The 72,089-nt window shown below is 42.1% G+C and overlaps 3 protein-coding genes across 3 annotated transcripts in view; all 3 read right to left on the reverse strand.

Moving 5' to 3' along the window:
- Nucleotides 1-2,438: 2,438 nt before the first annotated feature.
- Nucleotides 2,439-20,559, reverse strand: ism2b (isthmin 2b). The gene is made up of 6 exons (XM_084083112.1): nt 19,814-20,559; nt 12,024-12,269; nt 9,039-9,324; nt 6,384-6,521; nt 6,026-6,091; nt 2,439-5,387 (listed from the first exon to the last, which is right to left on the reverse strand). The coding sequence occupies exons 1-6, from the start codon at nt 19,928-19,930 to the stop codon at nt 4,870-4,872; spliced, it is 1,371 nt and encodes a 456-aa protein (XP_083939238.1). The 5' UTR covers nt 19,931-20,559; the 3' UTR covers nt 2,439-4,869.
- A 1,629-nt stretch (nt 20,560-22,188) lies between these two features.
- sptlc2b (serine palmitoyltransferase, long chain base subunit 2b) lies at nt 22,189-54,047 on the reverse strand. Its single transcript, XM_084083111.1, has 12 exons — nt 53,782-54,047; nt 47,468-47,662; nt 46,521-46,675; nt 43,603-43,751; nt 40,955-41,079; nt 38,122-38,215; nt 37,274-37,379; nt 36,167-36,386; nt 33,186-33,312; nt 27,654-27,789; nt 27,044-27,173; nt 22,189-25,390 (listed from the first exon to the last, which is right to left on the reverse strand). Exons 1-12 carry the CDS (start codon nt 53,938-53,940, stop codon nt 25,274-25,276), a joined length of 1,713 nt encoding a protein of 570 aa, XP_083939237.1. The 5' UTR covers nt 53,941-54,047; the 3' UTR covers nt 22,189-25,273.
- Nucleotides 54,048-65,078: 11,031 nt separating this feature from the next.
- Nucleotides 65,079-72,089, reverse strand: part of snw1 (SNW domain containing 1) — a 13,176-nt gene continuing 6,165 nt past the window's right edge. Inside the window, exons 8-14 of the mRNA XM_084082403.1 lie at nt 72,075-72,089; nt 71,627-71,743; nt 70,934-71,075; nt 69,913-70,018; nt 69,096-69,213; nt 68,539-68,702; nt 65,079-66,011 (exon numbers count right to left, since the gene is read on the reverse strand). The exon at nt 72,075-72,089 is cut by the window's right edge and continues 51 nt beyond it. Coding sequence (XP_083938529.1) covers nt 65,819-66,011; nt 68,539-68,702; nt 69,096-69,213; nt 69,913-70,018; nt 70,934-71,075; nt 71,627-71,743; nt 72,075-72,089 — 855 coding nt within the window. The 3' untranslated portion in view covers nt 65,079-65,818. The remainder of the gene's footprint in view (nt 66,012-68,538; nt 68,703-69,095; nt 69,214-69,912; nt 70,019-70,933; nt 71,076-71,626; nt 71,744-72,074) is intronic.

Below are 72,089 nucleotides of genomic sequence, written 5' to 3' on the forward strand. Positions count from 1 at the left end.
CTCTCCTGTTTCCCACCCTCCCCTCTCACTCACTCTCCCCTCTCTCTTTTCTGTCCACACATCTGCGGTTATTTATCTGTTATGCTGCAGCGGCAATGTGGTCAACATGTGTCTGGCTGCCTTCCACGAAGCACTCATCTGTAGTCCACTTCTGAATCGCTACAGAACTACAGTAGACGCGCTGAATGCCTTATCGTTTTGGTCCTGCACATGGATGCGTATACATGTTCGTTAAACGGATGTTTCTAGCATTCTGCTCAGCTTTAATTATGCATGCTCAAGCGATGAGTCAACTCTGTCCCACCTGTGTCCCAATTCTTTCCTAATCGGAAATGTATAGGTCTGGGTTTTTTTCCCTTTCTCTCTATGGGGCCATTGAGAGCAGTACGCAAAGGATGGGCGTCATGACCTACAGGAATTAGAGTATTTAAGAGGGGTATTTGGATTACCTAAGCCTGTGGATTTGCATTACCCTGACCCTTGAACCTTTAATCTTGATGTTATTTAATCCTCTTGAAAGAGTATACCCTCAGACATTGCTGTGATTATATGTGCAGAACAGCCTAGAAAACCAGACCAGCCAGAGACAGACAACAACGCGGATGGTGGATGTGAACTAGAATCACTGGGGACATACAGGGCCTGGCTGCCAGTCTTCACACCTAAGGTCTTGCAATATGGACCACTTAGAGTTGATTAGAAAATACTCTGGTTCTGTTTGGTATCATGCTTTACGGGGTGCAGCTTCACTCAGTCAGTTGGAATCTGAATACAAAGAGATTCCGAGCCAGCTCTGTATCTTCAGATGTTTTTGCTTGTTTTTTTCACCTGGGGCCGAGATGAGTAATCTCGCTGTGGGATCTATGCTCATCAAAGTTGTGTCGGTCATGTAACTCACCAGGAGTTGGCCCGGGACTCAGTTCTTTGAGCGATGACACATGGTTTGAGAAAAGCTGGCCTAGTCTCCTGACATGTCTGATAGATATGGTTAATGGTGCTTTTGAACAGCAGACATGGACCCAATATGATGTTATGCCAAGAGCACTCCATCAGTAACGCAGAACGAATGATGGAAGCAAGTGCTTGATGCTGTTGATTCATTGGGTGGTTCAATAATACCATAACAATATAGCATATTGTACATAGTTCATCCATGCACTGTCATAACAAATGTACCATGACACTTAATCGATTACTGTCTTTATAAAGTCTTTTGAAGGCTGAAAAGTCATGCAGATAAAAAAAAGGAAAAAATAAAATAAAGACATCAATAGGGATTAAAAAGCATTGACAGTGTTTTTATATGTGATTCATTATTAAGCAACTTATCACAAAGTTACAGTACAAAGCCAGTTATGCCCTGTAGAATTCACGGTGCAGTCATAACTGCATGTAATAAAGCCTTTCGTTGTACAACAGTGTCGCTTGCCGATGGCGATAATCTGTCATTTTTGGGGGCGAAGAAGTATAAATTATGTTTGATACAGGAAAGAGTTTTTGATGGTTTTACATTCTTAGTTGAATGTGAAATAACCCCTTGTCCTCTGCCATGCGCTCATGCATGTAGATTCAGACCTTACTGAGGGCGGGGTCCTGGAGGTAATGTACATCCTGATCTGTGCACAGATACTAAGGTTCTCTAAGGTCGTAAGAGCACCTGCTGATGTGTGGATTGTTATGGTTATGGTATCATGAGAGACAAAACAAAGACATCCGAAGTCAGTCAGTCGAGCTCGCCCGTGGGGTGGACATGATGTATGACATGAATAAGACAGTATAAGTCACAAATAATGACACCGTAAAAATTAGCAAGGCAATGAATGCAAAGTCTTTATATATTTCTTCATCATAATTGCAACATCATATTCACAGAGCACTGAAATACAATGTAAGAGTGAAATACAGACACTTGATTTTGCTGTTTTGATGTAATGTGAGGCCAGCGGTTTCCCTTTTGTGGTCGAGCGCCCGCATTTCTCAGTCCGAGTAGTGCACCATGTTGAGTAGAGTCATTTCAAAGCTTCAGCGAACTTTAAAAAATAAACAAAGAACTGACAAATAAATACTGTACAAGACCATATATGTAATACTAGGTTCAGAAATCACAAAAAAAGAACATGCTTTTTGTAACAGAACACTTGATAATACGCACTTGAACAATGCAGCATTTCTGACAAGTTATCTTGTCCCTTCGCGATGACACTATCATCAACAAATGGCAAACATGAGTACATATTCATATGTGTCTTCTGATATATGTGCATGCACATATATCAGAAGACATATATATACACACACATACATATATATGGTATATATACACAATATATATATATATATATATATATATATATATATATATATAGTGTATATATATACACACACGCATACTGTATATACTGTATATATACATACAGTATACTGTATACATACACACCTTATATACCTTAAATAAAGTGCCTTCTTTTAAGATTGGTGATTTCATAATGTATTATAAGTGCGTGTTTGCATACATACATCCCAAAATAGAAATTCCTGAAAGAGGTTTGGAGTAAAAAACAACAAACAAACAAACAACAAACAGCAAAAACAACATCCATTGATTACACAGTAGAATCTGGAGTGTTAATTTATCTCTGAAAGTGCAAAAATGTACCCATTTCAGAGCTAAATTAATACTTTGTGGAACAGACAGAGCAGGCTCATCCTGAAGTAGCATAGTATTCTCAGATGGCTGCCATTGAATGTAAGCCAATGTCTGGAATGAACCTTGTTTCATGTAGGGACAGCGCGTGAGACCTGCAGAGAATGTTTCAGTAATACTGCATGCAAACTGGAACCTTACTGAAATGATTCCTTTGCGATGGGGTATTCTATTAGTCTCATAATGCGTTATAGCAGTGCTCTCCTCCATGTCAATGTAATTAACCTCTTAAGCTTGATATACTTCGGCGTATGACAATAGCAAAAATAGCTGATCTACAACGCATGGCGCCATGATGTGTTGTGAGCATATTAGATCTACAATTTTTGCTATTTTGCAAAATAAAATAAAGAAATTGGAAATTTTCGCCTATGATCCCAAAATAGTACATTCAACATCAGCCATTTTTTTGAACACCACCTATAGCAATAATTTCCAAATCTGGGACACAGGGACCTCTAGTCCTGCTGGTTTTCCATCTTACCATGTTGCATTCACCTAGTATCCCAGGGCTAAATAGTCCCTAATTAGGCAGCTATAATGACAAGCACACCGGTGAATGCAAACTTCCTGGTAGGTTAAGTAAGAATCAGCTCTACTAAAGGTCCCTGGGACCAGGAGGATTATGAACTTCTGAATTAAATGACCATTCAAGAACGTTAATCTGAATTGGAATGGTCAATTCTATCCATTCCAGTTCCATGCATATGCGCATATATACTTCAAGCTCACAGTCTCGACAGCAGTGACTCCTTTTCTCTTAACCAAACACAACACGGCTATAATAACATGTATCAAGAGTTGAGTTGCTTGTCAAAACCGCACAAACGCATTATTTCATTAATTCAGTGACTGCTGTATGGTGTTCATTGTTCATCTCAATCTGCATTACACGTTCCATGCCCTTCTGTCACTACCCAAATACACACACACACTTAGTACAAGGGTCCAATATGGCACACCCCTGTCGGAGGTAAGTGGACAGATCTTTATCATGGTCAGTCAGTCCCCCTGAGAACATTGTGGAGAAACATCCATGAAACACAATAATGCTCAGTGTAGAGCCATTTTGTCCTATAATTTTACACTGCAGATACTAAGTAGGCCAGATGGACTCAGGTACCAATAATCTGATTTATATCTCTTGGCAGTACAGAAATCTGATAGTAGTCTCATGCTTAATTTATACGCACTCATACAACAATGTCAATTGCTGACAAAAACAGATCTTCAAGCTAACACGGTTTTGCATCTCGACACATTGTTAGCTTAAAGATCCTTCCACTAATTATATCACCCTTTTAACATGACCCAAAGGAGTCCCCATACTGTACATTAACTGAAATACATATTAATGTGTCTGCATGCGAGACCAAATGGGAAATTTAGAGTTTGTTTCTTTTTTTCTCCTTTAAACACAGTCAAATCCAGAGTGTTCATTTAACTCAGTGTAAAATGGACAGGGTCCATTTTTACAATCTCAGAGATAAACTAACACTGTATTTTACTGTGGTCCAGGTATCCTCCCTATAAAATGTAGGCGTGTATTTTCAAAGCACCACCCTTAGTATCTTTCAAACCTGAAGTATCTTCATTTATTATTAGCAGCATAGTTAAGAATCTTAATTAGTTGGACTCTGCCCATTCTTTCTTATCTCTATCAGCATAACTAGCCACTTAATCATGTGTTTCCTAATCTGTATGGAGGCAGGATCAAGATATTTACCACATGTTTCTATTATTAACCCACTAAAGCTCCAGATCACCAATGACAAAGCCAGCAGGTAGACATCACGTGTACACACACACATGCGAGTGTACCGAATAAAAAAAAAGACAAGAGACAGCTTTATGTCATGCTGGATGTGTAACAGCTTGGAAAGCATTGGGAGAATACTGCATTTGTTTCCATTCATGTAATTCAGTTCAGTTAAGTCTGATGCCAGGATGCTGTGCCAAATCCTAACTTGAGACAACCATACAACTCCTCCATGACCTCTGACTCAGAGGCTCCGAGACATCAACATGCTGTCCATGACCGATGCAAGATTTAGACATAATACCACGTTTCTTTTTCTTTCCTGAAGGTATAGGCACTACCTTCTCAAGTTAGGATTGGGCCGCTGTCTCTCTAGGTTGAAGTGGTAGTTTTGGCTGCGGATCCCTCAGTACTCCCTGGCCTCTTCCAGCTCGTTCATGAACACGTCTTCGTGGGGGTTCTCCGGGCACCTCAGCCCGTTGTTGGGCGGCCTCACCGCGTGGAAGCGGCTCCAGTCCCCCTTGCACAGGATCCAGGGAAGCACGTCCACTTTGAAGTGCAGCTCGGGCGAGAACTCGGTGCTGATGAGGTTGGGCGTGCCCGCGCCCTTCCCCCGCGTGATCAGCCTCCCGCGGTCGTCGTAGCAGCAGTGCTGCGCCGCCAGCGTGGACGAGTCGCTGGAGAGCGCCGACCTTAGGCAGCTGCGAGCCGACGGCTTGTAGATGTCCAGTCGCTCCTTGGGGCCGCTGTCGTCGCGCCAGCGAAATGGCCGGTCGCGGGTCTCGTCGAGAAGACTGACCACGGTGTAGGCCGCCTCAGGGGGGTAGGAGCAGGGACAGCCGGGGAGCTCAGACACGACCTGGTGGAGGTACCTCTGGAGGAAGTCGCTCTTACAGTTCAGCCATTTCTCACAGCTGTCCACATCTGGAGGGGTAGCATGTCAGACAAGTGGTGTTAGAGGTGTCTGTCATGCTAGAAAATTCTAATTTCCTCTTGGGATAATAAGTCTAGAGTCCTGTGCGTATAGTGGCATCATAGAGACATGTGCTAGCAATCAAGTTAGCTCAGAAGTAGCTTAAGAAATACAGGTATGTTGGTATTTCTAGCACTGGAATAAGTTTAACCTGCCTTTAACTCGTATATGTATAAGAGTATTATACATAGAATAATTCTACTCTTATATTACTATCCTATAAATGTAAGGAATCTCTGTCTGTCTGAACACATCTTTCTCCTAATTGGGTTATAGGGCCACTTTGGATATAATTTCCATAACACTCCAACGCGATTGACATGAGCAATGTTCGAATGAACGTTGTGTTATTAGCATAAATAGCAAAAAAACAACATAAACATGAACTTCTCATGGTTGTGGGCAGCAACGATTCGACGGCGGGTTGTCACACACCACATCACACGACAACAGGATGAAATGAGCAGCACTCCTCTCCAAAAGTTAAACTATGCATACCGAGCTCATAGTCATAACCCAAACGTCTGCATATTGTTTGGGTGCACACATCTCCGGGTAAGGACTAGTAAGGTATTCACTTTCAACTGACCTGTGCCAAATGGTTCTGTGCCGTTCTCCCTCTCGAAGGGGGAAGGTTCCACCACAGTGTTGCCATCTACAAAGAAGAGACCCATATTTAACACACATGGCACAAACAGGCACATGCCTACTCTTTTTTCTCTGTATGAGTAGCATTTATGAAGATGGCTGTAGAGCAAAAGTCAATGAAGATCTACCTAAGAGATCTATGGACGTGCAGGTATGGAAATCTATGGACCTGCAGGTATGGAGATCTATGGACCTGCAGGTATGGAGATCTATGAACCTATGGAGAATTATGGTCCTATCTCCATAGTACATCTATGGAGCCAGGCCAGAGTCCAGGCAAAGTGTGAATGGTATCTCACCTGGACAAGGTTCCAGGTCACATTTGGAGGCCTCTGTCAGAGTGCAGGAGTAGCCACAGGACTTTGTCCTTTTCCTCTCACCGTGTCCACAGGTGACCGAGCAGGGGGACCAGGTGGTCCACTCATCTGCCTCCTTATCTGTGGGAGAAGAGGCAGTTAATGAGGACGGCTAGCTGTACTGCAGCGTCCTGACAGCTATCAGGTTAGTGCAGTGTCCGTCCATATAACGGTAACATCCCTGGTTTGACCCCCGCTTAGACACACACACATAAAGCATCAGCACCCCTCACTTGTCTACCATCACTTTACAGTAATAATAAAAACAATAATAAATAAAGCAGAAATAGCCCCAAAAATAGTCTAGGATAGAAAAAGGTAGGTGCACGATGTCATGTTTTGCGGTCATGTGGGCAACATTTGACTTGTTCACCACATACTTTTAACGAGCTATTAAGGAAAAGGAAAAAAACAGCCTCAAAGGGCCGGTTGAGATGTGTGTGTGTGTGTGTGTGTGTGTGTGTGTGTGTGTGTGTGTGTGTGTGTGTGTGTGTGTGTGTGCGTGCGTGCGTGCGTGCGTGCGTGCGTGCGTGCGTGCGTGCGTGCGTGCGTGCGTGCGTGCGTGCGTGCATGCGTGCACGTGTATACATGTGTGCGTGTGAAAAGGAAATCAAGGAAAAAAACTCTCTGCTGAAGGATTATTTGCAGACACCGGTAGTGGGTTTGAGCATATAGTATATTCTCGAACCTCTCTAATCCAGAATAAGCATTCATTTCTAGTACTCTCTCATAACCTTTCCCATGCAAAGCCATAGTGTTTTGAAGCAAGATTTAGTCAAATTAGAGAGAGAGAGAGAGAGAGAGAGGGGGGGGAAGGGAGAGAGAGAGAGAGACTGTACGGGGGTGAGTTGAACCGCCCACGCCACCACGTTTCCTCATGGTGTTAATGATACTGAAAACAAGTTGTTCTCGATTAAAGGCGAGGTGGGTGCAGAAATACCAGCTTGGGAGTAGCGAGGGCTCATTTCGCCTATGTGGGCGCTGCCAGCTCGCCATTCGACCACACGGGAACAGCGTCCCAGGAGAGACGTAATTACAGGAAAGGCCCATGCAGGCATCGTTGATTTATGCTCACCGAATCTTTAGATCTGACCACTTAACAGGCATTGTTGCCCTTTTGCCGGCTAGTCCACAAATGCACTTTATTTACAGTCAAGGTTTCTGTGAGTCTGTTCTGGTAGTTCACATGGATTTAGGAAAGCCTGAACTACAGTATCAGGGTTTTCCCAGAGTTGCGTGCTATAGTCCAATATGCAAAAGGGGATCAACTAATCAATGGACAGGCTAAATGTGTGTAATTTACAGGTGATTCATTCACTAAAAAAACAGCCTCTTTGATGAACACTCCTCTGAAAGACTACAGCTTCTCCATAAGTTTTGAGCCCTGACCAGCCCAACGCCCAGACCCCCCTCTCTCTCTCCCTCGCTCTCTGTGAATGTCCTCAAAGTGTTCGAAAAGATGTTGAAATAATCACAAAAAAGGGTTAACCCAATTACCTCAGTCTTCATCTATCCTCTCTTTCCCCTCTTTTTCTATTTTCTTTCTCTTTCGCTGTCTCACTGCCACCCAATAAGGTCCATTCATTCACTTGCCATACAGCCCCCAGAGGAAATCAGAAGAGAAACATAAATAAATAAATGGTATAAAGCCATAAATGTTATGCCGGGCCCTGGCTCAAAAGGCAGAGCCGCCGAGGGCAGCGAGGGCCGTCGGGGTCTGGGTTTGGGGGGGGGGGGGGGGGGGGGGTGCGGTGGCGGGGCGCGGGTGTTGGGCTGGGGGGGTTGCCTGGGATAGATAAAAGGCCAGCCGAATGAGCCCTGTCATTCTATGTTCCCAATCTGCCCTCTAATTGTCCACAAGCAGTGGGCTGTTTTGTCCCAGAGAACAGTGCCGGCCTCTCGCTGCCATTAGCGAGCGCAACGGGCCCATCTTCAAAAGGCAGGCCTCCGCGACCACTGTCTACTTCAAAGTGCCTGAAGCCCACAATGCACTGACGGTCGAGTGCTCGCGTTGCCCCTCTGGCCTGGCATCGGCAGGCTCACTCAGGACAGCCCCTATGCTACCAAGCCACTCTGTTGTTCTCTGTCTGTCTGTCTGTCTGTATGTCTGTCTGTCTGTCTGTATGTATGTCTCTCTCTCTCTCTCTCTCTCTCTCTCTCTCTCTCTCTTACCCTCAAACATTCCTGTCCCTTCCATCGTATACAATTCATCAATGACCCAACTGCATACCGAAATTTTCCGTTGACCTTCTTTCTGTACCATGATCAATAGGAAACATTTGATTATTCTGAAAGTGGTCAGATGCAGTCAATTAGCTGTATTATGTCAGACCAGACCTGAGTAAGCTAAATCTACCAAATTGAAAAGTACAATTGAACAGAGCCCGACCGATATATCGGTTTGGCCGATATATTGGCAATTGTTTTTTTTACGAAATACTTCAGAAATTATGCAGCTGATGTCTCCCAATTTGACGACTTTCAACCTGGCTGCCCTATTTTGGGCATAAGCAAAATCTTCAAAGGTTTTCCAAAATGCTCTAAAAGTAAAAAAAAAAAAATCTACAAGCTAACAGCACATCGCTTGGCAGAGCATACCATAATAACTCTGCACCGGGTCCCAGCCCTCGTTCCAGTGACTGTCCCAGTCTCCTCCCACACCGCTGGGGAGTGGCTCCTCACTGCCATAGTCCAGAGAGTAATCTTCCTCCTCCTCCTCCTCTCCACCTTCCTCCCCCCAGAATATGGGCCAGAAGAGCTTCTTCCCTGCCGGCCAATCCACCGTGGCGGAAGGGGATGAGGGAGAGGAGGGTAGCCACTCTTTTTCCTTGGCCAGATCCATCTCTACCTCCATCTGTGGGTTGTCCACCACCTCAATGGTTACCTGTGTAGGGAGAGGGGAATCCCACTGAATGAATGTGAACTGTGCCCTGGCATCAGCAGATACTGTATTCTGTATCTACACACAACTCATAAATGATAGTGTTTTTTATCATGTACGTCAGCCCAGGGCCGGCTCTAGGCTGATCAGCACTCTAGGCGAGATTAATCCGATGCGAAATTTGTTTTTTTTTGGGCGGATTATGATACGTTTTTGGCTACTTTATTTCGGTTTTAGGGTTAGGGTTATGTTAGGGTTATGTGAAGATTTTACCGATTATTATTATTTTTTGACTTTTTTTGCCTTCTCTCCAAACTGCCGCTCTAGGCGGCCGCCTAGGTCGCCTCTATGGACGCGCCGGCCCTGCGTCAGCCTTTATTTGACCTGTTTGAGGAGTGATAGAAATTCTGAGAGGAGTGATAAGCTTGTGCTAATAGGGCTTGCAAAGTTTGCTTGGGTGGGGGTGTGATTTGGGGGGCGTGGCCAAGATTCTCCGTGTTGGTTGGGTCACAACGTGTCTACCGACCCATCCAACAGGGTACACTACTATAGCTAGTACACACAGCGGTACGTCCAAAGAATTACATCAACAATGTTAAAAGCCAACTGTAAAAACAAACTTTTCAAATGTATGAAATGTATAATCATTTGAAAATAGCAGATCTACAAGCTCACAATGCTTGTAGATCGGCTATTTTCAAATGGCCGAAATGTATGGGCTGAAGTGGTTACTGTATGTTTTGAAATAATAATCAAAGTAACCACTGTAAGTCAACGTCACATGAAGTTGTCTTTTATTTGAAAACAGGTACATTTACAGGTTACAAAAAGGTGTATAAAAAAGGAAGTTCATCAGACTCAAAGAGGAGTGAAAATGGTCTCTGCCCATCCGTATTCTAATGTGATCATTAACAGGTGATTTTAGGCAACTGGTGACCGGAGCCATCATCATCAGGATTCGGTTATATTTGCATGAAATATATATTGAATGAAAGCACTGCATAATGAAATGTCGATTCACATTGGCTTGTGAATCGACTATGTTAGCCTAAGATATTTGGTGTAGAGGGAAAAAACTCAGGGATTCCAGTCAAGAAGTATATAGGGTTTTAAGTGTTTAAGCCATGAAAGTACAGGCATCTGCTTCATGTTCTATTCATACTGTTCCGTAATAAATGAAAAGGTTACAATAACGTTGGTTTATTTTATTTTTTTGCATAAATAAGGCTATGGTTATGTTATATAAATTATCACCCAGCATTCGTCATTGACCTCGCACCAGCGACGTGCACAGATAGACTCTAGGTGGCGCTAGAGCTAGAGCGCCTGCCCTTTGCCCTCTGGACCAGAAGTGCCCTTTTGGGGCACTTCTGGTCTTGAGCACTTGCCCCTCAAAATGTCTGTGTACGCCACTGCCTCGCACTCACATCCAATCTTTGGATGTGCCTGCTCTCAGTTGGATACGTTCTTGGTTTACCTGGGTGATAATCTGTATCTATATGATAATTTATATGTCTGAAATGCATGAGCAAAGAATTCCAAGCTCATTTCAAATCAACCGTCTTATCAGAATGTTGGGCTGCGAATTGAAGCCTTGTTGAAGCTAACCAAACAGGACATGAGCAATAAGCAATCAGACAATCAAAATGATGCCTGTTCCTTTGCCTTATGCATCTCCCCTGAGAGAACATGAGAATTTGTTCTGCTCTCGTTAGCTCAGTATGACTCAAGTTAGATGCTACAGGCGAGGCAAGGGGCCCTGCTTTAATTGATGTGAAGACCAGGCAGTGAGAAGGCAAGAGAGGGAACTTCCTGCCTGCATAATACTGGATTACGGATTAAGTACTGCTATCTGTGGTCTCAAAGAGGTCTATTTGGTGCACATGTTGCAGAAGAATCAGCCAGATTGGGACGGCCGAGCAACGGGGCAGCTGTACAGCCATAGGATGTAGACATAGCCATTATTATGTCCACTTAACCACATCCTGACTGCAGTGACCAGAAAGCGGAGGAAGAATAGCTACCCTGTTATAAGTTAAACAGAAAGACGTTTGGGAGAGGTTTATATGACAATTTAGAAGAAAGGAATGAGATTTTATTGAGTCCAAGCCCCTTTCCGTTATTATGCTGTAATTATGGCAAATAAAGACAACACACAACAGGGTCTGTTGTTGCCTCTAGTCCACGCCCATATAAAGATCTGACCTATAAATTGGTGTGTCTTATTATATGGGAAAAGTGAGCCGTCACAGCCAGTAAGTGAAAACACTGGGTCAGTCAGTCCTTCTTAGTCCTCCTGAATCCCATTCTGTCCCTTTACAAGCTGAGACCTCTCCATGCGACCCATCTTATCCACTTAAACCCCATATGGGTGACTGGAGTCCCTCAGGGCTCTATACTAGTATATTTTCTGTTTTCTGTAATAGTGGAGAAATCTTTCGCTGAAAATAGCCGATCGACGCAGCGTGTACTGTGTTCTAATACTGTGCACTATTTATGCACTATTTACAACTTCACCAAAATGTGAATGCTTATGTTTTGTTCCATATGCTATGAAATGAAAAGTCATTGTGTGGTCTAAATTAACCGCACAGATTAAGAAGATAATCTGTAGAATAATCGACAAATTGATGTTCCTACACTTTGTGACACACCATGCATAAAATACAACAATATATGACTCTCCAACTCATCCCACTGACCTGTATGTTGGGGTTCTGTGAGCCCATGTCAGCGTTGGCCAGGTCTGGGAAGTTCTTCAGGTCCAGGATAAAAGGCTTGGTCTCCTCTTCTGGTTCTGGCTGAGGAAGGACCCCCACAGAGTGATGCTGAGAGTGGGGCCACCTCCTCTGGTGGTGGTCCGGCAGCAGGCTCTGGACCTGGTTCTGCTCTTCCAGAGCCTCTGGATCGTACTGGACCCCGCTGCTCTGAGGTGGCTGGCCATCGGCCTGATTGAAAAAGGGAATCAAAAAACAATAAGAAGATACATTTTCAGGCAGATTTTCCTTTTTTTCGTTATTTTTTAATTAATGCTGCGTGCATTTTAAACACAACAGTAATGATAAATTAACATCTGGAACACAAAACCACACAATAAAAAAAAACTCTTTGTATTCCAACTAGTTTGGAGAAAAAAAGAAAAAACACCTTATTTATAATTGGTATAATGGCCCTTGATGGACACCTCGAGAACACTGTTAAGTTCTATTTATATTTATTATTTTTCCAGGAAGCACCCCCTGAAAATATTGACCGTCAGCATTCTAAAAAGCCACTGAAGCAACTAACCAAGCGACCAACCAGGCCCTGCATTCTGGTTTTCATTTTTTTTCCCACATTGGCTATGGCATCCCAGCCCTGGACAAAGAGGGTCCTGTGCCAGAAAGAATCTCTTTTAGCTTTAATGAGAGGGCCTGGGAGGCGTGGGACCCCTGGGCCGGCCTGGGTGAGTCTCAATCTGCTGTGTCGCCACTACAATCATGACCACTGCTCAGTTTACACCTCCACGGCTCTCTTTCAGGTCCTCAGAAGGAAGTCCCTTCCTTCTGGTCTGGTCCTGGACCAGCGGAAAGTGCAGTTAACCAAATTAATGAGAGACGTTACTGAGATAAATGGGGATATCAATGGTAACAGGGAGGCTAAGGTCAAACACACTATATAATGTACATAGTATACTATTATCTGGAAAATATGGGCCCCCAGGGGCATGACCTGCCAATGAATCAGAAGATTACCCTAAGCCTAAAGGCTTATTTATACTTTGTTGTACAATATTTATTTTCAACTGAAGAAAGTGCCTCAGTTGAAAATATGTCATTTTCGTTGAGTGGCACCTGTTGAATTGGTCATGTGACAGAATATAAAATAAGCCAAACCCCCATTCTACAACCCTTAATAAGCTCTTGAATGTCATTCACCGGGTACTCTACTGTATCCTTAATATAACCAAACTGCCCGAACTTGATGAAACATGGACCTCTGGGGGTAAAGCTGTGCCAGTTTGATGTATCCTTAGCACACAGGTTCTCAATGTCGGGTCTGGGGACCACCAAGGGTCCAAATCGACTCTTACGGGTCTGTAACTTGTAACGCCAGTGTTAAATATTTTACAAAGTAGATTGAGGTCCCAGAGATTAAAAAAAAAAAAAAATTAAATGGGGGTCCATGGCCTAATGCTTAATAACTTTGGGGTCCTTGAAATCAAAAAGGTTGAGGAACACTGGCTTAGCATAAAACAGTGGAGATTGGAGGGGGCAAGAGACAAAATGTATGAGAAGCTGTAGATGGAGCCCCTTAGAACAGGACGTACTTTTCACTGGCTGACAGCAACTTTCCCATAAAAAAGTCATTCAGCTGGTCAACTCCAGCCATGTGAAAACGTAGTGGCTATTTACAGGACCGGCCTGTCAAACATAATGAGATGGAGGAGGAGTTGAAGACAAGGCAGCCCCCTCCACAGGAATCTGCAATTTGGCGATAACATTTTTTACTATTTAATCTACTGTCACTAGCAAATATTCTAACCACATAAGCCCTGGTGTCCCTATTTTGGGCACATCATTCTAAGTGAAAGTTTTACAAATCTTTCTACAGTTCAGCTACTGTATTTTCAACTGACCTAATTATAAAATAGGGAGTAAGTGGGTTAAGGATTGCAAGTTTGACCTATCACCAAGTTTTGGCATTCACAGAACTTAAATAGACAGGGGACTAACAAGACACGGGTGAACTCAAAGACAATCAACACAGGGATTGGCTGGGAGACTAACAGGACACAGGTGGAGAACATAACTAACCAAAGGGAGGTGAGACAAGACAGGTAGCAACAACTAGACAGGAGACAGGAACACTAGGAACATAACTACACAATAAAGGTACAAGGAGAACCAAGGCAAAAGGCAACAGTTACAACAATGCAAGATAAATACAGAATATAATGAACAACGGCCTAAACAGCCTTTAAGAGTCCAACACCATATAAGGGCATTCAAGGTCCAAATAATAAAGTCACCGTCCACGACCCGAGGAGCGGACCGTGACGCACTGTAAATTGCCTTTCCTATATTACTACTAAAATAGGAAAGGCTCTGGTACAGACTTGATCATATCAATATCAGCATCAGTTACACCTCTTCCATGTGCCCTAGCTGTTGCTGAAAGTATTGGAACCAGCAATCAAGGTGGCTGGGGTACCTTGATCTTTGGAGTAAGTAGCCTTAGGAACCAACGGTTCCATAGCCATGTGACTCATAGGGCATGAGCCTATCTCTTGTTTCTGTAGCGTGAGGTGGCTTGATGTACAAGTACTCCCCCTGGACATGACGCTAGTATGTCTCAGGGACTTACTCCCAGTCTAACACTTGATGCTGAGTGCCAAGCAGGGTGGCATTGGGTACCATTTTTATAGTCTTTGGTATGACCCGGCTGGGGGATTGAACACAGACATCCCACTCTAACCACACTAGGCCACTGTGTATACTTGCGCAAAGTGTTTGGGAATGCATGTGTCATCACCTCAGTTCTGACCAGCAGTGATGACCCCCCCCCCCCGCCCCCCACACACACAGTTTAACAATTTATTTATGTCCACACACAGGGAAAGCATACAGGGACACAAACATTTTAGTTGCAGTAAAGGTTACATTCACAAACTCATGGATATGTCCTCATGATACAACACGCATGTCACTCAGCACTCCAAGTAGTGGCGGCTCCGCCACACATGGATCACCAGAGGAAACAAACTGCTTAGTCTTGCACTGCTGCTTGGTGTTAAAGCGCCCTCTGTAGTTGTTCTCAAGGTCCACCCGTTGCTATTCCGACAGCGGACGGACATACCGCTGGAAGGCCGCCGGGTCTATTGCCTCTCTTCCCGGTAGCTGTTCACGGGAAGGAGGGGCCGTCAGGTAGCGCCGGCTGTTGGTAGAGTCCACCGGTGAGAAGTGCCTTGTATGCAAGCTACATAGTCCACAGAAATTGCAAATGCATCCACTGCACCTACTACATTGACGATGGTAGTTACAACGGGGAAGTTTAACGTCATGCCCAGGACACACTACAATATGGACCCATCATTACAGACACACAGACACAGATACGAGTACAACTCACACCGGAGTCATGAGGGGAGGCCAAATACTTTCACACCCTCCTCATCTTGTCCTGTTACACATCTGGATCCTGTATATCACTCTCCTCCTCCTTTCTTCCTCTCCCTCGTTCCCTCCATATCCTCCTCCTCACAGCAGAGCAGAGGGGCTTCCCCGGATCAAAGGCCCGCTGGGCTGATGGCATGTGGTGGGTCTTTAAACTGACTGTATGGATGCAGTGGGGGACTTGAGGCCTGGCCTGGAAAACTGACCTTGTGATTTCACACAAACAAACCCACTGCCACCCAACCCAAAGTGCAAAACATAGCCTTGTATCTTCCTATGCAATGTTTGTGTATGCTTATGCTTGCTCTATGCTTGTATACGTGTGTGTGTGTGTGTGTGTGTGTGTGTGTGTGTGTGTGTGTGTGTGTGTGTGTGTGTGTGTGTGTGTGTGTGTGTGTGTGTGTGTGTGTGTGTGTGTGTGTGTGTGTGTGTGCGCGCGCGTGTGCGTGGGGGGCGGGGGTCATTTCATGGAGCCCCAAAATGACTTCCTGGAGCCATGGAGACAAAATTCAAATGATTCTCTATAGGGACCCTGATAAATTTGGGTAAATGTTTTGGTTGAAATTAAATCATTTAAATATTATTGCAATATTGGAATATATTGCTTGAATAGTCACTCATATATTTAATATATATATCATTATCATATCTAAGTGGGGCTGTTGTAGCACCACCATGAGGAGATTTGAAAAAGGTTCTTCCTTGAATCCTTGGCTTAGTGGGAATGTGGGTGCAAAGTTTCCCAGCAATCGGGAATTCATGATGTATGCCATTTTGTGCAAAACGGCCACCCCCACAAACTTTGGAAGCCAATCATAGCCAATCCGAATGGAATATGAGAACTGTGACAGATAGGTCTTGATCACATGACTACAGAGATAATGTATACCGATTTGCGTGAGGTTTGGACAAAATCAGTAGTCAGCTGTACAAAAAATGCGTTTCGCAAAGGGAAAAAAAGGGTGGAGATTCTTCCTTGAAGTACTGGAAGAGTGCGTGCAAAGTTCCTGCAGATCGCTCCAGCGGTGCTTGTAGCATGTCATGCAAAACGTGCCCCTCCAGCAAACCTTTACAACCAATCGATCGGAATAGAATCCGAAGAATCTGACATATACGTCCTGACCACATGACTACAGAGATAATGTGTACCAATTTGGTTTGGGCAAAATCGGTAGGAGTAGTAGCAAAAACTGTGTTTTGCAAAGGAAATGCAACATGGCGGAAAACTTGTCCGGGGGAAATGGGCGTGGCTTATTTGGGGCGTTCCGGAATGATCCATGAAATCCAAGGGAAAAAGAATGTTGATTGTATGACCTAAGGTTCAAGAGTTGAAAAATCCAGACAGATCCATCTTGATCACATGACTATAGAGATAATGTGTAGGCCTACCGGTTTGCCTGATGTTTGGAAAAAATCTGTTGAGAGTAATATAAAAAAAAAAAAAAAAGTAATATAAAAATTGCCTCCTGTTGGCGCTATAACAGGCCGATGTGAGAGATTTGGGGCAGAGGTTTTTATTTGGCCTCCAAGGAGTATGCGTGCAGTTTCATGCCAATCGGTCCAACGGTACCGGAGATTAGCTGCTGACAGATGGACGGATGGACACACACACACACACACGCACACGCGCACGCGCACACGCACACACACGCACACACACGCACACACACACACACACACACACACACACACACACACACACACTGACAGACAGGGTCGAAAACATAGTCTCGGCCACGCCTTCGGCCTGGCGTTGACAATAATAATAAAAATCCAAACGTATCATATAGCTCATTTTCTAAACACTCAAGGATAAGGAAACAAAAACTTGAATAACTACTACTTGCACTCCTCATTTGGCTGGCGACCCCCCTGCAAACCTCTCAGGGACCACATTTTGAGAACCACTAGTATAGCCTAGGATCCATTTGGTGCTGCTGCAGTCGCCGCTTACGATGACACACATTCGGGACAGGCGGGAGAGGAGGTCGAGGCACAGGAGTGGGGGTGGGTGGGTGGGTGGTGGAGGTGGGGGTGATGGTGGGAGTAGGGGTGCATGGTGTGGATGGGGGGGGGGCAGCCGCTGGGAAGGCGCGGCGGTGTGGCAGGCCTGATTTATGTGACCACGGATATCAAAGGCCTCTGCACTTGGCCGTTTCCAAACCATTACAGAAGAACAATAAACTATGGGCCCCCTTTGATCGCCGCTTTTGGAAATTGGGGGAAAAAAGGAAAAACAAATGCCTGCGCTCGGTGGAATTGGGGTGATGGGTGTTGGGGGGGGGGGGGGCTGGGATATTGACAGAGGAAACAGGTTTCAATATTTGGGGACGAAAAAAAGGCACGCTCACACTTGGACACAAAACTCCTCCTCCACTCCAAGACACGAGAGTAAAAAAACTGAAAACAGGAAATTCCACATTAACACAGAATAGGGCCAACGTAAACAATCAGAAGGATGACCCTTGACCCCCTTGCTCTCCCGGCTCCAGTGTGAGAGATGCCTTGGGTTCGCCTTACCATGGTTACATAAGTCTCTCGTTACTGCGCACCACTTTTGCTGTACCGTCCTGCATCCGCCATCCTCTCCTCTCCCCCATCTCTCCTCTATTTATCCATCCATTCATCCATCCACCCCTTTTGAACAGTCATCCGCAGGGTCACAGGCAAAAGGTGCAGTCATCAGTGACAACCTTTTAGCAGTGCATGTTATTTCTCACCCTCCATATTCTTCTCTCCCTCTCCCCTATCTGATTCGATTCCTCTCCTCCTCCTTATTATCTATCTGTCTCATTCTAGCTCTCCATCTCCTCTTTGACATCTAACATCAATCAGACATTACATCTATACATCAATCAGACATGACATCTATACATCAATCAGACAGGCGCTAGGATAAAGAGAGAGACCCAATTGCAAACAGGAGGCCACACAGGAGAGAAGAGGGAAAAAAAGGTTCAAAGGCAGAACTCTCAGACCCAACGAGCACGTATATGAGGCCACGCGCTCAACACGCACGCACGCAGCCACGCACGCACGCATGCACGCACAGCGTGTCATGCTGTGTGTCTCTCTCTCTCACTCACTCACACACACACACACACACACACACACACACACACACACACACACACACACACACACACAATGTGGCACATTCATAACATTTGCTGACCTAAAATGTTGCAAAGCACACACACGCACGCACGCACGCACGCACGCACGCACGCACACACACACACACACACACACACACACACACACACACACACACACACACACACACACACACACACACACACACACACACAGACTTGAATATCCATATATGTCCATGCGTAATGCAAACTACAGTATTTGGATTTATTATTTGCAACTCAATGACCAGGGCTGTCAAACCCTCTTCAATACCTTACTATACATGGAGAGGACGAGAACATAATGCTGTATACCTGCTGTTCATTTTGAGGTCAATATTTGTATTGCCTATAGCGACTATGAAACTATGAACTTTATGTAACTTACACTATGTAGTTCAATGCTGATTCTATGGTGTAAAAACAACAACGGCTGTTATAAAGAAAAGGGGGACAGGAATGCATGCAAGCATATTCATAGATACTGGGGAAATGATTATAACCTGTGGTTGAAAACATGATTGGTCAATGAATGGGAATCATAAAACACTTAGCCTGTCATTCAATTGACTAAGTAAAAGTATCAATACTGCAATGTAGAAATACTCTGTTACAAGTAAAAGTCCAGAATTCAAAATGTACTTGAATAAAAGTACTGGTATCCAAATGTGCTTAAAGTACCAAAAGTAGGAAGTACTCATTATGCAGAATTTCCCATTACACAAGTTTTCTAAATGTATCCAAATCTTTTGAAAATAGCAGATCTACATGCTCACAACATGATCCGCAATTTTCAAATAGCCGAAATATTTATAGAGCTTAAGTGGTTAGTGTATGGTAATACAAATCTAAATCTAAAAAGTCACTAGTAACTAGTAAGTTTTCAAACAATTATAGTGGAGTAAAAGTATAATAGTTGCCTCTGAAATGTAGTGGAGTAGCCTAGAAGTATAAAGTACTGAAACTTATTAATTCTTCAGTACAGTAAAGAAATACCTAAAAATTGTACTTAAGTACAGTACTTGAGTAAATGTACTTACACCACTGATATTGTATCGGGTGCAGGTGTAATCATCACAGATCATCACAGTCATTGTAAGGGACTTGTTCCTCATCATCAACGCAGAGGAGCTTTCTCTGCACGCATCCATGATACACATCATATACATTATATAATAATCCATTAGGAAAACAACTTACCTCTGAAGACACGCCATTACGGAGCTTATGGCCAACAGTGTTGTGTCTGGTGGGAAATCCCGTCACAAAACTAACTACAAGTATCAGCCAGAACACCAGCAGCATCTGAAATCGCATCTTCTCCAACTGACAGAAACAAACATCCAACAACAACAAAAAAAAGATTCCTTTCAGGAGGATTCGGTAAATGCTACGATCTGCGCCTCCAACGAGCCTTTTCCTCCCGTTTAACTATTTTGATTTACAATAATCGAAATTCTCCATCGATTCTTTCATCGATCTGTCTTTGGACGTTTGTCTGATCGGGACAAGAGAGAGAAGTTAACAGAGTTGTCAGCGTTGTCGAAGTGTCTCGCTGTGTGAAAGCTGCGCTCCAGTCTAGTGTCCAGCCGTTACCCTGTCTGTCCGTATGGAGGGTCGATCGGGTCAAGATGCCCCATAAAGGCAGGCTGCAAACGGCTTTAAGTAGCAGCAAAAATACCCAAATAATACCCACGCAAAGATATGATCCCCGTCCGTCCGCACCGGCGATCACTTTATTCAACTACTTAAACCAACAAAAAAAAAAGAAGTGAGTGGATCGTTTCTCGTCGTGGGTGGGTGGGTTTTTTCCAATGCTCTGACATCTGGAGCGAATAGTATGCCGTGCGTTTTTTATCTCTGACGCTCATGTAATCCATTAGTTAGTTCAACGGCACAGGTCTCTGTAACGCGCGCGCGTGTGTGTGTGTGTGTGTGTGTGTGTGTGTGTGTGCGCGCACGCGTGTGGCCAACATGCAACATCCCGGGTTTTGGGTCAACTTTTACGCACGCTTTCAGATGTTGTCCCCCCAATGCTGAAGGAGGGGGAGTCAGTGCCATAACTCTATGGTCAGTGCCTAGCTGTAGTTTACAACCCTCGTAGACGTATTTACGATTCTGACGTCTTCAATCTACGAGAGTTGTAGGGTGCACCCCCCCATGGATTCGAGCACTTTCGGCACTTTACCCCGCTACACTCCAAACATGTACAAATTGAAAATAAAAGGTGCTTACCGCAAAGCCCCAAATGTTAACGACCTCGGCGGGGTAGTAGTGATCCCCGTCGAGGTATATCTTTCAATAAAGAAGTCTTTTAATCCAGCTTGTGTCGGAATCTTCACTGTTCTTCTTTTGTTTTAAATGAGTTTGAACTGCGCATTAGCGATTTGGCGGTCGGGAGGTGTATTGCGCACTGCTTCTTCTTTTGTTTTAAATGAGTTTGAACTGTGCAACAGCGATTTGGCGGTCGGGAGGTGTATTGATACATTGTAAGTTCAATGCGCAATACACCTCCCGACCGCCAAATCGCTAATGCGCAGTTCAAACTCATTTAAAACAAAAGAAGAACAGTGAAGATTCCGACACAAGCTGGATTAAAAGACTTCTTTATTGAAAGATATACCTCGACGGGGATCACTACTACCCCGCCGAGGTCGTTAACATTTGGGGCTTTGCGGTAAGCACCTTTTATTTTCAATTTGTACATGTTTGGAGTGTAGCGGGGTAAAGTGCCGAAAGTGCTCGAATCCATGGGGGGGTGCACCCTACAACTCTCGTAGATTGAAGACGTCAGAATCGTAAATACGTCTACGAGGGTTGTAAACTACAGCTAGTCAGTGCCCATTGCACTGGAGGAGAGGGGGGGGGGGTCTTGTTTCCTGAAGGGGGGGGGGTTCAGGAATGTCAGGTTAACATGGAGCAGGATTCAGCCAAGTGTATGGAGGCTGCAATGAGGGAAAGTCAATTAAACTCATACATTTGTCATACAAGTTGTCAGTGGTGGAAGAAGTAGGTCTACTCACATTTTGCACTTAAGTAAAAGTATCAATACTGCAATGTAGAAATACTCTTGTTACAACTTAACAGAGTAAGTCCTGAATTCAACATTTACTTGAGTACAAAAGTATTGGTATCAGAATGTATTTTAAGTACCAAAAGTAGAAAATACTCATTGTGCATAATGTTCCATTTCACAACTTTTCAAAATGTATGCAACTCTTTTGAAAATAGCCGATTTACAAGCTCACAATTGTGAGCTTGTAGATCGCTATTTTCAAATGGCCAAATGTATATAGGGCTTAAGTTGTTAATGTATGTTTTGTTATAATAATGATTTGTAGTGGAAAGTGGAAGTAAAAGTATTGAAAATGGGAAATACTCTAGGTAAGTAAAAATTCTTCAAAAGTGTACTTAAGTACAGTACTTGAGTAAATGTACTTAGTTACTTGACACCATTGCAACTTGTGTTATCGATGATGTGTCCAGTTATTATAACATTTATATTTGTTAGGGCAGAGTTGCTGTGCTACTTATGCGGTGTGTATCATGCAAATAAACACAGACCCATTCCAAAACTTGATAAAAAGAAAGATTTAATCTTTGCAGCAGTTTCCAACAGCATGGTCAACATACATCATGGTTTACAACCCCATTTTAAGTGGTTTATCTTCAACCAAAATACACTGAACTCACCAAGGGCAAAAAAACAACTGATAAGGAAGTTTCCATGGTCACTAAAGTCAGCTCACGGGTATGTTTGTGGTACATTTAACAATGTCACTTCAACAAAGAGCTTCCGACATCTGAGTTGTCTCCATTTTGTAGTGGATACGCACGTTTCAAACTCAGAAACCCTCTTCAGAGCAACTGTCATGTTCCTCTGAGTGATCACATTGTCTTGAAAAAACAAACAAAAACAAAAAAACATTTGACATACAGTAGGGTCTCCCAGATAGCTTGAAAAGAAACTTTGACATGAGGCAAAAAGTTTCAATATCAGCAGAAAACAGAATAACCAATAACCATTTTTGGACTGACCATCGCTAGAAGGCAATGCAATGAACACAATGAATGTACTGTAAAAGTGCCCCTTAAAGTTGTCATACTGTTAAAAGGCAAAACACAATTAAATCAATAAAAGCATCTGGGTGTTGCATTTAGTCATCTTAATATATATTTATAGGTATGGTCCCAGTGCCACACGGCCAGCTTTGCAACTGGCCAGCGCCGATGTGGCCAAATGATCAACAAAATATTTCACATGAACAAAGTGATAGAACATAAACATACGTGCATGAACAGGATGTTTAACCCTTACATGTACATAGTACATACATACCATATGTAGAGGTGACCGCTCTATATTGGTACAGGTACACACAGAAACGTATATTAGCGTAACTATAACACAAACAGTGGAAAGCATGTCAATGTGGAATGCCTTTAGTTAAGATGTTCACAGGAAGGTGGGATTAAAAAAAAAGAAGAAAAAAAGAGTTTTGACATTTTAAGCATGTCCAAACAAAGCTTGCAAAGTTCAGTGACTACGTCATCTGTGCATTTACAATGCCTGTCAGTAGTTCTAGCACTGAAGTTAACCACTTAAACCCTAGCATCCCTCGTCTGGGGCTAACATTTGACAAAAATAACACATCTACAAGCTTGTAGATCCAAAGATATTTAGTGTATCGTGCAAACAGGAGTGGGTCTATTCTAGAGCCCTTGGGAATCTGGACAACTGAGTACAGTAAAGGGTTTAAGTATTAACAGACCAAACAGGTGGTCTGGCATGTTCATCCTATTGACGGTATACTTGATATTACTGCTGAGTGCTGACCATTTTCCAAAGAATGCCATTAAAAAAGAAATATTGTCAAGGATTCCATTCACTTCATTAGGGTATGAAATTCAACTTGTAGAGACTTGACACATGCTGGAGATAGGTAATCCATTGACATTTTTGTTGCAGGTTCTTTTTTTTGGGTCAAAAGTGCAACATTGTTGAGTTTAAAGGAAGTTGAAATCGTGGACTAATTTGAAAACACTCGCTGAAATTAAGGTGGGTTCATCACCTCAAAGTTTGAATATTCTTAATTATTGATAAATCTAAAAATGGCAGTACAGTACAGTAATGTCAAGTGTACCGTGAGTTATCGTCAATGGCCCTTTAACAACTTTAACTCTACATATGTTGACTGGAGTCACCCAGAGGTCTATGGCCCCCTCCTTTTTCCCTCAACACTATACATCTTCGCAAATAGCGAAAATAGCTGATCTACAAGCTGATCTACGGCTAGTTATGACCAGAAAAGGGACGCTAGGGATCAAGTGGTTGAGACGTGTAGTAGTCAGATAAAACAAATTACACTGGGACACATCTGAAGCTGCCTTTCCGATAAAAACATACATCACAAAAAAAACAGACAGCTGAAAGTAAAAAAACAAAAGCTATTTAAATAAATAAAGCTTTCTGTACATCAGATAAGCACGGATGCATTGTCATCATACATACAGATGGGTGGCTGCAGCGTGTCACGATGGTTTAAGGATTGGCATCAACGCTGATTCAACAACAAAGCACTTATGTGAGTGAGATACAGATTAAAAAAAGCAAAATCAATCACATTTAGCTCATTAGCATATAGAAATGTTAAAGACGTCAGGCTCAAGTTTTGTTGAGTGCAGGTGTAAACAGTAAATAAGGCTGAAAAATATCTCTAGAAAATAAGTTGTAAAAACTACTCCTTGCTCTGCGACTGGGTTCTTTCCCGGGTTTAAGTTTCAGTTTTCATCTGAACAGGTACTTTACATTTTAAGACAGTATAAAATATATCTATACACATATAGTATATAATTCCTATATATAATTTATATATTCATCCTTTGGTTATGGAAAGAACCCAATACTCTATACTGTTCAAGTAAGACTGATTAGGGAAAAGAAAAGCGACCAGATAAATACATATGGAGAGCACATGGTTATGTTGCCTCCTATGAAATAATGTATCTTTGAGGTTTGGGAAGCAACCCTGAGGCAGCATTCCACAAACGTTGGGATAAATAATATTTACATACATGTTTACTGTAGTGTGCATCAATAATGACCAATATAAACTTATTTTGCATTTATATTTTCTTCCCCAGCTGCATGAGCAGTTAAAAACCCATCATCAAGACTTCCTGTCTACTGTTCCGCCATACCGTTTGTTTGAATTACAAAGAAACTCCGCATTGTTGTTGCCATTATTATTTCACAAATAATACAATAAGAATTCAAAGTGTGCTGTGCACACGTAAGATGTGACGTTAGGTCTGACACAAATCTGCAGTCACAATAAGTTAGGGGAAAGAATGAACAGCTCCTAACACAAAATGACTGTGATGACTGTTTTGGCCTCTTCTCGGGATACAGTTGGAAAAGGTTTCAGAATGCCATCGCGCGCGCACAAGCGCACGCGCACACACACGGGTAACAAAATGTTAGCGTCTGAGGTTTACAAAGCCGGGTTGGACCCACTGAATGCTTAGGTTCTGGTGAGCCGCCCACTGGGGGGATGGAGAGCCAGGTGGTACAGGATATGGACAGAGTGAATTTGGGGGCGATGAGGATGTTGGGAGACAGGGAACAAAGATGGGGGGGGGGGTATACACAGAGCTGGCCTAATCCTGAAGCTGGCTTTCCTCGGACATCCACCCCGAGGAGGACAGGGGCTGTTCACGACGTCTGGAATACTTGAGCTGCAGCAGGTCTCCCACCTCGCTGACGGCCTCCAATGCCTGCAAAACGAAACAGGATAGACACAATTGAGCCCATTATGGAAATTAAAGGGCGTAGAAGATGCATTTTTTCACATTGACCCACGGAAGAGAGAGAGACAAATGTAAGGGTAGCATGCCCGGAGAGAGCCTGATAAATTAGGCAAGGGCGAACGCAAAGCCAAACAAGTTTTCTTTTAGCAGGTTTCACAATAAAAGCTCTCATCATCCCCAACGCTTAGCCTTTAATCATGTTGGGAGTGATACAAGCAAAGAGGAGAAGGAACTCTGGAGAAAAAGGTGCACAGAGAAGTCATTGCGGAAAAACCACAACTGAGCAGAGATTCCTTTTCCGGAGGAGACCGTATCTGCATTGCATACACTGCTGAACACCTGGAAACAATTTACCTTCCCTCCTGACCTTTTTTCTGATTCCACGGTTTGAGAAGGGGGGAGAGGAAGAGGTAGAGAGAGAGAGAGAGAAAGGGTGGGTTTCCAAAGACGGAAAAAGCGGCTCCTCGTAGCGTTCAACAAAGTGAAGCTGATGCCCTTTAAATGGACTATTAAAAATGGTGTTGACATACTCCTCAGTGAGATGAATGAAGTGTCTTTGGAGAGACAGAGCAGCCCAAATAAAAGCTGTCTGTCTGAGCCATGCTGTAATATTTACAGAGCTATCAGCCTTCCAAGATCTACTACAATAAAAAAGGAGATATTGGATGCCTGTATTGGATTGCACACACACACACACACACACACACACACACACACACACACACACACACACACACACAAGGATAAACTGTAACAGCCAGCAGACAGGCATATCTGACTGGCTAACCCAAACTGCTGAGGGGAAAACGTCATTCTCACCAGTGTAGAGTAGCGAGTCCAAACACATGATGGTCCATGGATCAAAAGCATGCTCTCATGTCATGTCAAGAGTAATCAAATCCATTCTTTAAATGGCTCAAGTGGGTTTCGTAACAATATTCCACACGATCCTGCGATGTCTTCCATTTTAAAAGGCTTCTCAAGTTTTCCTTAAATATCAGCCGTATCTGATCTCCATATGCCTATATATGGACGTATCGGTTGGATCGGCGGTTCTGGACAACCGCCTATCCGACCGATGCGACACCGGACACGGCACTCCCACAGGTCGACGCCGACGAGCTGGCTTCTCGAGATACGTCAACTAGTACAGACACAGGTACACACGAATGGACAGATATTTCGCGCATCTAGGTACTACAGGTGTGGTGTTAACGCTCCCTATTACTGGTTATTATTTATAATGTCGGTAAGGAAATTGGACCTTATGGTTGGTGCTTTTGTTGAAAGCCAATGTGGATAAAAAGGCATTGGCTAAACATCTCTAAGATGTCAAATTTTAAACCTAACGGCTGTTGCCTTCCAGTAGTGGAACTTAAGTGGCTTCAAACTAGATGTGTACAGCTCACACAGAAACAAAACTATGTTTTTCATACCTCTCCTAACAGCGAAACACAGACAGAGAGAGAGACAGAGAAAGAGAAAGACAAAGAGAGAGAGAGAGACCAATGTGGCAACCTAAGACTGCTGTTGCAGATACACATCGCAGGTGATGGTGTGTTCAACAGAAATGGTACATTTTGTTTGGACGCCAATCGCACGATTAAGCGGATGACTCACCGCGTCGAGCATCTGTCTGTTGTGGGCGGCCGACACGCAGAAGCGTGCCCTGGACTCGATGATGGGCGTGGCAGGGAAGCCAACCACCACCGTGCCAATGTTCCTCTTCAACATTTCCCTGCCAAATGCTCTGCAAAACACATTTGGACGAATGGCAAGACTTGGTTAAGAACTTAAAAAAGTGATGTTTTCATTCTCCCTCCATGACACACCCATCCTTATCGCTCTCTCTCTTTATGTATGACTCAGCTTAAGTTATTAAATCCTGTTAAAACTAAATACTAAAAGTGAGTAACAACAGTAATGAGAAAAGTGCTTAGATGCAGCTGTCTCACATATCAGGCATTTACCAGTTTCTCTTTTCCGGGCAACTTGTGACCATGTGCAAAATGGCATGAACCTTAGTCAACCAACAACAGGGTAATTGGTAAAGTAAATAAGAGTGGCAGGAGCAACAGTATTACAAAATAACTTCATTAATGTTAGACTTGACTACTAAATAATATGCTTAGCGTCTGTGGACAAGTAAAAAGCATCAAAATCTGCATCTGCATATATCGAAATAAGATAATGGACACAAATTCTTTGCGTAGGCTTCGGAGACACCTACCCTATTTTTGCAGGCATGTAGAGCATCATGGGTACAACAGGAGAGTCATCGTTGCCGTAGATGATGAAGCCTGCCTCATCGAGTTTTCTGCGGAAGTAGGTGGTGTTCTCTGACAGCTGTCTGAGGCGATCGGCACCTGGACAGGATAAAAAGAGAAGCGCTTAAGAAGAGGAGGAATAACAGCTGCTCCAACAACAGAAGTGCAATGTTAAAAATGCTCAGAAAAGACAGACACTTCATTATTAAAACAAGTGGAACTCTTTAAGTTTTAAAGGTCCTTTATGTAGTGGGGTATTGTGTGCACGCAGACAGTGTTTGCAAGTGTGGAAGATGCAATGCACGGTCGGCTGATGTGTGGAATTTAAGTATTTTAGACACTATTACTAGCCAGTAATAATAATATTCAATTCAAATATTCAATTAAAATTAAAATGGAAATTCATGTTTTAATATTATAGATCATGCGTATAGTTAAGCCAATATATAAAAAATATACATCTACCGATGTATTAACACGGTTGCACCTAATGATTAACCTCATGTAACACGGTTGCACCTAATGATTAACCTCATGTAACACTGTTGCACCTAATGATTAACCTCATGTAAATACTGTATCTGCTGATCTTATGCTATGTGTAAATATATCAAATCTTGATTTGTTTTGTTCTCTTTGACATGCTTCATCCATGTTAGATTTTTCTCCCTGCTCTCCCCCCTTGTTTTTCTTCTTCTCCCTTTCTGAAAAACAACAAAAGGATGGAGCTTGTGCAAAAACTAATTCCACCCAGTTCTTTACACATGTAAACCAGCGATGTGAATTAAATTGATTCTTGATATGTATTTTGAACAACCCTCACCAAGTGGTGTGAGGTCATATCCATGAATGTGTTTGTGTGTGCCATCTCTCCTTATCATGGCTGTGTGTATAGTAATCTTTACTTGGACCAACAGTGTGCTACGTAAGCTTAAATTATATTCGATCACACACGTGTGCCACTTGCCAAAAAGAACAGATCTACAAGCTAACAACGTGGCATGGTAGGACACGTTGTTAGCTTGTTGATCCATTCTTTCTGGCAAGTGACACCGTCATACTACAGAGTATACATTAAGCTTTAGGCATTAATGCCTTGCAAAAAAGTAGCACACAGGGCTGTGCACAACTCGGTTGACAATGATATACTTTGCAAAAAAGACCTACGCTGCTTGCCTTTGGAGACAAACTGCAAGTTAAAAGGTCAAGAGTGGGTGAAACTAAACATGCCTCAATCCGCATGTGCTCAGTCACAAGCTCACAACGGCATATTGAAGCAGATTGCTACACTCAAAAGCCCTCACACTGCCATGCATCTGGAGATACCATCTTATCCAAATAAATAAGCGCTTGGCTCAAAGTGCCAACAACAATCAACATCTGCTGGGCCGTGTTGAAATCCACAACAGAAACATGACGGCTTCAAAGCGCCCTGAGACACAACAAAGTCTGAACTCATCGCTGTCGGGTAGAAACCTTGTATGTCATCTTTTTTTTATCATTGTTTTTTCATAAATCAATGCCTTATTTTAAACTTCACCGTGTTGTGCAAAAGCAGCTAAAATCGCAGATCTACAAGCTATTTTTGAAAAATTGTCTGTGGGTTTTTATAAATATTTAACCAAAGAGACATTTAGTCACAAGACAGAATCTTGTGACTAAATGATAACATAACTACAATGGATCTATTGAAAGTTATTTTTCTTTTTTTTAAGGTTTTGGACAAACAAGGTTTCTGCCTCACAGCGACGTAATGATATTCATCCAGATGTTTTTTCAAGTTCAGGAATCCAAAGCGATTCTCAGCATCACTGAGTGATTGGTAAAGTAAAAAAAAAGGGGGGAAAAAAGAAAAGGAAGAAGGGCAGTAACTTCTGATACACAGGCAGACTTGCTTTTCAGATGCTTTGGCATTCCTTTCATATTGGGCCTGTGCTGAGGAATGCCCTTGCCATGTCGTATCCTCATGTCCTGTCCACATACTTGACTGATGTGAGACTTCAAACGACAAGAAAGCACATTTTGATGTCGGCCCCGTGCCTGGGAACCAACGGAACCGGCCGCTCCTTAGCTAGTCAAAACGTTGCGGCGCAGCAACGTTTGCGGGGATCAAGGATCGTCTGTCGCTTCGGCTTCGCGTCAGCGACTTCAAAGGCTGCTGTATTTCAAACACTGACTGGGCTGCAACCAATCACGCTGTCACTGTTACTCTTCCACTAGGAAAACCTGTCAAGCCAGCATACAGTGCAAGGTCAGCCGTTATGCCCCCTCACCCCCCCCCCCCCCCCATCCCCTCCTCAGAAAGTGGCCTGGAAAGAGCTGATGGATGTGCAGACACTGTAGGGAGAAGAGAAGGAGGACCTGGAGGTTGTTTCTGAAGCACTGACACTGGTTCAGAAGTTTATTCTTCTGCCTGAGTGGTAGAAAACAGGACTGGAGGAGTGGGAGGGAGGGATCTGAGTTATAATATCAGCATTCGAAAGGCTGCTATAACATTGAGGCCTGTTGGGAGTTAAGGGGAGCCACCCTCATGGAACAACAAAATCGCATAGTGTGTGTATGTGTATGTGCGCACGTGCGTGTGCACAACAGAGATAATAGATGAACCCAACAGAGTTCGATCTCTGGCCCTCAGTCACAGTGCCATGCCGCTTTGTACCCAGCTGGAGGGCAAACACACACACACACACACACACACACACACACACACACACACACACACACACACACACACACACACACACACACACACACACACACACACACACACACACACACACACACACACACACACACACACACACACACACACACACACACACACGTGCGCGTATGCACAAACACACCCATCTGAAAGTCATAAAGGGAATGTGGGAGAGTCAACACAGCACCACTTCAAGAGCTTCAGTCATCTTGGGCCTGTCTGAAACCAGCGGTAGGGAAGAATCCACCCACCAGCTACGAGTATGGGAATGGCATGCTGGGAGACTAGTGCTGAACAATACTGTATAATATTAACCCATTAAGACCGGGAACGCATCTGTGTGTCATTTTTAGATTTCTTTGGCTATTAAAAAATAGCAGATATTCAAGTTCGCTATGAGCCTGTAAATCTGCTATTTTTGAAAAAAGAAAAAAAATGTGAAAATGTGTGAAAATCTTTGAATATATATTTTTTAACTTTTTTAACTCAAATCTTTGCTTCTGGGGATTCTACAAATGTCTTCTAAATCCTAACAGTTTTTTGAAAAAACGTATCTTGCTATAATATCAGTGGTTCTCAAACTTTTTTCATGTCAAGGACCACCCAAAATGATATGTATTTGGCCGCGGACCCCCATCTCAAAATATGTTGTTCCAGGGACCCCAAGAAGCAAAGATTTGAGTAAAAAAGTTTGCTTAAAAAATATATATATATTCAAATATTTGCAAAAATCTTTTTTTCAAAAAAATAAATAGCAGATCTACAAGCTCATCTGCTATTTTTGAATAGCCCAAAGTATAAAACAATGGTTTAAGAGGTTACACAGATGCGTTGCCGGTTTTAATGGGTTAAACTGTGCGATATGATAGATGTATTGTAATGAAGAATTATTAAATATAATGAATGTAATAATTAAATATTGAAATGGTTAATTTCAAAATAATGTTGCTTTTCCTTTAACTTGCATCATTTAGAGGTCGGCGTTCATGGAATAAACACACACATTAAAGTGATACGTTGATGAAATGTGCAATTAAGGAGCCTAAGAAGAAGAAGTGTGATCATATTACAAGTAACCTATTAATCCCAGAGCTGCTCAATATGTGATGCAGCACAGTGCATTTTCCCAGGGTCCTTCAGGCTATGATGTATTGTCCACCATGAATTATAACTGAGTTTAAACATGCTCACTGGTATCATATCTGCCGGTTGATCATTGATAGTAGCTCTTATCACTCAACTGCGAATGATTGATTACACAGGTAAACAACCATGTTATCAGTATGAAGCTAGCAAAGTACAAACGTAGCAAGGCTGGCACCAGTTTACAAAAAACAAATTTGTAATACATGATGTTGTAGAACAAAGCCAGTCAATGGTATTGTAGGAGACTGAAATGACATGAATTCAAATCACAGGTCAACGGCGCCATCTTGTGGTACAGATGGAAAACCATATGAGGCTGTGTGTGCCAGGTACCATGTGATCCCAGAACAGACACTCTGCAAGTGACCCAGAAACTACGGGGTAAAATCTAGGACAACAATGCCGACTGGCTGCTATCCAAGGGAACATAATGGGGAGAAATGCCTGTTAAAGAACAGATCCTGCAAGCAGCCAAGCACCAAACACTAACTGCGACCTTAGATTTCACATGGTGAGGCAGAGGGTGCCTAACCTAGACCATGTATCAGTCTTGCACTATGACCTCTCTGTGTTCAGATGAATGCAACGTCAAACATCCTACAGGTACCTAAAAGATTCGACATCGAAAAGAAAAAAGGAAAGATATTTATCATGCTTGTACGAGTTATTTCTAATGTAAACACATATGGTGCAGAGGATATATGATTGTGTAGCTAATCTCCTGTCCTGTACACCGAGACAACCTGTCAAACCTTGGCTAGTCTCGCATGGCCAGGCTGTTGCCTCCGACAATTTTCAAATGTTTCCGGTCATACAGACTGGGACTCGGAAGCTCTGATCATGATTGAAATATAAAGCGGATGTGAAGCCTCCTCCCCACTTCTGTTTCGTCTTTACAGTCGCGCATAATTATCCTAATATAATCAAAATCATCTAAGTGTATATACACACACACACACACACACACACACACACACACACACACACACACACACACACACACACACACACACACACACACACACACACACACACACACACACACACACACACACACACACACACACAGAACGGAAGTGCCAGTTTCCTCTCTCGGATTTTGGGAGGTGTAGTTCCAGACTCTATATAGCATTCGGAGATTGTGGAATAGCTGTCTGGCTACGCAAGACTAAACCTTGTTTAAAACAACAATAACCTATTGCAGGGGTCTTCAACAGGGGGTCCGGGACCCCTAGGGGGTCCTCAGAGTTACTACAGGGGGTCCGCCAAATCTTTGTGTGATAGGATTTTTTATTTTACCTTAACCACTTGAACCCTAGCATCCCTTTTCTGAGGACAACTTTGGCCAAAAATAGCAGATCTTCTAGCTCACAGCGCCTTGCAGCGCGAGGCGTTGTGAGCTTGTAGATCGGCTATTTTTGGCAAAGAGGCATAGGTGTAGAGGGAAAAAAAAGAGGGCACAGGTGTAGAGGGAAAAAAGAGCAGACCACGCAAACAAAACATTTTGAATCTGAAACACAATTTTATACGATATAGAGGGTCCTTGGGTGTCCTTGGCCTGAAAACGTTGAAGACCCCTGATCTATTGGATCCGTGCAGTGATTTTCCACACTCACTCGAGTTTGCCAACATTCATCCTGCTTACCCAGTGTGGTCCCGTCCTCTCCCATGATGATCTTCATGGAGGTGATAATCTGCTGAACCACAGGGGGGGACATGGAGGTGGCGTACAGGGCACTATGGGAGTGGCTCCGCAAGTAGTCAATCAGCTCCTGTAAAGAGATATCACGGTTGTTTTTTAATGAAAAAAAAAATACCTTTGTTTTATTGTTTATTACGGATCCCCATTAGTCCTCACCACAGTGAAGGCTACTCTTCCTGGGGTCCAAAATATTCACACTTCCCAATCAAATTAAAACATAATACAATGGAATTCTAGCATTGCATAGTTAAAACGAAACAACAAAAATGATTGAAGATTTCGGTCTTCACACATTCTGTAAATTATTACATAAGCCTATTACTCTTTGGTTGACAAACCAAGAAATTATACGCATCCATGTACAAACAAAAAACTGTACATCCTATCACACACAGTTCAAATATTAAACAAGCTAACTAAAACATAATTTCTTTACTAATCACTGCTAACTTCAATTTCTTTTTGAAGCTTGATTTATTGTCTATCCGTATTGTATGTGGCGGGAGCCCATTCCAATGTATGTGTAAGGTATGTTTTACCAGGTAATCACTTGAGACCAAAGATCTATTTTTTGAGAAAGACCTGACCAAAATGGCAGATTAAAAGGTAACTTTTAAAGGCATTTCAATCTTATTAAAAGAGGACCATACTGGCGTCAATAAATGTCATTGTATATTCAATGCTTCAGCCATATATTATACATAATAGAGATTTTCCTGTTTATTTTTAGGGATCGCATTTGATGATATTTTCTAAAACGTTATCTGAATAATGCCCTTGCACAAAAGTTGCGCAAAAACTGCACTGCACGGTTAGTCATGGATGTTTGAATTTTGTTTGTAAATCAATATTTTCATAATAACGTAACTATGACAAAAAATAACTACACAATGATATATTTAGTGTGTTGGATTACCTATCACAATCGTGTTTTAAGTCTCTGCAAGTTGATTTTCATGCCACAATGAAATCAACCTTCTAAGGAATCCAAAGGCTTCCTCAGAAAATCTAAAAAACTACATTATGCTTTGGAATATGGTCAGCAGTAATGTCAAGTATACCTTGAGACATACTAGTCAATGGCTAAACATGACCACCAGTGTGGATCTTCTAAGACAGGACAGTAAAGACAGACAATGTCTTTGTTATACTCCGACTACATAACCTTCTGGTTATGTAGTCAGAGCATTTACTGGCTGAGCCAGCAGGGGGCACCAGAGCATTAGTTAAAATAAAAAGAATTAGACTGGGATCAATTGCCTTTGCATTTTGCTGATCTGGTCTGGGTCTAGAGCAGATATGGAGACGGTGCATGCATGTATGTGTGTGTTTGCAAACTACTGGATAGAGTAGGCGGGCTCTAGACCAGATCAGACTAGTTTCTTTGGAAAACAAACAAACTAATGATGCAAGGTTAAAAAATAATAAACTTTAAAAAATGATTTTAAAACTACATGTAGGTCAACAAGCCATCTTTGCAAACAAGAGTATGCCATGGCAAACATTTGCTGGCTAAAATGTTTCATCACACGAAAAAAGAGAATGCATGAGTGAGAAGCTGCATTGCTTGAATGATTTCAGTTAGTTGCCATTAAGCCTTTCAAGTATTAGTAGTGTATGTGATTCTTGTTGCGTTTGTTCCATGTGTCTTTTCAAATCCTTTTCAACTTGATAAATGTAGCAGCTTGGAGAACTGTTGTACTCAAACTGAAACATTAGATCATACATCATATTGTTTCATCAAAACAGGAAGCAAAGCTTCCCCTTTGCGGGAAATTGTGATCTACTGTACGCTGGACATGACACAGAACCCTAGGGGTGCATGACTCTCTCACAAGTGACACAACACACAGGAACCAATTCTTTTTTTAATTTGCTTTCCTCGTCTTGGAGCAGGCCTAACCCACATTTAGTCTGGGAGGGGGGCACACAATAGGAGTGCAACAGTTAATCAAACTATTCGATTTAATCTATTATAAAATGTATTATTTTAATAAAACAATCAATAAAATGAATATGAAAATATATTAAAATGATAAAAATAGCCAGTCCCACTCCCTGCTGAACAGATCAACCAGCAGGACGTGCTAGTAAAGTGACAAGGACACAATCTCCCCTGCTGGTTTCCCACCCACAAACACTGGCAAAGTTTGTTGGAATGCCCGACTACGCCGGAAGCACCGCTGCCAGGAATCGGACGGCACCACACAGAAACCAATTAAGTGGAAAATAACCTGCAGCACAACATCCTCTGGAAATGCTACCTGTTAAAAACTAGGGATGGTTGTAGAGGACAAAGGAAGGACAGGAGGGGTGACAGAAAGGCAGTCCAATAGAAAGTGTGGGGTAGGGAGCGACACATGGAAAGGAAAAGGTAGAGATAGGTTGAGAGTAGAATGGTGACCTACAGTACCTACTTCCCCCTCCCCTGTCCGCTCCTCTTTTTCCAACACGTTCACTAGTGCCAGTGTTGATTTCGTCGACTAAAACTATGACGAAAAATGTTCGTCGACTACCTTTTTTCACTGACGAAAACTAAATAAAAACTAAATAAAGACTAAGCTATGATGACTAAAACTATGACTAAATATATTGACAATTTCGTCAACAAATAAAAACTAAACTAAAATGTTAGGGAGGAACTAGTGGAGAAGAGATCCAGCAGAACTAAAAAGGTGTTGCGCTCTGAAAATAGCCAATCAGCAATTGCGACACCATCAAGGCACCGCCAAAATACATTTTAGTCGACTAAATCAACTGTAGATTTAGTCGACTATAATCTTATGATATTTAGTCGACTAAAACTAGACTAACAGTAAATATGACTAAAACTAAATGGAATATGATTCAAAAGACTATGACTAAAACAGAATCAAGATTTGCTGTCAAAATCAACACTAACTAGTGCCAGTAAAGCCTCTTACCTTCTTTCCTCCGATGTATCCTCCCGCAGCACCGAAGCTCTTAGTAAAGGTTCCCATCATGATGTCCACATCTTTGGGGTCCAGGCCAAAGTAGTCAACTACCCCTCTGCCGCTGGGGCCCAGGGCCCCGATGCTGTGGGCCTCATCCAGGTACAGGTAGGCCTTATAACGCTTCTTCAGGGCGATCACCTCGGGCAGAGCCACAATGGAGCCCTCCATACTGCAAGAATTAAAAGCACCAGTACATAAATATGGCATCAACGCTATATCGATCTAATGTGGGCTGTGCCAGTAGCTGACCAGATAATACATTGACCACATAATAGCAAGGTCGCATATTTGATTTCGGTTGGACACCTGTGTTCCATGCGTTTCTTCTATTGGCCCTCAGTTTCAAGAATCCTTTTTTAATTAAGCAAAACATGCCAAAATAAATGTATTCTAACATTGATTTCTAAAGTAAGTAAATAAAATAGACATTTAAACAAGACACCTTAATGCTACGTTAGTAGTGATCACATCTAAAACACAGGGAAATCTTTTACAGTTCACAGGGAGGAATTGAAAAGAGCTCACTATGGATGTGTGTGTGTGTGTGTGTTCTTTAGCAGCTGAAGCGTTTCTTTTGAAATCCCCATGGACATCTCACTCCATTAACCTTACATTAGCCAAGCGTATTGATCAGTTAAGCCGTTTCGCAGAGCGCTGTATTGATCAAATGGATTGAACACCTTTATATAGTAAGTACATTACAAAGGACAAGGCAAACACACAAGTTGACAGCTGAGAGCAACCTGCAGTGAAATCAGTGAAGGGAGGTCAACTGCATTGTTCATGTAAGCGCCATATGGTCTAAAGGAAGTAAAATGCTCCACAATGGTTGAGTGTTTAGATTATTCATACTGCAAGGGCAGTAGCTGTATTTATATTGTATTTTATAATTTATTTTTCTTCTTCATTTCTATTCTATTTTTATACAAATAAAACAAAAAGTATTTACTCTCCTCTTCACACAGCAACTGTATTCATATCATCGTATGTGGCATAATGTCAATCAATGCCTAACTAAACGGTTACTGTTCAGCATTATGTGTGGTAATTCTTTACCTATATATGCCCTCAACGAGAATGAGGATTTTCTTCCAGGGTCGGTGGGTTCTTGGCTGGCCGTGGGCGATGGCATCTCTCAGAAACTTCTCCAGACTCTGCATGTCTATAAGCCACAGTACATTGGTTAGAGTTGTGGTTTATGAGCATCAGCATAGCATAGCATGATGTAACAGCAAAATGGCTGCCGTCATTTAACAAGATATAGAAAGATTTTTTTTTTGTCAAAATAAAATTATTGTTGAGTATTAGACTTTGTTCTGTGCTGTAATATGAAAATTCATGAGATCACTGGATGATGGTGAATTTTTTATGGTAATGACCCTTGGGAGTCAGCACACAGAGAGATTTTCTCAGCAATCACTCAGATCTGCTAGGCTGCTGACTGTGAGGGCTCCTGTGTGTGTGTGTGTGTGTGTGTGTGTGTGTGTGTGTGTGTGTGTGTGTGTGTGTGTGTGTGTGTGTGTGTGTGTGTGTGTGTGTGTGTGTGTGTGTGTGTGTGTGTGTGTGTGTGTGTGTGTGTGTGTGTGTGTGTTTGTGTTTGTGTTTGTGCATGTCCTGCATGGAAGTCTGTTAAATAGAAGTTAGGCCACACCCACAGCTGTGTGGACATGCATAGTAAACAAAATAGATGCATGAGGTCTGTTTGTTGTAGTGCGGCAACGCTCAGCAGACACGCCCTTGTCAAACATATAGCCTTTTCCTGCTATGTAAGGGCGTTCGTAAATACGGCAGAGTAATTAAGGAGGCCAGCGTCAGTTAATCCAATCCTGTCTGTATGCCACGAGGTACAGTGAACAACCCTATGTGACTGTTATGTAATGTGCCAGTTACTAGAGGTCACTCACTGTTGTGTTTGAAGACTCGAATGGTGGACCCCGAGAGGCGAGCGCCTAGCACCAATGACGCGTGATTCAGTTCGTCACTCAGGATGAGACAGCCCTAAAAACATATAACCAACATAATTATTATCATTTTGTAATGTCTATTGCATGTGCTATACAGGTACAAATAAAGATTAATGCTGCGTTCACCCTAGCAGCTGCAAAAGATACAACACTACAAAGCCACGCAGTGTTATCTGTCGCTGAAGTGTCGATCAACACACTTGTTGACGTCATCAGGTGTGCGTCCAACGAGCGTCAAAAATATGAAGGAAAATAAAGCCCTGGGGTTGAAAAGAACATGCAACTAGCGGACGGAAATGATTAGTTTCCCCCCCATTGTAGGCAGGAATTGTGTGGAGAGGAAAGGTGAGTGGTAATGGTTAAACAATATTTAGTTGTTTTGTAGCTTTGTAGCTGCGGTTGAAGCCAGGTCAACTTAGATTGTAGCTTTGAAGATTTTGTAGCTACAAATGTCGGGCGTCGCTTTGCATCTTAATTTTCAATGGCTTCCATTGAAAATGAATAGTAGACTGTAGCTTTGTATCTGCCATTGTTAAAACAGCATTAGATTCTTAAGTTCTCTCTTTGCCTATTTTAGGCTTTGATTAAAGCAAAATCTGTTGATTATTATGAGTTCCATTTCAAAAGGCCATGGAAAGCAAAGGGGTGTGAGAATTGCAGGAAATACCTAATCGCTGAGTGCTGACAATAACCCAAACACAGCTGAGAGAGAAAGTCACTGTGGAACAATAATCAAGTTCAGAGCTGTCCCTAAAGCACGTTAAGCACTAACAGTAAAGGATTGAATTAGCCTAACTGCATATCTGGAATTCCGGAAATTCATTTTAAGCACTGCTGAACCTGATTTATTCTTTTACACAAGGAAATGAGGTTGCTCAGGGGATTAACATAGAAGAATGAAATATTACACTCTCTCCCCACAACATAATCTTTTCAAAACCATTCATTTTATACTCCCTAAACTCATCTAAACTGCATTTAGTAGCTGTATTTCTAGTTGTGTGTAGAAACAAATAAATCCTAACTGTATGTACAATGTATCTATATACAGTATTCTGCACACCATTTGGTGTCGTTTCAGGTAAATTAGTTTCTATAATAAAGTTAAAATAGGAAAGTAGAGTCCACACACTGGATCATGCTCCCATAGTTAATTTAACGGAATACTACCACTGTGATGTTTCCAGCATCTCAGCTCTTTCTCTGGGGAAGAGCTAGACTAAATTATTCTATTTTAACGTGTCTTGGATGTGTGTGCTTTGGAAACCTTTTCTAGCTTTCCACATGTCACACCGTTTCCTCTGGTCAATGAATAATTGAATGTGTTACACAACAGGCAATTATGTTATGACGGGAAACATATGAATCGGCAAGGAAAGGACAGGCAAAAAAGAAAATGCAATCTCTGTTAAGAAAGGGCAGTGATTGGATTCTTCTGACACTCTCACTGTCCATGTCTGCTTTTAACCACTTAACCACTTGAACACCAGCATCCCTATTCTGGGGGAACAAATTGCCAAAAATAACCGATCTACAAGCTCACAACGTGTCGCGTTGGCGCATGTTGTGAGCTTGTAGATCGGATATCTTCGGCAAAGAGGTTTGGTGTAGAGGGAAAAATGAGCAGACCAAGTACAGAGCCAAATGTCAAGTTTACTAAGAATTGAGGGTTTAAGTGGTAAAGCCATATTTCATACTTAATCGTACGACAGTGGCACGTGGTGAAAATAGCCAATCTACAAGCTCATAGCACATCAGCGTTGTGAGCTTAGATCTGCAGTTTTCACCATTTTAGACGTTTTGTAAACATTTTCGACTGTAATGGCAAGCCCAAAGTAGGGACGCCAGGTTGAAAGTTAAGTTTTGTCTCTTTCTGAATTGGTCCTGCCAGGAAATGTGTTCCTAAAAGTGAAATCACACTTCATTACACAATGCATTAGCTTTTGCTTGAAATCAGTTATTTTTGGCGAGCGACTCCCTGTACTTCCTGTCCAAACACCATCTAAAACGCCTCTGCTGTATACGAAGAGGGGAAGTGAGAAGTGTTGCACTTGATTCATTGGGGTTAAGAGTGAGAACAGCTAACATGAACCACATACCACACACACACAGACTGCAGCGACCCACCCCTGAACTCGGAATGTTTTGAGAACGGGGGCGGAAGCTGATGTGTTGTGGAACAGTCTGAACCCTTTGTGGACTGCGTCCATGTAACTGGAAACCCAACCTGTTTTCACCTTGCATAGAAAATGGGCTGAAATTGACTTATGAGGAAATCTTGAGTCATATAATCTCAGGTAATGATCACAGAGCCTAAGTATAAAACTGGTTATAGTAATGCTAAGTAGGGAAACTGCATGTGCCGAGTGTGGGAAATAAACGAGAACACAGAAAGAGTCAAATGAAGTAGAACCCTGGCAGCTCAACCAGGGAATATGCTACGGTTGTCGGTTCAATTCCGACGTCAGTAGCATATTCTATGGCTTCATCCCCTGTCTATCCTGCCTGTCGTGTCCCATAACAATATATTTTCGCTGAGTCGCTGTTGAAGTGTCGATCAACACACTTGTTAACATCATCAAGTGTGTGTCCAACGAGCGTCAAAAATAATAAGGAAAATAAAGCCTTGGGCTGAAAAGAACATGGAACTAGCGGACCGGAATTATTCGTTTCCCCTCATTATAAGCAAGGCCTTCATCCCCCTGTCTATCGTGCCTGCCCTGCCCCATAACAATATATTTTTTACAAACAGGAGACAAAGGAAATTGCGTACCTTCCCAGTAAGAGCAGGAATGTTCATAGAATTGGTGGCAAAGCCCATGCCAAAGGCCATTGATGACTCAACGCCAAGGAACCTGGCAACCAGCTGCTCCAAGTCCTCGTGGATGTCCAAGTTTCCTGCAGACAACAAAAGCAACCGTGTCAGTAATCATGACTCACCACACTGTTGTGATATGTACTAGTACAGTTGTAAAGGTATGCAAGGGTAGTTTGTCATACCTACGTAGAACGCCATTTTTAGAAATTCTTGTGGTTTTACTCACAAACCTCTGCATAGTAGTATTAAACAGAGGTCAGTACAGTCTCCTTCGGGTTAGTCTGCTATTTACATTCAGCCTCTGTACCTAGTTATAATCTCCTGTTCTCTTTCACAAAATAAATAGACAAAACCAAAAGAACTGAACAATAGCGGCTCAAAAAAGCAGTCTGCAGGCAGTGCCCAAGGCATAAAAACGAACAAGGCTTGAGAGCTCCAAAGCTAATGTATGGTGTGGTCTACACCAGGGGTTTTCAACTGATTGTGAACCAGGCACCACCACCCTGACTAAGAATCAACCATGGGACCACTGTTGTGTTGGGTGGCGATATGGGCGAAGATAACTGTTTTTGATCAAACTTACAATGCATCCAATGTCTATAACGCTTTATATAAGAACTAAAATATGCATAGCCCTTTATAAGACTGTTTCTCAACCAATTGTCCATGGACACATGTTCTTAAATAATGACGCGTGAATGAATATCATGCTAGTGAGCAGAGCGTTTTTGACTTTTTTACTTTATCCAGCCTTCTATATTAAACTCATGTTAATTTATATACTGTGAGATTCTAACTCCCTTTACGGTGGAAGTTCTTGACCTCCTGCTTTCCAGTAACTGCTGTCAACTACATTGATGCGTCATCGTTAGGTCACCGGGTCATTGAGTGAACTGTTTCTCAACTAGTGGTCCATGGACCGTGACATGATTACAGGTGGTCCATGACTGTCTCTTCTTGGCTATAGTAGTCTCGTGTCATTTTCTGTCTCGAACCTTGCGCTGTACAATTTCTTCAGGTATGCCAGCATGAAAATACTACTGTCACAGAGATGCGTAGTTACAAAAGGTAAAATATATTTAGCTCTTACTATAAGCTCTGGGAATTCCAGAACTTCACAAGGGACTGTATTAAATGTGCCTCTTAGTCTGTGGACATGGCAATGAGCTGATCCTCTTTTGTAGTTGTTAAGCTTGAAGTGCTTTTTGAAATTGAAGCATAAGCCTCCTCAAAAGGACCACTGATAATAATGATAATGTCTTTAATTCCTCTGTCCTCAAATCAGAGGTGGAAAAAGTACTCAATTTTTTTACTTAAGTCAAAGTATTAATACTGCAATATAGAAATACTCTGTTACAAGCAGAAGTCAGGAATTCTAAATGTACTTCACTAAAAGTACAAAGGTATTGGTATCAAAATGTACTTTTAAAAGTACCAAAAGTAGAAAGTACTCACTATGCAGATTGTCCCATTTCACGTTTTCAAATGTATAAAAATCTTTTGAAAATAGCAGATCTACAAGCTCACAATGCGTAAGTACAGTACTTGAGTACATGTACTTAGTTACTTTACACCACTGCCTCAAATACTAAAATGCTAAGTTTCTCAAACATGAAAATGAAAATAATGGAAAATAAATTAATAAAATCTTCACTTTCCGACATTACTGAATGCATGATCAGGGACCACATGCAATACTTCCATGGACTACCAGTTGAAAACCCCTGGTCTGCACGTGTCATTATATTTCCTCCTCAACAATCTTGCTGTGCCTCAAAAAAACACTCCAGTTCCCCACTTTTATCGTTTTACTGGAAGTGTGACAAACAGCAGATGGCTGTTAAATCAATAGCTGTGGTACACATAGGATGCTTGACTTGTCATGAAATGGAAGCCATTTCACCCCAAAATTCACTTGCCCCAGTGTGAGACATTAAAAAAGCATTAAGGTTTTAGCACTTCTCTAACCACAGGAATATTATAAAGTTCTTCTAGAGTTCTGGAAACACCCGCTAGACTTATTAACTTCTACTAGACTTTTCCAGAGTTTGGAAAGAAGCAATTGGGAATGCCCTGCAACTGACTTTTCAGAGTACTGACCTTAGTGCCATTTCAAGGATAGGGTCGGCGTAAACCACTTTATGAAGCAACAGTGAATGCTTTTTCAATCTCCGTCCCCGAACATGTGCATTGCCTTGTTCACATTCTGAAAGCATTCACCGTCAATTCATAATGTTGTTCTGGGAGGATTACAATGCCCAAGTTAATTGCAATGCTGAATTATGGTGAACAAAGCAACAGTACAGCTTTTGTTTTAACACTTTGGACAACAATGGAGGTCTATGACTTCTAGATATAAGCTATTATTTTGGGCCGATGGACAATACCTCTAAGTAGGAGAAGCATGCTGAAGCAGGCTGAAGAATACAGCCTTGGAATTTTCATAGGCTATAAGAACACAATATAATCCTTTAAATTGCCCTAGCACTGCTAACAATTACCTAGTAAAGCATTAAGTCACTTAAGTGCACATGTCAAGTGCATGGGGCCCTTGTCAGATGATGTTAACGCATACAGTATAAATAAGCTGTGTTTGTCCTTACCCAACTCATAGCGGGTGCTGCCAACTCCAACGCCATACTTTTGAGTAACTTCTACAGCGGCATCAGCACAGGGCCCAGTGTTCTCAGCAAAGCCAAGGTAGTTATAAGATCCCATATTGATCACACCTTTCACTACCTTACCCGTGTGCCTGAAACACAGAGAGAGAAAGAGAGAGAAAGAGAGAGAAGGGCAGAGATTTAGCATCTCTGACAAAACTCAAGAACACTAGAAAGTAGAAACGTCTGCCAAGGTGGCAGGCTGCCTATAAGATGTTGCAGTGCTTCTGTTACTCAGTGCCCTCTTGGCTAATACAACTTCATCATGTATCCTACACATAGGGCACGACACTCATTGCGCTCTGGAGGTCTACAACAAAACTGCATCAGTTCTTCCTGGGCCCATGATTTACCTTTTTGTCCCCCACCTTTAAATTAGAGGGGGGACTACATAACTGTGTGTGTCTGTGAGTGCGTGAGTGAGTGCGTGCGTGCGTGCGCGCGTGTGTACGTGCATGTGTGTGTGTGTCCGTCACACTATAATGCTGACTTAGTGCCAGTAGTCAAGTCAAGGAGGATCTAATCAACAAGACACACGTGAATGTAATTGCTGAAACAAGGAAATAGATGATATCGCCAACATAGTTCAGATGTGAAGAAAGCCCCAGAGGGGGAGTCGTTGAGGAAGAAAACAACAATCTTGTTTAAACAAGGAAACAGATCATATCACCAACAAAGTTAAGATATGTGGAAAACACAGAGGGGAAGGTGTGAGACGAAGAAAACAACAGAGATTGTTTATCGTTGTTTTTGTAAGAGTTATAATGGAGGAATGGAAAAATAATAATTATGTGGATCTCGGGAAAGTCCAGCCTGTGATGTGATCTCAGTCACCTACAGTGTTGATTTCGTCGAATAAAACTATGACCAAAAAAGTTTGTCGACTACCTTTTTTCACTGACGAAAACTAAATAAAAACTAAATTGAAATTAAGCTATGATGACTAAAACTGAGACTAAATATATTGACAATTTCGTCAACAAATAAAAACTAGACTAAAATGTTATGGAGGGACGAGTGGAGAAGAGATCCAGTAGAACTAAAAGACAAGTCATTTTATGTTTTGTTGCGCTCGGGTGTTGCGCTCTGAAAATAGCCGATCGATTGTCTATGACTATGATGTACAGTATCTATGATGTATGACTCATAATTTGAGCAAGGTTTCAGCCCCATCAGAGCCCCATATAATAACCTGCCATGTCTGGCAGCAGGTTTCCTCATTTAATGCCGACTTTGTTTGGTAGCATGCTGTACGATAACATACAGTAATTCTACGGCCCCCAAAGAAAATTCTGGGGGCAAAGACTGGCACAGAAAAACATTCTGCAAGTTATGCATGGCCATTCCAGTCAATCTATTGCCAGCAGGCAGCAGGCAGCGTATAAATAAGCATTCATGAGCCCAACATTCCTAGTATGGCAATCAGTCCGGTCAGTCAATGTGCACAGACTATAAATGCCAGTGGGCAGCATGACATTCATAGGTTTTACATATTCATAAAGATCTCATCAGTGGGAAAACAAAAAAAGGTCTATTGTATAGAGTCTGTCATGCACAGTACCAAAGAGACATCACATTTAACAACCTGGTCAGTCATACTGTATAACACATATACATGAATATAGGATGAACTAATTATATGAAGTCTATTACTATTCCAGTAATTTGTCTCTTGTAACTGTAGACCTGTTGGCCTAACATAACCCAGTCAGTTCTCTGGCTTTCGACATGCTGCTGTGAATGGGATGCTCTGTTGATGAGCACGGTTTAGCAAGTTTCTGTGAAAGGTGACTTGCCTAGTTTAACCACTTTCAACCGTCAGTATGACGGTGCTTGTCTGGTAAATCAGACAGTCAGTGTGCCAATATGTTCCACTTAATCCTGCTTATTATCTACAGGTATGTTGCTCACCTCCCCACCATGACCAAACCTCTCTTCAAGCTTCTGTGCATACACACACCTTTTAATCTTTTATCTTATGCAACTAAATGAATACTGCACCAATTAGTCATCAATCATACCAAATGCACATCGAGTGTTTTAACCCATTAAGACCGGGAACGCATCTGTGTGTCATTTTTAGATTTCTTTGGCTATTCAAAAATAGCAGATCTACAAGCTCATAGCGCGGCACAGAGTGCCGCGCTATGAGCTTGTAGATCTGCTATTTTTGAAAAATCGTGAACATTTGTGGCAAAATCTTGGATTATATATTAAAGCGAACATTTATAAAATATTTAGTTCCAGGAACCCCCAGAAGCAAAGATTTGAGTTACAAATGTCCACCGAGCGCCGCTCTATGAGCTTGTATATCTGCTATTTTTGAATAGCCAAATAAATTTAAAAATGACACACAGATGCGTTCCCGGTCTTAAGAGACTACATACTGTCTAAGGGTAATTATTCTCCATCTTGTATATTAGGTTGCGCTCAACTCAACTCCATTTTATTGTCACATTACACATTTATAGGTGTAAAAGAGTACATGTGAAAAGGTTGTTATCAATATAGATTTGTGTGTTATTTTGCGGTTGATGAATAAAGCTTACAGGCTTTCCATTCCAACACAGCACTGACCATGTGACATATACAGGCACTTTCAACTGAACCGTATGTTTCCTCAGTCTTATCAGCAGAAATAAGGCAATGACCGCAAGCACAAAAATCCTGTACTAGAGATAGCACACAGGAAGGTACAGTATATTGTAAACTCTCCTTATAGAATCAACCACACCTTATCATGCAAACACACTCACGTGCGTGCACACAAACGCACGCACGGGCGCACATACACACACCCACACACACACACACACACACACACACACACACACACACACACACACAGTTGGGTGACTCACTGGAAGGTCCAGTTGTAGTCATGGGAGACTCTCTCAACCAGGTCCATCTTCGCCCCAGGGACACTACAGATGGGTCGGTTCCAGTTGTCCCTGATCCTCATGTACAAGTTCCTTGTGTAGAAGTTCTCAAAGTCTTGATACAATGGGACAAAGTCCTACCGAAGAAAAGAAGAGAAAGAATAAACTACTGAAAGTGCGTGAGAAACTACAGAGCATACTCTAGAGAATTTAGCTTCTTTTTTTTTGTAGCGAGATGGTTGAATGGACCTATTAGAGAGAAATGTCAACATGTCAATCAAAAGTTAAGGGGGGAAAAACGTGAGACTGGCGGTTGCAAAATATTTGGCATTCCTGACAGATTCTTCCTGGTTTCAAGTTCAAGGTTATGTACCTTTTTGAGGAAATGCAAACAGTCAGGACTCTCACATATGTTGCAACATCTGATGTCATGTTCCTCCTGACAAGGCCATAGTGTAGCTGCATCATAGCATGGTGAAATACGGTCAATGCAAAACGTTACGTCTGTGTGGACTTCGCCTTGACTGAGATCACTTGACTAAAATGCATGCAATAGTGCATTGTGCCAGTCAGTTTCACATGCACCAATGCTACAACAGGGACCGGGCTCAATGTCAATGTTGACCGAGGTCAAATGGGTGTGAAGCAAGTGTGAAAGACAAGCAAACATTCAGTAGCTGGTACAGGAGACTGGTACAAGAGTTTCATTTTATCACATCGTGGTCAACCGTAGATAAACAGCATATTCTATTCTGAATTGACTGTTTTTATAAGAAAAAGAAACCTCATTGTGGAAAACTATTTATATTCTTTACATTGTATCTATAACGACAGATTAACGGCTGGAACTGAAATGCCATTGAAATGAACAGTATTGACACAGTGTTTAAATACAGGAATGAAGAATTTTGTTTGTTTTAGCATTCTACCTTCTGCTCCTCTCTCTCCTGGGCCACATGACACTTCTCGATGTTCCAGAGGCGCATGAAGTCCCGGAGGTAGCCGAAGATGGTCAGGATGCAGTAACCCATGTAGGTGAGCACAGCCACCAGCAGAGGAGTCTCCTCAAACGACTCCGCGAAGGGCTTCTTGTACAGGCCGGGGTTATGAACCCCATTCTGTTTCTGGGACAAATGGAAAAGGAAGACAACTGTGTGTTATTACAAGACAAGTCTCTTGAAATGAACTAAAAAACAAATGCACTCTAGTGTTGGGCGGTGTGACGGTAAAACCGTTTCCCCGGTTATTTAAATAGCAACGGTGTCAGTTTCAAAACTCTCATATTTCATGTATTAAACAGGTCATTATTAGTCTATCAGTTACTTTTTTGATTAATCGAATAATCTTGAAGCATTTATAATTGTTCAACAAATCAATGTGACAAATTCTTTTTTTTTATAATCAACTACTAAATCAATTAGTCTGATTAAATACCTAAGTAAGCCCCAGTTCATACTTCATTGTACAATGGTGTTGTGCATAAAAAGAAAGAAAATAGCAGATCTACAAGCATTTCTAATCATACCAGGGCTAACCAAGTTCAATGTCCCTGACACGGCACAGTCTCACTGCTTCATTCCACCTCAGTGCCTGAGGCCAAGTAGAGGCCATTGCAATTAGTTAACCCACAGAGAGGCCACTCATAACCGAGGCAGGCTTTCACAGTTCACTGACTGAAAGGTAAGAACAATGCTCTGCACTTAGACCAAGTAGCAGAATCAGAAGCCTCAGGGCGCTTCTGTCTGCAGGCAGTTAGTTCTCTAGGTAACGGCTTAACTCTACAGTTATTTCTACTGAGGGTGGAGGGACTGGAGGCTCATTGCCAGCATTGGACTGTAAAATACAGTAGTAGTCACTGAGAGTGATTCAAAGCATTTCTCTTGCCAATAAAGTGGCCAGGAAGTAGCTATTGTTCATTACGGTCTCATTATGTGCTACTTGAACAATCCACTGAAGAAAGCAATCTGCTGGACATCACTATGTATGAGCTTTAACTGTAGCCTGGTTGTGAGGTCTATAAGCACAGATCTAATCAAATGATGTCCGTCACTCATTACCCTGCAGCTAAGCAACCACAGCACATGTGACCAATCACAAGAAACACTCCTGATCTCAGAGGCATGAGTGTGAGTGTGAGTGTGAGTGTGAGTGTGTGTGTGTGTGTGTGTGTGTGTGTGTGTGTGTGTGTGTGTGTGTGTGTGTGTGTGTGTGTGTGTGTGTGTGTTTCCAAAGAATCCTGAAAGCACTCCATGTATTGGTCTCACTATAGCCCACCAGGCACCTTAAGTTTGTTTCCTGACTCAAACCTAAACCTGCAAGGTCTATAAGCAGCACAAAGCCACTTTCATGTCCAGGCTCCCGTTCTGAGAAACCGTTATATTCTGTGGTAAAGAGAGTGTCCAGAGTCCCGTTCTGAGAAACCGTTATACCCTGTGGCAAAGCGCAGCCAATTTGTATTTGTGTGCGTGCGTGTGTGGGCGTGCGTCTCCCTGTCTGCAGTCATAAACGAAGCCAAATCACAAATAAACGCACCTGCTAGAAGAACCGTACCTGACATGAGAAGTTGATTCTAATAGATTACATTTTTAATGCATTAATTCCATAAATTGATCATCCTGACTGAGTTAATGCACACATTTTGACAGCCCTACTTTTATACCACCAGAATTCTAGGCTGCAAAGAGAGCCATGTCATGTCAGTACAGCCATACCAATGCTGAGCAGAGTGACAAGTGTTACATTTAACGGGTGTGAAACTCAAGTGGTTCACTCATCTGTCACATGCTCACCTGTTTAAGGTACCAAAGGTGTTCCATTCAATCCATGGAAACCTAATCTAGCACCTGGCACACTGCCTACTAGTGCCTACTATAAGTGATGAAGCTACATTGATAAAAATAAGTAAACAAGTCATCTGCCGGCTAATTGCCTCTCCTGTGCACGTCTTCATCGAGGCGTTATTGATTGTGTTGTCATGGCTGGGAACTGTAACATCTTTCTTATCTCGACAAAGTCCCTGTATGATATGTGTCAACATAGGGAAAGTTATTCACCTTTGCTTCTATTATTCCTTTTGACTACCTAGTTCCTATGGGCCTATACTATAGGCATTAATTCAGCAAACTGTAATACTTTTACCAATAAGCACTGAAGCAGAACTTGTTTCGCCTTTTGAGCTAGGGGCCATAGACCCAGGAATACATTTAGTTCCACTCAGGGAATCAGGTTCATTATAAAAGGAGTAAAAATAACTGAAACAGTTGCATAGACAGAAACAGGCCAGCAATTATACTGAAGAACAGTACTTTCCAAAACCCAAATATGAGTGCTACTAACTAGACCACTATCTCAATGGACATTATATACACACTGGATATGTGTCGAGAGACGAGAGTCTTGTCAATTCCGTTAATCAAATCACTGGACTACAAACGTTTTATTGTCTAATATAGTTTTAGAATTCAGTTGAAACAACATCAATATCAACCATACCAACGCAACCTCAACATTACACATCAAAAAGTATAGTCTGTAGTTGCGTGACTCCCGCCCTCCCCAAAAAGGATCTACCGTACAAGCTAACAACATATCGCTATCATCCATGACATCATCAAATCTGCGACCCCTCGTTTTAGTTTTGTCTTAAGTCAACAGACATGTTGAGACAAAAACAAACCAGTTCGTTAAATATTTAGCACATTTTGCCAAACTAGGAAAGTGTCACTTGCCTTCTGTCTGACAGAATAACATTTGGAAGGCCTACAAATGAATTTAATGTGTTTAATGATGGCCAAAATGTATTTAACATTCGCCAACTTCATTCATTCAAGTTAAGACATAAAGAGCAATACTGTTCTGTGAAGAATATATTGACGTCTTGTCTTCCCACCAAACAATTGAAAAGTATCGATAGTGGTATCAAGGATCGATAAAAGGTATCAATAATATTAACAATATCCATCCCTACTTATTACACGGCTACTTAGAAATAATCAGAAGGTCACTGGTCCCCCCCCCCCTCAGTCTGGCCAGTATACCAGTGTCTCTGAGCAAGACACTTAACCCCTAATAGCACAGAATGGTACTCTGTGGTCAGATTAAAGTAAACGTTTGACTTGCTTAGTTTTCACTGTTGCTACACTTAAAATATAAAACAAGTGTGCGAACCCATAGTCCTATTGTTTAGACTATTGTATCGCTATTTAGATTTGGCATAAATATCGAGGTACCCCCCCCCACCCACCCACCCCCAATAGTTTCAGAAAATGCTGTGTGGAACACTGGAATGCCGTGATTGGCCAATCAGAATTGAGCGGCGTAATATGAGCCGTTATCAACCCCCACAACCTAGGTGTCCGTTTCTGTGCCTCCCTAGACAGGACAGACTGACATGTCTTCCAGCTTTGCCCTCTAACTTTGGCCACATTGGAAAGAATGAGCGTAAATGAACAGCCACAGCACCTGATGCAAATGCACCCATTATTTACAACGGCTATAACCATACTGAAGGCGTCAAGTAGATGCACCAATGTATATATTACATCAAGGCATTTACGAATTCAAACTTGTATTGCTGTATGTAAAGTTTGAGTGTTAACAAGTGGCCTAACTTAACACCCATCATTTCTTAGGGGCATTGACATCAGTTTGGAACTTCACAGCGTTGATTGGGAGAGTGGGGGGGGGATTCTTGTTTACAATCTTTAAGCTACAGTGGCGCATTCGGAAATACGCTCTGACAGCGCCGGACATTCAGAGCGCTCGGAGCGTCGCCATTCAAAGATGTATGATGCTGCATTCTGGGAGCACTCAGAGCGCACACTGATCATTTCGAGTGAAAAGCTGGGTTGTCAGGGCATCTGAACGGTAACAGGATAGGTGGGCACTAGGGGCATCTGGGCACCTCGATGTAAAATTGTCAGTTTTTTCCAAAATGTTAAAAAATGTAACACTGTTATAAATGTTTTTAAGTAAAGTAAAGTAGCCTATACATGATTAGAACATGTTTAAACATTTGACAATTAAATGAATTACAAATTGCTACAAAACCTGTATATCCAGTTATGTTGGGGCAGAAACAAGAAGTTGAAGGATACAATTAAGTCTGATAATGATATACCGTGCATGTTCACATCATGTATACTTTACATTACTTAACTTTTTGAAATATTTCATTTTTTAAGATTTTGAACAAAATAGCCAATTTTACATCAAGGTGCCTATGTCCCTAGTGCTCACCACCTATCCTGTATCCATCTGAACAATGGTGACAACAGTGACGGCGTTGCAAAATGTGATGGCTGGAGCTTGTTTGGTACATCTATTAATAATCATGTTTGTACTTTATACATGAGATTAATCATTAATAATTAATGTTCAATTGAATGAATTACTTAAAGATGATCTACTCTGGCCATTTGTAAATTAACTGATATCAGAGCGCTCAAATCAAAGCAGATTCTCAGAGCATATTTCTTCGGAAACATTGTGTGCTCATGCCATGTGTGGAAAGTACAATAAATATAAAATAAATAAAGAATATTGACCGATACATCGCTATCAGAATTCCGGCATTCCCGCTCCCAATAATCATGCATCAGTCGGGCTCTACAAGAAAACATCAAAAGATGTTTGCATCTCCTGGTGTTTCTGCAATGAATTCCAGGCTGGGGAGAAGAACCACACCCTCTCTCTCCCAACCAAAAGACATTCCTCTCCCTGCAGAGAGAAACGTAGGAGTAGACCTTCTGTCCTCCCCTCCCAGGAGACAGAGCAACTCCTCTGGTTACATTACACAAGGGGATATTCTCCATGCTAGTGTGACTGTAAACAGAGACCAGCCCCTTTATACACACACACACACACACACACACACACACACACACACACACACACACACACACACACACACACACACACACACTATGCAAAATAACAACAAGGTGTAGGATTACCAGCACCTTGCCACTACAATCATCCCTGATCAGGTAGCATGCACCTGTGTGCAGTTCATGAGTTTGCAGTGAAACGAAAAACTGTATGCATGATAAGAACTGGAGGGCAATATGAGTGTGAACAACTGAACATTATGTTTACAAGCACAGTCAGGTAAGCTTAGATAGTACATGAAGCATGGCGCACACACACACGTCAAAACACTACAGAGTTGTAGCCTTGGATCAAGTCTATCATAGATGTATTTTATCGATTTTGGCATAAATGTCATAAATAAATACATCTATGGTAGTCTTGATCCAAAGCTAGACGTGTTGTATGAAATGGTTAAAAACGAATACTTGGCTTGTGTAATATATTTCAGTACTAATTTAAGTAAGGGATATAGCCATGCTAGCTAGATGGCTATAATTTTCCGTTAGAGTAGATTTTGTACGTGTAGTCAAAGAGTTGTTAATGCAAACTAACGTCCCATAATGTACACTTTTAAGTGGGAAGACTCAGAGTTGCCACTAGCTCTGTAAACAAAAACAAAAGCTCATCTAAAATGTTATGTTAGACCCCGAAAGGAAATGGGGGAAACTTATCCAATGTATTCACGTGGTTGAATAAAAATATGTCCTTATTTCATTTTCTACAAACCAGTGGTGGAAAGTAACTAAGTACATTTACTCAAGTAATGTATTTAAGGACAATTTTGAGGTATTTTTACTTTACTGGTGTATTTCCAGTTTTCAGTACTTTTACTTCTAATCCACTACATCTCAGAGGCAAATGTTGTACTTTTACTCCACTACAATTATTTGACAACTTTAGTTACTACTGGTTACTTTGTAGATTTTGATAAACATGACAAAACATACATTAACCAGTTCAGCACTATTTAAACTTTGGCTATTTGAAAAGCCTAACTACAAGATCACAACATTGTGAGCGTGTAGCTCTGCTATTTTCAAAAGATTTTTTTATACATTTGAAAACTTGTGAAATGGGACATTCTGTATAATGAGTGGATACTTTCTACTTTTGGTACTTTAAGTACATTTTGATACCAATACTTCTATACTTTTATTCAAGTGAATTTTGAATTCCAATCCGCACTCTTATTTGTAAGAGTATTTCTACATTGCGGGTATTGGTACTTGTACTTAAGTAACAAAACGTGAGTACTTCTTCCACCGCTGTTTACCAACAGACCCGTTGTCTCTCTGCTGTTGGCCCTTCCCTCCCCTCGGGGTCTAACGGTACTACTAGCGGTGTTCAGCCGGCTGTGTGCCGGGGGCCTCACCTTCTCCCTCGGGCGGCGATACTTCTGCGACTGCCGTCGTTGGAACAGACAGTGGTTCTTCACGAAGCCATTTTTACTCGGCAGCTTGCCGTTGGAGGTGGTCCGCGGCTGACAGGCGTCTCCGTTCAGCAGCTTGTTCGCCAAGGAGCTTTCCGTCATGTTGGTCGGCCAAAAGTGCCCGGAATATGAAGGGTTTCAGCCGGTGAGGTACTACGGTAAGTTTCGGTGGTTCTGAAGTCATGTATGAAGCTGATGCTGTGAGAGGAGAGAAGCACAACGAGACGCCCACTCTGCGTCTGCGCTACGCAACCGGCGTTGCCAGGTTGTGTGAGAGAAATAAGCAAGCCGCCAGCCGGGGTCTATGAAAACAAGCCCAAAAGAAGCGAGCCCTTCGCCCTTTCAACACGTTGTGGCTTTTTTTAAAAACCTTGGGGGAAAAAGTGTAAAATATGGAATAATTTTGAAACATGATTGTAACAACTCAATTACACAAATCTGGTGTGGGTGTCCCTGTCCCTGGAACAAAATATTTTCAGATGGGAGTCCGCGGACAAATACATATTCATTTGGGGGTCCCTGATTATCTGATATTAAAATGTTTGAGAACCACTGGTTTCAACCAAAATTAAAAAAAATACATTGAAAGCAAGCGCAAAGCAACTACACTTTAGAAACAAGCCCAAATAAGCAACTACACTTTAGAAACAAACCCAAATCTTTAGAAACAAACCCAAATAAGCAGGTACACTTTAGAAACAAACCCAAATAAGCAAAGTACACTTTAGAAACAAACCCAAATAAGCAGCTACACTTTAGAAACAAGCCCAAATAAGCAGCTAAACTTTATAAACAAGCCCAAATAAGCAACTACACTTTAGAAACAAGCAACAACAAAAAAACGCAACCCGTAACTACCAATATTTGCAATTTGAGCAACTTTACAGAATAAGAAGCCCAAAGTCGCTTATAATAAGCGGACATGGCAACCCTGTACGCAACGCGAGTTTGCCGGAAACTCCACGCCCCTGGTGTTGCATCCCATAGCCTGGAGGGGATGTTCACCTGTGATTGGCTAGTATGCTGTCACAACAACCAGCGTGATAACCACGCCACACGCTCAGCGGTTGCCTGACAACCAACCAACTGGCCAATCAAAGCGCAACCATCACTCCGGGCAATGTGATCTATTATGGACTACACTTTTTAACACTACACTGTTTAATTGACGTCATTTATTATTCCGTATTGGGGGAGGTCCTAAAATCCCACCCAATGTAAATAACCCATAATAACCTTTGTATGGGCGTAAACTGGGTGCCCCCCCTTTCCAGTGACGTCGTCACTCACCTCACCTGTGTGTGCGTGTGTGCGTGCGTGTGCGTGTGCGTGTGTGTGTGTGTGTGTGTGTGTGTGTGCGTGCGTGCGTGCGTGCGTGTGTGTGTGTGTGTGTGTTTGTGTCAGTGTGTGTGTGTGTGTGTGTGTGTGTGTGTGTGTGTGTGTGTGTGTGTGTGTGTGTGTGTGTGTGTGTGTGTGTGTGTGTGCGTGCGTGCATGCATGCGTGTGTGCGCGTGCGTGCTTGCGTGGCGTGGGTGTGTGAGGGGGACTGGTTTCCACACAGGTACTGCACAGTGTTGCCATATTTTGTGAGAGTAATAAGCAACCAGGTCTAGGAAAACAAGACAAAAAGAAGCAACTTAGGCCACATGAGCACTTTAAACCTGTATATGCATCGGCCTTTTTGAAAACAACCAATCTAAAAGCTCCCAACGCTTCGCGATGCAACACGTTGTGACTCTTGTGAGCTTGTAGATCGACTATTTTCAAAAACTCTTGCAATAAAATGTGGAATATTTGGAATATTTTTTCAACATTCTATTACAACCACTGGTTTAAATAATAATTACAACATTGGAAGCAAGCTTAAATAAGCAAGCACACTTTAGTTACAAGCCCAAAAAGCCACAACTTGCAACTACCAATTTTTGCAAGCAACTTTACAGAAAAAGCCCAAAGTCGCTTATAATAAGCAGACATGGCAACAACACAGGTACTGTATGGTAATAAATAATGCTGTTCAGAACAGTGGATGTGTGGAAGACTTTTTCCAAGCAGGATCCCACTATTGGGAATCTTCACACATGTTTACAATGATAATTACCAACAACACTGAGATTTCAAAGGTTGTTTGTGTTGCAGAATAAAGTATATTTTGACAACGTTGACATAAATCAATTTATGTGTAGGCTAATTTAATGTACAAGTAGTTTACCCAAAAAATTACTTATTTATTTTCTATCAATTACAAACCCCAAGAAGCCTTGAATTAATGGAGATTATTTAGTTTTTGTCTCATTCATAAGCCAATAATTTGATGACCAGCAGAATCTCCGGTAGGAGTCTCCTGACCGATGACCCGGTCATCAAATTATTGGCTTAGGAATGGGACAAAAACTGAAAAATCTCCATGAATTGAAAGGCTGTATGGGGTGTGTAATTGACAGAAAATATGTCTTTTTTTGGGTGAACTACTCCTTTAATGCATATTACATAACAATATGAGACTCTTGCCACTGTACATTTGCATTTGGCCGACTGGGCGCTATTAACCTCACACACCCAGAGCTGGGATCCTGAACAGGCATGCCGGGCCCAGGCCCAGGGACCCAAAGGTCAGGGGTCCTCTAGAACAGTGGTTCCCAAACTTTTTAGCTCAAGACCCAAAAGAGAAATTAGACGTTTGCCCGGGTCGGGACCCAAAATTGTGAAAATAGCAGATCTACAAGCTCTCAACGCGTTGCAAGCTTGTGGATCTGCTATTTTCACTTCTTCCTAAACATTTTTTAAAAATGTATTTATGGAAGTTCGTTTTTTAGATTTTATTCATGAAATACTTTTCAAATCTTTTGAAATAATAATTATTTTTAATGTAGGAAACCAAAAAAAGGGGACATTTACTTGCGACCCATAAAAATTGGTCCGCACCCCAAACATGGGTCCCGACCCACTGTTTGGCAAACAGTGCTCTATACAATTGCGCCCACAGAGAGACACTCGGAGGTGGAACTGGAAACAAAAGGCAGCCTCAGGCCCAGCCCAGGGGCCCAAGCATCGTGATCTTGTAGATCTACTACTTTTACAGAATGTTCGCCCCTAGGGCTCATGTGGTTAAATGCTCCCTGGGAGGAGTTATTAGGGGTTGAAGGGGTTAAGTGTCTTGCTCAAGGAACACTTTGACAGACTGTGTGTGCTCAGCGCTGGGGGGCAAACGTGTCCACATGCTGCCCTGGAGGGGATCAGAATGAAGGGGGTGGGGGGGATGGGGAGGGCATATGTGTTGGGCAGAAACTATCCATTTTTCTCTTAGCAATTAATCTATCGATTACTTTTTCGATGAATCGAATAATCGGGAAGTTTCTTTGTTTTTGTATATAACAACAAATCAATTAACCCCACTTTACACTTAAGTTTAATCACCTTGTCACCTGTCACTAACCTAGCAATCTCTCAAGACAGATTCATATTCTGTCTTTGTTTTTACAGAATGGGTTTCCAGATTGCTAACCTAGTTGAAAATGAGTGAATCAAATACGCAGACAAACAAAAACCAAATGCTGACTTGGCCATTGTCTATGACCCATAACATGTAACAGTAGACCCTTATCTCCAGCTCCATCAGCAGGTTGTGTTGTTCTGCACAACAAACCCCTCTCTAGTGACAACAATCCATGCCTTACTGTGAGTTTCTCTGTGTGCCTTCTTAGCCTCTGGCGGAAACGGCTTGTATGTTATGCTTGGAAATGCCAGGGTGCATAGTGTACGAATTCCAGCAACATGGAGAGGAAGAAGAACTCTGATGGGAGGAATGTCAGTGAGAAAACGAAACAACAATAGTGGGGTTTCCTAGAGTCAAGGCCAGGCCTGCGTGGAAGACGTTTTAAAGCCCCCCCCCCAGGTTGTTCTTCCTGACCTTTTCCTGTTTGGTTAGTATGTTCTCTAGTAGTGGAACAAACACGTCAGCACGTGGTGCTCATATGTAGAAAGAATGTAAATAGACTAGTACCATTTACATTCATTTACATTGTATTTACACACGTGTCTCTTTCAGACAGTGTTTGCATGTGGGACAGAGTGCATGTGAGATATGCCATACCCCATACTTGTGTGACATATGATTTCACTATTGGTTCAAGGTTGTCTTTGTTATCCCCGAGGGGCAATTTGTTGTGCAGCCAGCAGTAACCGCCATCCTATGCAAATACTGGTGAGATATACACAGTGGTGGAAAAAGTACTCAAATGTTTTACTTAAGTAAAAGTATCAAAACTGCAATGTAGAAGTACTCTGTTACAAGTAAAAGTCCGGAATTCAAAATTTACTTGAGTAAAAGTAGAAAAGTATTGGTATCAAAATGTACTTAAAGTACCAAAAGTAAAAGTACTAAAATGTTTGAAAATAGCAGATCTACAAGCTCACAACGCGTCGCGATGCGACGCGTTGTGAGCTTGTAGATCTGCTTGTAGAGCAAGCAGATCTACTGCTTGTAGATCTGCTTGTAGAGCGTGTAGATCGGCTATTTTCAAATAGCTTAGGTATTAAATAGGGCTAAAGTGGTGAATGTATGTTTTATAATGTAATAATGTAAAAGTAACTAGTAACAAAGGTTTTCAAATAATTTCAGTGGAGTAAAAGTACAATATTTGTCTCTGAAATGTAGTGGAGTAAAAGTAAAAGTATAGACAATTGGAAATACTCCAGCAAAGTAAAAGTACCTCAAAATTCTACTCAAGTACAGTACTTGAGTAAATGTACTTAGTTACTTTACACCACTGGATATACAGTAAGACAATGCCTCAAGGAGGTTAAATTCTTAAATTCTCCTTTCAACCTCCTAGATGGCACTGTTGAACCACAGAAGGGGAACCTCATTACCCTCCTCTCAGTAGCCTTCCAGCCAGAGCTTATGCTGGTGTCACTGGCCGTATTTCAGTGCCTTGGTGGCATTGGTCTGCAGCCCCAGTGTTCTTGGAGTGCAACATCTGTGATTAAGACAATGGTGATAACATCCAACTACCTAGTAAATTTCCGATGCGATGCCTGCCTTTTTGCCCTCTCTCAAGGTTGTAACCTTGGCTCTCTTATAACAGAAGCTCTTGTGAAAGTATATAAAGGCAGTTTCGTTCCCACCTATGCCTAACCCGCTGGAGTAGATAAGGATACAGCTTTAATAGTGTCAGAGTTAGAGAGGAAAGTGGACTCATTGACACTGGTTGACACTGGTGCACTAAAGTGTTTTAGCAATGATTCCATCATTCCGATATATTCTGATTAAACATACAGTGATAATCATCAGGGATTTATTCATAATGAAAAATCAATTTAAAAACATACAGTCTGAAACATTTTCTCATTACCGTATATCATGCAAAAGCGATGATGGCATATGTATCTGAAGATCTGATGTTATTGAAATGCATGAATATTAATGTGACTGATATGATTGCTATCATAAATGCAAGGTTCTCTCTAGGTATCTAGTTGGAACGTCATCATGCAAATATCCATGAATATCCATTTCATATGTATGTCTCCTCTTCATGTAAGAGGATGCTGCTACAAGTGGGGTAGCAGAGCCTATGAGAAACCAGGGGGCCTCAAGGCTTCCATGCATCATTATTGCATCATAAATCGTATGCACTATGTAGGAACATATCCAACTAGTTAAGTGAAACACACGTAGTATCCATCATCAGTGTATAAACAACAACAACAACGTTGTTGCTGTGTTTACATGCCATGAAGTCTGATAATTATGATGTCTGTATTTTACAGTGATTACCATTCAAATGACAGATGTTTTCCAACTCATTGAGGATGCATTTCCGGCCTTTGCTGCCATTTCCCCGCTTTGATGTCATCTAATGAAATCATCAGGAGGATCAATCAATCTCAACTCCCATCCCCCAGACAGCCAGTGCCAGTGCTGCCAAAGAGGAAGTCTCAGCGAGGGGCCGTTTGTCTTACTCCACTAGTGTCTAATGCATAGGGTCTAATGTGGTAGATAACAAATGATGAAATGAGGATAATACACAGGTAACCAGATAAATGAGTGGGAATGAGCATGATGGTTTGCTTGGAATTCCTATGTTCCTCTGAACCCTCATTTAGTGTTTCCCAAACAATGGGTTGGGAACTATTCCTGGGTGCGGACTCATTTTTATGGGTTGCGAGTAAATATTCAGTTTTAAAGTTAAACTACTAATTTTAATCATACACTTGGAAGACAGTTAAGAAATTGTGAAAGTAGTAGATTGTCTATTTTGTATATTTTTTAGTAAGTGTGGGAAGTAGGCCTACTGGTTTCCAGGACTCTAATTGAATCCATATTCACCTTCAAGATTTCATCCCGGTACAATGCCCTCACCACCAAACACAAAACAAACAAATCCTAACAAACTTTCCATCATGATTAATCAGGCCAGCTAAATAATTGGTTCACCCCAAACTCCCCTATCTGGACTGTACACCTGGTCAGTAATCAAGAAAGCCACTTATCAAGAAAGCCACTCTTATCAAACAGGACCCCCCTCTCACCCTCCACCTATGCTTCCAGTTAATACTGACAGTGGGACTTTGCAGGTGCTACAAAGTCCCACTGGCCTGGAAATGGACACATTTAAATAATCATTGTATTCTGAGCCTTTAACACTGTTCTTGTCAGTTGTAGTGTAACTGTGTGTGAGTGTGTTGTGTGTTCTAACAACACACTCACACACACTAATTATTTTTGTTATCAATTGTTTTCATTAATTATATCACAAAAACAATGCAATTATGCCAGCATAACATTGTACACATAGATGCATCATGAATAAAAACTAAACAAAAACAAGATACTTATAGAACACAGCACACAATGACAGACAATAAAGTTATCTTGAATCTTGAATCTCTCTTGGGCAAAGTGGAAGGAGTTGCAAATCACATCCCACTGTTGTCCACTCCGGGAGATTGATTGTCCCGCTCTAAAATGTCTCAGACCATCACGAGTGGAAAGATAGTTCCAATCAATCACAGCTCACATTTTGACGTGGTAAATTGCATGTATGGTGAATGTGTGCAAGGAGAAATCAAAGAGACATCAAGTGTGCACATTGGCTTATGTAATAACATGCAGGGAGAAAGCGTTATGTGAAATCGAAATATGTTGCTTTTTCACACAATTCCCCATTAACCTCTGCTAATGGTGCGGATGGTGGTTTCATATATCATCATCAACAGTTGCACGATCACCACCACCAACACCAACACTATAGGCAGTAATGGCAGCTGCACATGCTATCTTTCAAACCACACTGTATAGCCCATAGCTCTTCTATCAGATGAAGACACATTGGCTGAGGCATCAATCAATCCCCGGCATCATGGAAAATCCTGCAGCTGTCAGACTCAGGACCGACTCCAGCCATGCCTGGGCGGGCTCTGCTCTGCCGCTAGTGGGCAGTGGGCAGGGCCGCTTTCTGACTGACACGACCATTAGAGATCGTTTCGCCTGTCTAAATCTTCCCAATATAATGGATTATCCTCAGAGGGAGCCGCGGCAGAGAGGATGACTCCCGCGAGGGCCTTGGCTGTGCACCAACAGCGAGACAGACAGTGCTTGACACAGACAGACCATTTTGCAGGGTGCAGTAGACACTATCCAACGTAATGATGAGTGAATCATTGCAGTTCCAGATATGCAAAGACGGGGAACTAATGACAAACAAAAAGTGAGTGAATGGCAGAGGCAAGATAGTTTTCCCAGCTACTTTCTGCTAGTGGATAATGTTATCGTGACAACTTTCATTTGCAGTTTGCGTGCCTCTATATATCGACACTGAATGAGAGCAACAATGCATTCAAATTCTGAGTAGTTCCGAGGGGATCCTGCAGACTACAATTGCCAGAATATTCAATTTCTCTTTCATGTAGAAATCAGCATAACTGCATGCAATGTTTTTATGTTACCATCATAACTATACTAAAATGATATATAGGGATTTGTGTCTATTGACAAGGACACTGTGGAACAGAAGAACTGACTAAGGGCCCCTATTTTGGGATGAGGGACTCAAAGGACCTGAAGAAGTAGGGTACTAGGGTTGCTGTTTTCTGTACATTATGAATTAGAAAAATATAATACAAAATTAAATAAAGCATTGAATGAAATAGGGTAAAAGCTTGCATCCATTATGCATCCAAATGTGTCTAATTTTGACAAGTAGCCAATGCGTCATGGAAAGGGGGACAGGGCCCAGAATGCCTTGCTACTCTGTCTACACAATTACAATACATCTGTTGTATCAATTTATATGCTCTTCAGCAACATCTGTTGAGGCTGAGTCCATACAACAATAAAGAACACTACTGTGAGGGAACTTCCTACACTGTAGGTGGGTAATCAGGAACACGCTTGGCATAGCTGTTTAGTGTTTACAGAGGAAGTAGTAGATGTTTTTCTGTGACTCAATTGTAAGGGCAGCAGCCCTCAATAAAGAAGCATATCGGCAAATCTTCACAGAATGAGATAGGATCTCTCTCCGGCCACAGCTTGCAGCAGGTCAATAGAGTGGCACAGGCTGCGTTCAACTGCAAACTCTGCTGCCACCGTGGGGAGGGCAGAGAGGTAAATAACACAGCAGCTTAGTTTGTATCATGTGATGATGCACATGACACAAACTGAGCTGTCCTGCCTGAAGTGCATAGTGCAGAAAGATGCACCGCGACAACTCAACGCTGTTTATCATTTCTGGGTTTGTTTCCTTCTGGGGAAAAGATAAGAAGCTATCCATCATGGCCACCGTCTGTGACCTGAAGATTCCATTATGGCCCGACACAATACGTTTGCTGTTCGTGTCGAAAGGCGCACAAAGGCAATGCCAGGAGCCAATTTTCTTTTTACCACCATGAATAAAAAACCCATTCATCTTCTTCTGTGTACATTCAGAAAGGCAGACAAGGGCTGAGTGGAGAGCCATTATGAACCTGTCCCCCAAAATTAAATACACCTTAACATTTCAACAATGGTTCCAAAGCCCAATTGCAAGCACAAGGGAACGCCCCCACGCTGTTATGGGATGATACGAGATCCAGCAACCTGACGACTTCAAACGCCAGTGATTGAGTTTTCTAATCTAAACCATAACACAATCTGCCATGTCTCTGATGCTGCTGAGGAATTCATGAGAAAAGATTTGCCAAGTCCAACACACACACACACACACACACACACACACACACACACACACACACACACACACACACACACACACACACACACACACACACACACGTTCCACTTAGTTGATACACAACAGATTGATTTCTTCACTGACACTATTATTGGCCATTTCAGATGTCCCCTGCTGTCTGCCACCTCACACTATTGGATAATTTTCCTCTATTGATTTACCTTTATTTTTGGAGTGTAGACATCGGGACCACACAAGCATCCCCAATCCCCAAAGATTCTCTCTCTCTCTCATTCCTCCTCATCCTTTATAGTTCTATCGACCTGTCTATCTATAAAACATAAATAGTAGTATTTTATAATAATAGTATAATACATAATTCACTTCAACCACTACTAGGGCCCTACTCGTAGCATACGTCAAGTAACAAAAAGACAACCAGACTGAATCTGAATCATATATAAAAATGAGTAACAATCAAATGCACTTCTCTCCACAGGTCAAGGTTAAATAACATCAGAGCCAATTTATGGTCATGAAGCCGTGAATTTAATATACGCTTTGCTTGGATTGATCCTCAAAAGAGCAGAGGGGAAGGCAGGGACAAACTGCTAGCCTCTACCGCACCGCTAGTCAGCATGTCAGTTCCTCTCCACATGATATAGGTCAATGTTAAATCGTTTTAGAGTCAATTTGCTATCTTGGAGTCATGGTTTATCTCGTTTAGCCCAGTTCTCCAGGTGCAGAGAGTGGGCTGGGATGGGTTTGCATGCTACACCTCTCTTTCTCCAACCTAATAACGACCAAAAATGGCAGTAGGAGCCATGTTGGGTCTGACCTCCAGCTGGGAGAGAAAATACATTTGAATGGAAACAGTAGCCGTGACTCTAGACAGAAATCGGGGCTGTTCTCCATTCACAGTAGGGAACAAAGCCTGTGTGCCCTCCACATGGATAGGTTCCGCAACCTGTATATTTAGGAGGGACTTCAAGTGATGTTATTATTTTGGTCAAAGATTTCCAAGGGGCCTCTGTTTAGATTAGGCAGTAGAAGAGAATAGCATGATCAAATCTATCCATGGCAATGATGCCTTTTACATTAGTTGGACTGATTTCCTCACTCAAATTTGAGAGCGGAATAGACAAATATGTGTAATCATACAGAAAAGTTAGCTTCTTTTAACATCAAAATTGGCTCAAATTCTGTCACTGTTTCAGCCCAGTCACTTTGACTTCAATTACACAATGAAAGTTAATTATTTCAAATTGTATAAAACATGAAAAGAAATACAATATGGTGAAGGTACTTCTATAGCCTACTGGCACTGCCCATGGAATTTGGCACTGATCGGTCCAGTGGTTCGCAAGATAAGCACGAGCTCTGTCTCTCTAGCTTGAGCTAGACACACAGACACAAACACTGTCTAACAGACGCCTAGCCTCCTGCAGAGCCATGCATAGTGCATACACATTTGTTTTTGGTGAGCAACAGATAACAAAGTATAATTTGGCTCAACGTGGAGAGCCATAAGAAATATTGTTAATCTAACAAATCATGGGGACATATGACTTTCTTGAGGCCTTATTTAGGCATGAGTGAGAGATGGAATTATGCAGAGATCCGTAAGTCTGCTGGACTGTGTAATGCCATGTTGATTAGTTTTGGAGACCAGGAAAGTAAGATTGTCAGAATACATAGATCATGATTAATTGTAATTACTGCCACCAGTTTGGTTCTAATCATCACATAAATCTCAGAGTGTGTTTCTCCTGAAGATGTCAGTATTCCATGCTTAGTAATTGATGGCTTCTCTGAATACACTTTGGGTATTTAATCATCTATGTAAATGGAACACATTACTCAGGAAGTGATTAAAATGGGGGTGAAAAAATACTCAGCCGCAAAATATAACAAATTACACACTAATGGACTATGAGGAGTTCTCAAACTTCAAGCAGCACTCATGTAGTGGGCCGAATTAGATGGTGGAAAATATATATCTTTTCACTCGAAATCCAACTTGATGCTCCCTTGGATGAAAATGTCACAGGAAATACAAACAGTGAATTCCTTCTCACGCTATATGAAATTTATTTTGGTAGTACTGTACAAGAAATATAGAGCTGGTTGGCTTCTTGTACCAACTGCAAAAGTATGGTTGTGTCCCGTTTAATGTCATGACCAAACAAGAGAAAGTTACAGGAATATGTTGCTGTACATGGGATATCAAATACGGAGATCAACATTGCTCACATACACAATAAATAAACACTGTTGGCTAATAAGCAACAGGACATTGTGAAGGAGGTGAAAGGGGGGCAAGGAACTACCGTATCTCTCCTAATTTCCTTTGATATTAAAACAAACATGAAATGTCTATATTTCCAGGGCACAGGGCCAAATAGCACTACCCGCATCTGAAACTACAATGCGGTTGTACAGAAAAAAACAATAACATAGTAAAAATAAGGTGGTCTTTCTGATGGAAGCAGATCTTTCTCACACACACATCTCACATTTCATTACCTCCAACCATCTTTTTTTATCAGAAGTCCACATTTTGAACGGAATGGAGCAGAAAAAAAGGTGAAACAGAAAGGGGAAACAAAAATATGAAGCTTTCCTCTAAACTGAAAAAAAAAGAAAAAATATAAGCATACTGTATATACAAACACAATATTGCTAAAAAGGGACTCCCACACCTCGACAGCACCCCTCTCACTGTGAGCCAACAAGACGCCCATGCCCTCTCTTGGACCTCGTCGACCGCCCTCCCTTTCCCTGGCCACACTCGGTGCCCAACAACATCACTCCTTCCGGCGCTTCTTATCGTGGTAATCGTCCTTGGAGCGGCCGCTGGTGGAGGGCCTCTTGGAGCCTCCGTGCTGCTTAGCCTCTTCCAAGAACTTGTCCAGCCCGAAGGGATCCTCCTCGAAGGCCACGGGCCCCTCCCGTCGCTGGCTGGGGTCAGCTCCTGAGAACTCCCTGTCAGGAACAAACCTGGAGGGGGAGGGGGGGCACAGAAGAAAAGAGGAAAACAATGTGATGACGTGTCATCATTTGGACTGTCCTGCAATGTTATGTCCAAGTGTGTAACAACATCGTATGCACACAAACTAGTTAACCTAGGAGTGAAGATCGTGTGAGAACTACTGAAACGGTAGAAGCAAGCCTACCAGCCAAAGTAGCAGGTAAGAGGGTTACATAACTAAATTATCTGTGTCGCTAAATAGTGAATTCTATGCTGATACTGCCAGAAGATGTGGACAACATATTTTTGTTTTTAAAGGCCCTTACCGGTGACACAAAGTGACCAATCAACAAGAAAAGGCAATTGTTCAGTTAAGTGGCCACATGGCGAGGTGGGTAACTTGTCTACTACATTGACGCACTGTGCTGTCTGTCAGTTTCACACTGATGGAAAACATTTACTACAGGGACCATAAAGCTGACATTGGAAGTCATGAGAGGGCATAAAAAGGTTTTGTGTTTTTTAAAGGGCTGGGACTCGATTAAAAAAATTAATCTAATTAATTAGAGGCTTTGTAATTAATTAATCTAAATTAATCGCATTTTAATCGCACATCAATATTTGACCTGAGATCAATGAAAAAAATTGTTTTCAAATGGATTTTGGTAAACGTCTTTATGTACTCAAGAACTGTACTTAAGTACAATTTTGAGGTATTTGCACTTGACTCTCGAATACGCCTATTTCCAATTTTTTAATACTTTTACTCCAGTAACTCCACTATATCTCAGAGGCAAATATTTTACTTTTAAACTTATTTTAAAACTTTAGTTACAAGTTACTTTGTAGATTTCGATTAATATTATAAAACATACAGTAACCATGTGAAAATAGCAGATCTACAAGCACAAGGCATTGTGAGCTTGTAGATCTGCTATTTTCCACCATTGGAGGCTGGTAGAGTGTGTTGTTGTTAGTTGTTTTATAGTCGTTTAATTAATTATTTTAAAAAATCGCGCGCATGTGACCCGCACCGCATCGTGCAACCCCCCCCCCCCCCCCCCCCCAAACGGGACAAACGCGCGCGTGGGGGGCGGCATCCATTACAGATTCTGATTTGCCCAGCCAACATTATCAAGCAGGCTATGCGGCACATCTTCATTCAGTGGCTGCTCTGTTGTTGTGAGAACCACGTCGTTCTCACTTCTCAGACAGCTTCTCAGGCGGACCGATAATACCAGCGCACCAACCTGGTGCGCTGGATAATAGGTCCGTGTGAAACTCGTCCAGTGAGAAACGTTCCGCGGTGAAAAAATAGGCGCGATTAAAATGCGTTAATTTTTTTAACGCGATAATTTTTTTGTAATTAATTGATCGAAATTAACGCGATAAAGTCCCGGCCCTAGTTTTTTAATATCATACGTATAGCTCTATACATAGGGCTATCATGAATATTGTTTTATAAGGGCTACTAAACCTTGACATTTGTGTAATATATGTATCTCTTAACCACATTTATCCTCACATCCCTATTGTGATCATGTCTTAATAGGTAAACATTTCTTCACAGGGATTTGGTAAACAAAGGGATAAGACAAAAGAGAAACTAAGAGATATTGTACATACATATCTAGCTACTCTACATTGATGGGAAGGTAATTTGACTAATCATAAAGGAATATGCTGACGTTTAGAATTTCAGTTGATGCAAATACTTTTCATTTCAATACTTTTCACAGAAGTACTGGAAAACAAACTGAGCAAAAAAAAGGTAAGAAAAGAGTTGCACTGCTGACTCCCACATGGCTTGTCAAAGCTGACTTTACAGAATTTACTAATGTATTGGACTCAAACAAATTAAGACTATCATAATGAGGGCAGTACAGACTTTTGGTTAAACGCAAAAATCTAATCTAACACTACCAATCATGGAATACTACCATTCTATATCACCATACCATGATTTTCTAACTAACATATTTTCACTTGTCCTGTACCAATGCAAAAATAAATAAATAAAGCCTTTTCTCTTTGGATACCAGAAGTCACAAGTTAACCGGCCTGCTAAAAGGCTGCTTCTGGGTCAATGGGAAGCAGAATGGCAAGAGGCCAGAGTACACAAAGAAGACCTCAAAGACTGTGATAGATTCAAAATGTTAACGTATTCCCTGGAACGGATGAGTTAACACCTCCGAGAATAGTATGCAGTGATCTTCATGTGCAGGCATGTGGCCACGCAGACCGCATGCAGCCCCGCAATGTCAAACTTGACAACTAAACATAAGGGGCAAGCTATGCTCGGTCAGTAGAGTGTGGCTCCATCGCCCTGGAGGACCAGAGCTCTTGCTGAGCCATCATTGTGTGCACTCTTGCCTGGTCGTCTTGAAATGAAACCAAGACCTCAAATACAAGTTTATGTATTTTTTCCTCTTCAAGAAACATGAACAAGAAGGTTAAGAGCAACTTGGATAATGGTCCCACTGATCCAAAGAAAAAACACTCACATTCCTGATAGCAGCTTGATAAATGACATGTATGAAACATCCATGATGGTACCTGTTGTTGTGCATGAGTGTGTCGAAGTCATCTGCGTATGCATCTTTGTCCACGTTCCTGCTGGGCCGGTAGATGTTCTGGGCCATGTCTCTGCCACCACGGAATGGCTGGTCGTACACATTGTACGTCTCATCCTCGCCGCCAGCAAAACCACTGTCCATACCCTGGAGAGGAAAATGTAATGTTATTATATTTTATTTATCCAGGGAAAGTCGACCGAGCGCTAGCACTCTTTCACCGCAACGCCCTACTTCACAGCTCCAACAGTCACACCTGGGAGATGTCTAGTACATCCCACAGTCCTCCACTACTGGAGTAGTTAAGCCTTGCTCAAGGGCATTTCAATAGTGATTGCTGAGGAAAGGGATGCTTGTCTCGTTCAATTCCTAAAATGGTCCAGGGATTCGAACCGGCTATCTTTGAGTCACAAACCTGCTACTCCAACATCGAGGGCACAACTAAAAGAAGATCTCATAAGCCGTAGCTTATATCTGCACTTGGCAAGTATTTTAACTGCAGTGTTTGACTGTGTGTGACCGTATGTGTGTTCTTCTGACCTTGCTCTGGTTGAACAGTCTCTGGTCATACTGGGCCTCGCTGGATGTCCGTGGGTTGGGCATTCCAAGGGCAATCTGCTCACTGATGTCCCTGTCCTGGTCCCTCTGCAGCTTTGACCTGGGAAATGACAAATGAGAACACACATGTGATGTACAAACAACACTAACACACACACACACACACTAAGAGAACACGGCTACAGTTCTAGATAAAAGGGACTGTGTTCCAGATGCTGTGTAAGTATGAACCAGGATCATTAGTAAGAAAAGAGTTATGTGTGGAGACAGAAAGAAAACGACTATGGGGATTCCTGTAGCGCACACAAGAATGGAAAAATAACTGGCAGCAGATTTTAGAAAATGGTTCACAGAGTAATTTCTGCATTTTTCCAAAGCTGCGCTAATTTCCACCCTGTGGTCTCACAAAGTGATTAAAATCTTGACTAATCGTCCTTGAACAAACTGATATTCCAAGGTTAAGTGGGAGGCCATGAGGTAATGAGGTCTCCTCCCTACGACAGATAAAACTCTGATTGTGATGAGCGTTCTGGTGCCCCCCCCCCACCCCTGTGGAGTCCACACTGCATCAACTGACAACCTTGCACACTCACACAGTCCACACACACACACAATACAGGGATCATTTCAGACAAGGGCTCACGGCTGAGTGCTGTTCTGGGTCCAGCTGTGTTTGTTTGGTATTACTGCTAGCGGCCATGAATGATTCAGCAGCGATGGGTCTGTCCGTCTGTCTGTGTGTGTGTGTGTGTTTGAGGGGGAGTTCATATACGGGGCGTTAGAAATGCGTGTCCGCTACCTCTTATCGGGGGCGGCTCTGGAGATGTTCCTGTCATGCTGCCGCTCTTTCCTTCTGTCATGGCGGATCTCGTCACGCTCCCTGGCCTCACCCTCCTCACCACCTGCTGAGAGGACAACGACAAACGGAGGTAAAGCGCGGTAGGAGAAAATGACATAAGGGGGTGAGAAATGCACACAGAGAGGGGGGGAGGGAGAGATAAAGAGGCCGTGAAGGAGGAAGGTACACACCCAGTGGGAGGTGGAGAAAGCGTTGGGAAGATGGAGAGAGAGCAGAGGGAGGGGGTGTGTGGCAAGTGAAAGCAAGTGATGGAGGAAGGAGAAGACGAATAGGAAGACAACAAAGTGGACAAGTGGAGGAGTGTATGTAAAGATGAAGAGAGAGAAACGGGAATGGTGGTCGTCAAACCAAGGAAGATAAAAAAGAGAGAGGTTTGAGGAGGAGACAGTGAGAGGAGATTTATAAAAGAAATGGCAAACACAGTTTACAGCTAGAGTCATCAACTCCCTGCTTAGTTTCAGCTCCCCTACAACCATAGTCCACAATTCTGGTAGAAAAATTATACATTTGTACACACTGTTCCAACACACATTTGCATACTGGACGTGACTTTGTTTAGCTGCCTAAATGGTTACTCTGACAAATTAGGACATGCAGGCTGGCTCTCTTTCTATTTATTTATTTATTTAGTCAAATCTTTTTTTTCTTGAGTCACTAGAATTAGCCAATTAGTCCCTAGAAAGAGTCATTTTACTGGACAAGATAGTACATTGGCATACAAGGACATTGACTAGGCTAACAGATCTTTTGTTTTAAACACCACATAATGTTTAGAAACAGAAAGATGAGGCACGACTGTAGCTGCCCAAATAATGCATCGCCCACATATCTGCAATATCACCAGTTCCATTACGGCTCTAGACCCTAGTGTTGCAAGATCATTTGCAACCCTTAGTTTCCTGTGTCTCTACAAGGCCCAAAAAAAAAAGACAAAAGACAAAAACACATGATTGGGACTGACCTTTGTCCCCGTGACCTTTGATGCCCGCCCTGCGGTCTCGGGCCATCTGGGCCAGCTCCCTCAGTTTCTCCTCCTTCTTTTCCTTCTCCTTCTGTGCCATCTTCTTCTCAACCTGGGCACGCATCTCCACTGCTTCTCTGGCCTACACAAACAAACAACACAGACATGAGACAGAGGTGGACTTCATTAGCCACTTTCAACCTGGCATCCCTATTTTGGGCATGTCACTACAGGCGAGAATGTAAAAAAAACGTTTTAAAAAAACACATTAAAGTTTGAAAATGAGCTAAAATAGCATATCTACAAGCTCTATTCGTCACGGCACGTTGTGAACTTGTCGATAGGCTACTTTCTCCGAATGACGCCATCGTACAACAAAGTATAAAATAGGGCCTTAAGTGGTTAAATATCTCACTAGACGTTCGCTGTATGCCAAATAAATGGATTTGTTGTACTGGCTATAACTTGTAGTGACATTCATAAAATAACAATTAGCCTTATGTGAGGAAATTCAATTTCTGTAACACTGTTATTGTGTACAACTTCTTTCAACCGCAGTGGGCGGTTTGACAGGAATGTAGTGATTCAGTGCTGAGTTTTAAGATCATTTTGAAAGTAAAGTGTGTCATAGTGCTTCTGAGATCACTATAAGACACCATGTAAAGAAATCCACAGGCGTCAACAGTGCCATACCTTTCTGTCGGCGATGTACAATGCCTCAGCCAGCTTAGCAAAGTTCTCATTAATATGAACTGTTTGAAGGCCCCGGCCGTCTGCGGCCAACCGTTTGTCAAGAGGGATGGTGTAACCCTGCAAGGGAAAAACAGAGAGTTTAAACATTTAAATAGAGAAGGTAGCACACCAATTCATTAATCAAAATAAAGGCGCTTTTGGCACATTGAGCATAACCTTTCTTTCCCCTAAACTCCAGAGACAATTTGTGACGCTGTTAAAAATCAACACTTGTGTCCCTAAAAATACACACGCACACACATCACCAAACACATGCATGTGCAAACAAAAGTTTAGTTATAGTACTGAAAGTCGATGAGCGTTGCCCTTTACACTAGACAGTGTGCAGTGATTGATTCCCTCCCTATGCCCCAGGAGGGCGGGGAGTCAGGCTGCGGTGTCTCTGTACCTTAGCGTTCTTCCA

This window comes from Gymnoscopelus microlampas (assembly GCF_963454915.1).
Source record: "Gymnoscopelus microlampas genome assembly, chromosome: 16".
Classification (NCBI taxonomy): Eukaryota; Metazoa; Chordata; class Actinopteri; order Myctophiformes; family Myctophidae; genus Gymnoscopelus; species Gymnoscopelus microlampas.

Coding starts and splice junctions, on each gene's coding strand:
- ism2b (XM_084083112.1), bottom strand. CDS start 19,930: ATGCGATTTCAGATGCTGCTGGTGTTCTGGCTGATACTTGTAGTTAGT. Junction 12,270..19,813: donor GTAATGGCGTGTCTTCAGAG/GTAAGTTGTTTT, acceptor TTTTTCAATCAG/GCCGATGGCCAGCCACCTCA. Junction 5,388..6,025: donor CACAGAACCATTTGGCACAG/GTCAGTTGAAAG, acceptor CTACCCCTCCAG/ATGTGGACAGCTGTGAGAAA.
- sptlc2b (XM_084083111.1), bottom strand. CDS start 53,940: ATGACGGAAAGCTCCTTGGCGAACAAGCTGCTGAACGGAGACGCCTGT. Junction 27,790..33,185: donor AGAGGACGGGACCACACTGG/GTAAGCAGGATG, acceptor TATCCTGTCCAG/GTGCCGATCGCCTCAGACAG. Junction 27,174..27,653: donor TACATGCCTGCAAAAATAGG/GTAGGTGTCTCC, acceptor TGTGTTTTGCAG/AGCATTTGGCAGGGAAATGT.